The sequence below is a fragment of the Borostomias antarcticus genome (genome assembly GCF_949987555.1).
Source record: "Borostomias antarcticus genome assembly, chromosome: 5".
NCBI classification, from domain to species: Eukaryota; Metazoa; Chordata; class Actinopteri; order Stomiiformes; family Stomiidae; genus Borostomias; species Borostomias antarcticus.
The window spans coordinates 13,940,725-14,007,613 of NC_140238.1; the positions used below are offsets into that span (position 1 = coordinate 13,940,725).

Here is a 66,889-nt window from a genome sequence, read left to right on the forward strand (position 1 = left end):
TGTGTGTGTCTGGTCCAGCTGTTTATCCCCTGTCAGAACAGACTGGGGCATTTTGAGACCTACAGTACAGTATTTTGATGAACACATACTTCCTCGCACAGAGAGAGAGAGAGAGCGAGAGAGAGAGAGTGTGGGTGTTTAATGACCAACCCCCTAATGAAAGGTCACTTGTCTCACTAACATAGCGAGCTGAGGGCAAGTGAACACACTTGCACAAACAGACACAAGTTCACAATCTGACCTTTACTGTTCATACCGATGATGATGCGCAATCTCCCAGAGTCCACAGTTCAAGCTACAGCGGGTTACAGCACCGTAACCTTTGGCTAACCCCCAAAAAACACTGGACTACAGTAGTCAGACTGCGGGAGCACACCGAGGAGACGACGACACAGCGTACTGTTGGGCATCGCAAGACAAAGAACCGATGATGGTGGAAAGCAGACAAAGGTCAGGGAGTTTAGACACATGATACCTGCATTCATAAGCTGCTTAGCAGGGCTCCTGAGGTAAGCCCTTGCGGCACCTCTGCATTGTCAATATTGCTTCATCTCCAGAGATGAGCTTAGCCAGCTCCTATTTGCTGCATTATTTATTGCATTTACTCAACCCGACCTAACGCCAGGAAGGTGTGGATTAAGCCTAACCCCTCTGTGGTCACAAACGTCGGAGTAAGACCTTCAACTTGACCCAGGAGATTTACCAAACCACCCGAGGAAGTGACCCTCCAGGTCCGTGAGCGAGCGCAGCCTGAAACCCTCCAGGTCCGTGAGCGAGCGCAGCCTGAAACCCTCCAGGTCTGTGAGCGAGCGCAGCCTGACCCTCCAGGTCCGTGAGCGAGCGCAGCCTGATACCCTCCAGGTCCGTGAGCGAGCGCAGTCTGAAACCCTCCAGGTCTGTGAGCGAGCGCAGCCTGACCCTCCAGGTCCGTGAACGAGCGCAGCCTGATCCTCCAGAGTGTTTCCTGCGCAGGTCAGCGGCCAGAGGAAACTCCTGGCCCTGTCTTAGCAACAGTTACCATGGCAGTGGTTCAGTTTCCCAGCACCTGAGTCTTGAGGGTGAATGTGAGACCAAGGCGCTGTGTATCTGTTTGTCTGTCTACCGTCTGTCTGTCTGTCTGTCTGTCTACAGTCTGTCTGGCTACAGTCTGTCTGTCTGGCTACAGTCTGTCTGTCTGGCTACAGTCTGTCTGTCTGTATGTTTGTCTACAGTCTGTCTGTCCGTCTGTCTACAGTCGGTCTGTCTGTATGTCTGTCTGTATGTTTGTCTACAGTCTGTCTGTATGTCTGTCTACAGTCTGTCTGGCTACAGTCTGTCTGTCTGTCTGTCTGTCTACAGTCTGTCTGTCTGTCTGTATGTCTGTACATGTCTGTCTACAGTCTGTTTTTCTGTCTGTCTGTCTACAGTCTGTCTGTCTGTCTACGGGGCATGGCTCCCAGGCCCAGCCCAGCTCCTAGCCTGCCTTCTCTCCCTGGGAATATTGGAATCATAAGCTGTCTAACAGAATCAGTGATATAATGAGGAAAATGTGTCATCTGAATATCAAATAAACAGAGCTCTCTGAAAACACGCCAAGGCCAGTATGAGATTACCCAGGAGAAGATCGCCAGATAAGAGGCTAAGTGGTCCAGTGCTGTCGGCCATTATAATAAGGTCGCTGGACAGTGGAAGACTTCTCCGTAATCACATCACCTGTTTGTTCTGTCAGGCGATACTCTGACTCCCATTCAGGAGGGCAGTGTTCTGTGCAGCAGCGATCACTCTGGGGGTTTGGACAGGGAGGACGCTTTGGAGGTTTGGACAGGGAGGACGGTCTGGGGGATTGGACAGGGAGGATGCTCTGGAGGTTTGGACAGGGAGGACACTCTGGGGGTTTGGACAGGGAGGACGCTCTGGGGGTTCGGACAGGGAGGACGCTCTGGGGGTTCGGACAGGGAGGACGCTCTGGGGGTTCAGACAGGGAGGACGCTCTGGGGGTCTGGATGGAGAGGATGGTCTGGGTGTCTGGATGGAGAGGATGGTCTGGGGGGTCTGGATGGAGAGGATGGTCTGGGGGTCTGGATGGAGAGGATGGTCTGGGGGGTCTGGATGGAGAGGATGGTCTGGGGGGTCTGGATGGAGAGGATAGTCTGGGGGGTCTGGATGGAGAGGATGGTCTGGGGGTCTGGATGGAGAGGATGGTCTGGGGGGTCTGGATGGAGAGGATGGTCTGGGGGGTCTGGATGGAGAGGATGGTCTGGGGGGTCTGGATGGAGAGGATGGTCTGGGGGGTCTGGATGGAGAGGATGGTCTGGGGGGTCTGGATGGAGAGGATGGTCTGGGGGTCTGGATGGAGAGGATGGTCTGGGGGTCTGGATGGAGAGGATGGTCTGGGGGGTCTGGATGGAGAGGATGGTCTGGGGGGTCTGGATGGAGAGGATGGTCTGGGGGTCTGGATGGAGAGGATGGTCTGGGGGTCTGGACGGGTGGATGGTCTGGTCTCATCAGTCGGAGGGCGGTCTGGAGGAAAACCAGTATGAGAGCAGGACGAGAGGCTGGCGCTGTGGAAAGGCAGCCTGTGTAATTAGGCCTCCAGAGAGGAAAGCATAACAAGGGAGTAGTAATTTTACCAGGGGTCTGTGGGGGGGGGGGGGGCATCTTTCCAAATTACTTAATTAGGACCCCTCCTATTTAATTACCAAGAGTAATTGAAAAGATTTGAGGCAGGATCCAAAACACCATCGCTCACCCTCCCAGGATAGCTGGAGGGATGGAGGGGTGGGCGGGCAGGATTAGGGGGGAGCTTTAGTTAGCTCGCTCAACCTCAAGTCGGAAAGTTCCTCCTGACAGATAAATAAGCATTCCGTCCACGGGTAACATTTACACAGCTGAGCTCCTAGCATGCAACGTAGCAGGAATGTCCGCCGGGGCCAGAGATGGCTCACTCAATATCCTGATTGGATAGTGGGGGTGTGGGAGGGGGGGTGCACTCAGCAGAGCGAAATTAGATGGTCTGTGTCCATCCTTACCTGGTAACAGTACTGATTACTGGCAAAACTGTTACCATGGTAATGACTGATGAAGGGATAGAATCGAGATAATCAATCGATCAATCAATAATACAACCGGGACTTGGTGATGTGTCGGTGTGTGTGTGTGTATACTCTGACCTACAGTATGTCACATTTGATGAAAATGTACTAGAGCTGGCTGCTATAAAGAACTGTCAATCATTAAAATTGTCAGCTGGTTCCAGTGTGTGTGTGTGTATGACTCCTGTGTGACTGCCCGAGGGTTCCTGGAGACGGGGGTTACGGCAGGGGGAGTCATGCTGCTACCCAAGGGGGGTCTAGGCATAGGGAAGGGTCCCCACCTAATAGCTGTATATGTCCCTAGGGTAAGGGTGACAGTCTCTCATGTGGTGTACAAACACCGACTCTTTAGATACGAGGGCGTCAGGCGCCTCATCCTATCTTAGTTGCAAGGCCGCATGATTGAGAAGAGAGAGAGACAGCTTTGTCTCGAAGGACGCAGGGGGGTGTGGGACACCCACCCCTCCCTCTCCTCTCTGGGGGTTAAAACCACTGTTCAGATGTATGTTCTTTGATTTGGGTTCAGCCAGCATCCAGACAGGTCATCTGTGCATTAGACATTGCCATGTTCTTTTGTATGTTATACCTTCTGGAATGAACCGCTTTTGCTTGAGACTCAAATCCCGTGTTGCAGAGATTCATTTGGAACACCTGAGAAAGGAGACACTGGACTGTGTGGTATATTTGGAGATTGGGGGTCTGTCTTTTATTGGAAACAAAAAACACAACGCAGAGCTAATTAAGGACAATAAAGAAAAGAAAATGAGATTCAACACATTCATCCATCATCGTTTACATTCTTCTTCACAGACACATACGCACACACATCCGCACACACAAACGCACGCACGCACGCACACACGCACACACGCACACACGCACACACACACACACACACACACACACACACACACACACACACACACGAAACACACACGAAACACTTCAACTCTTGTTCGTCCAAATAAAGCCTACTGCATGGAGGGTATGATGATGTTAAGTCAGTAGAAATGTTTCCACATAACACTTGGTTGGGCTCGTTTCTTCTTCAGCCCTTATTAATGTGGACCCATCTGTTCAGCTCCCCCTCTACTGTTAACCACCCCCCCCCCTCTTCCTGTCCCCAACCCTCCCCCTAGAGCGCAGCCAGCTGGGTCCGCAGCGCGGCCCGGGACAGGCCGTCTGCGTTTGTATTACATCTCTGTGATAACGGCATGTCCCATTAAACACCCTGCACCTGCCTCCAGAGAGGCCGGGGCTGGGAGGATAAGAGGCTGAGGTTGAGGCTGGGAGGCTGGGGCTGAGTCCTGAGGGCCACACATGGTAGGTACAGAGAGAGAGAAAGAGAGCGAGAGACAAAAATTTGGTACAACCACCTTCCTGGCTCCACTTTCAGCAGGGAGGAAAACCGCGCAGCCTGCGTTTCCTCTCCTCGCTTCCTCTCCTCTTTTCCTCTCCTCGCTTCCTCTCACCACTCTGCTCCTTTGGAACACAACAGCCCCTCAAGGTCAAATGACCTTTAACTAGGACAAAGACAATGGCTATTCAAGTCCCCCCGGCGGCGGCCGCTCCCCCCCCCTCCCCCGCTCACTACGCCAGTTTGTTCCGCGTGTTCCGGCGAACGACCACTAGAACACGATCCCATAATCACCGGTCAATTTCCCCCCCTGCTGCGGTGTGTGTCATAGCCTACATAGGGATTGATTTCCGGGGTGGCTGGCTAGGGCGCGCCCGGCCGCAGGGCGCGGGTGGAGAGGGTGAGGGCTTCCTCTCTTCTCCTGGCCTGCGTGACGCTCGTCCGACTCCCACTTCTGGTTCTGGTCTTGCTCCTCTGCTGCTTCGGGCTGATGCAACCCCAGAGCAAACGTGGCTCCGGAGGGCATCCGTCGACGCGGCCAAGGCAAAGTTTCCTCTCCCTCCTCCTCCTCGTTCCTCCCTCCTTTTCTCTCTCCCTCCTCCTCCCTCTCTCTTTCTTCTCTCTCCCTCCTTCAATAGAGGAGGCCTGGCCTCGTGAATTCAGTCGGGTGATGTAAACGGCCTGCAGTTAACTCACATCCTGTCTGCAGCGCTGGTCAAAAGGGCTGGCAGGGCCCTCGCTGGTCTACCTCCCTCCCTCCCTCCATCCATCCATCCCTCCCTCCCTCCCTCCCTCCCTCCCTCCCTCAGCTCTAGACACGTCTCGTCTCTCCCGAGGCAGGACACTGTGTCCCGCACTAGTGACCATAAATAGGCCTCACTGATAGCGGCCATCTTAAATGCACGCAACAATGGAAACAGGTCAACGGGACGCGACAAATAGTGAGGTCTATTTCGGGCTGAGCTGTCTTTCCTGCGTAACTGTACTGTAGGCAATCTATCTTTCTCCAACTGCCTATTAGTGGTCTTGTATGGGTTACTATTTAGCATTCACAGAGCAGATGCCTTGGGTAAAAGAACTCTGTCTGGGGCTTTCAGCTCTACCTCACAATGTTGGTAGTGTTCAGCTGCCTTGGCTGGGAAACGTGCTTCTGCTGCTCCTCACTAGCAAAGGGACTCTTCCTCACTACCGGGCCCGTGATGGTTCTCAGCCATCAAGTCGGAGGATGGGAATAATAATCTTGACCACTCCATGAGAACCAAATCGGTTCTATTTAAGGATCACATGTTCATAGCTCACCCGTTAGATCATGATTGACCTTCGCTGGGGTAATTAGCCTGTCTGGCAGCGGGGGGGTCAGCCAGACCACCCCTCAAAGCTGTGCGTGTGCGTGTGTGTGTGTGGTGTCATCTCTCCTGCTTTAGAGGATCACATTCTAGAGGCTGAAAGAGAGAGGGGGCCCTATTGTCCGGTTCCAGCAGGGTCTCCTAGGTTATGCAACGCCACAGGGCTGGAGGCTCTGGAAGAACGTTACGCAACGAGACCAGGCACATTCACTACGGCCCGCCGGGCGGAGAACAGGGCCCTCTCTAACCGACGTCACACACAGAGGAACAGGGCCCTCTCTAGCTGACGTCACACACAGAGGAACAGGGTCCTCTCTAACTGACGTCACACACAGAGGAACAGGGTCCTCCGACAGAACGGGGAGAAAGGAACCGTCCCGGACGTCTGGGATGGAGGGATGAAGGGAGGAATGCGAGCGGGGAAATGGGGGCGTGTTCTTGTGCCGCCGAAGGTATTGCGGCGCCGACTGAAAGGACCAATGAGACACAGAGAGCCTTGTTTGAACAGAGATGTCGTTTCTCATTGTGATGCACGAAGCACTTTGGGAGTCTTGGTTTAAATAGAGGAAGACCATCCCACGCACCGCCCCCCCAGGAATTCAGGGCTCGGGGCTAGAGAGAGCAAGTGAGGGAGGGAGATCAAAAGAGAGAGGGAACGAGAGGGGACCTTGCTTATAGCAGCCGTTAGCATCAGTTTGTGTTTGTTTACTTCATTGTAATGCATGAGAGCTTCTGCTGCCTGCCATAACTGGACCACTCAGCCTAGCCCTAATTCAACTTTGATTTAGCGAGCCGTGCAGTGCACTCTCAATCTCTCTGACGCACGCACACACAGTCACTCACACACACACACACAGACACACACGCACACACACACACAGTCACACGCACACACAAACACACACACTACACTGTTGCCTCGGGGTGTGTGTCCTAGTCACATGTCAATAGTTTCACAGTGCCATTCACATCTCTGTACAACTGGAATGTGGAGTTTCTTCCTTCAGAAAAGTGAGGCCATGAACTAATGCTGACATAACCCTAAGGACGGTTTTATTTGGGGTTTATTTGGATTTCATCAAAATAAATCCATGAGAATTACAAGCAAATACATTCTTTAATAGGCTCGAGATTTCTCACACAAGATGGACAGCTGCCGAAGAGAAAAAAGAGGCATTAGAGGAATAAGGGTGCAGGGTGTAATCCATCAGTCTTCATTTGCCATCCAGTAACTAAATCACAATCATCTGCCAACAGCTGGCCAGTAAAGAACCGGAAGAAATAATAAACATTTCCTCAGAAGCCAGAAGTTTCCATTCCAGACAGTAGCTCACCACTGGAGGACTGAAACGACATGGGCCAATAGCCCTGTCTCTTCAGAGAGAGTGAGAGAGAGAGAGGGAGAGAAAGAGAGAGAGACATAGAGAGAGAGAGAGAGAGAGAGAGAGAGAGAGAGAGAGGTGCCCACACAATACGAGGCCTAAATTTGGGCAATTCCAGTTGGAGGGCCAGGCGGATACAGGCGGTTGCCCCCTTTTTCTTAAGTCAAAGCTGGCCTACAGCCAACCATAAAAGACTCTCTTGAGATCACCCTTAACACCCTTATGCTGTTAAATGGTTTACATCTCAGAAACCAATCAAAACCTATAAATAGCTCATTCCATAGCAAACCTGTCTCTTCGGCCTATCGAGTCATCCCCTATACACTATCAGTCCTGCTGAAAACCAGGAGCACACCCCCCCCCCCTCCTGCTCCTTAGACTGAAGGGAGTCACGGGAAGCTAGGGTATTAGCGCATATGTCAGCGAGAAGCCAGCGACTCCTTCTTCAGCAGCAGCATTCCTGAGTGACGCTCCGAGCCAAAGGTGGAAAGGCCGACGACGGCGTTAGTCAGATCTCACCCGGGCACCTCATCGTTGTTTAGAAATAGATTCACTTATGAGTTCTGGAAAGTATTAGTGCACTTGACTGCCTACGTTGAATGCACTTGTTGTAAATCGCTTTTGAAAAGCGTCTGCTAAATGACTGATGTAAAATGACTGTAATCATTGTATCTCTTCACTGCCTCCTCCCAACCTGTCTCAGACCTCACCCATGCCTCTTCAACCCCCCCCCTTATCATACTCTGTACCCCTCCCTTCACTGATGCTGTACAGTACATGGGCATGTGTACACATCATAACTTTACTCTCACTCTCTCTGTTTCTCTTTCTCCCTCCCCCTCTCTCTCTCGCCCTCTCCCCTTCCCTCCCTCTCTGACTCTCAGAATAGTCCCAGATCACAGTAGCAGCCACACCACCATCACCACTTTGGTGGAGGCGTTCCCTGGGCGACATTCCACCCTGCACTCAGAACCACGCTCCCCCCAGTCCAGCTCACTCAGAACCACGCTCCCCCCAGTCCAGCACACTCAGAACCACGCTCCCCCCAGTCCAGCACACTCAGAACCACGCTCCCCCCAGTCCAGCTCACTCAGAACCACGCTCCCCCCAGTCCAGCACACTCAGAACCACGCTCCCCCCAGTCCAGCACACTCAGAACCACGCTCCCCCCAGTCTAGCACACTCAGAACCACACTCCCCCCAGTCAAGCACACTCAGAACCCCGCTCCCCCCAGTCCAGCTCACTCAGAACCACGCTCCCCCCAGTCCAGCACACTCAGAACCACACTCCCCCCAGTCCAGCACACTCAGAACCATGCTACCCCAAGTCCAGCTCACACATGTAACGGTAAATATTTATTTTAAGAGTTTTGGAGTTAGGAGCGCATGTGCTACATCACTGCCCCCCTTGCCAGCTGTGAGTTGGAGAGAAAGATCCACATGTTGGATTGAGTGACAGACAATACAGAGATTTCCGTTCTATATTAATTTAATTTAATAAGAGTTGTTAAAAGTGACATCTGAGTACACAGTAGGTTTTGTTTTGTTTTAGAGCTGTGCGACCAGGCTATGGTCGATGTAGGCTGCATAGCTGAGAATAAATTAGCACCTGAGAATAAATTAGCAGCTGAGAATAAATTAGCAACGTCTCCAGTCTTGCCTACAAAGCTCAAGAAAAGTGTTACACCCAGACAGGCTCAGCAAAGATACAACTTCAAAGGGCAGCAGTTGCATAATAGAGGGAAATAAATAAGTGAGGATAAATGACTGGCAGGCACACCGCTGCGAATCAAGACTACAAAAGAGACAGTATAATCAGATTTACGGGTATTTTGAGAGGGCAAATCTTATTTGCCTGCATTATTCAAGTTCAGTGACTTGAGGGACAGGATGAGGGCAGCTGATGTGCAGGCTGCCTGCTGTTACGTAACGGCCCTCCCATTCCTATAATTGATTTTTTGAACCCATGACAGCTTAGAGTGCCGTGTTGGGGGTAGTTAGGATGAAAGCACTGAAAGGGCAAATGGGTTTGTTCCATTATTCTGGCAACAAAACACAACACGCATCAGGTGACTGCTTAAATCAAGACAGCGTGATGCTACCTTTAATAGCTACTGTATGGCTCATTTCAAAGCGGGTGTTTATTTAGATATTTGTTTGTTGTCTGGTCATCAGGCTCAGAACAGGTTTGCGTTTCAGGACGCAGCTTGACCAGAGCTCAGTCCAGCAGGAGTGGGCATTTTCAGCATATGGCATCGTCACCCTATTGGCAACTTCAAGCCACTGTAATCTCCGCCAACCGCCAACTGTCATACTTGTGCATGCCAAGCATAACAAATCAAATATGTTATAGTTCAGTGACAACATTTGACGTGTATAATGCAAAAAACGATATTAAGTTAAGATTCAGTCCATACACCTACCTTTTTATTTACAGCCCCCTGTCAATTATTTACACTACAAGGAATGTGACCACCAGCCCTTGTCCCAAAATGGGTAGCTAACCCTAATCTGAGGAATGTTGTGAACGTGACGGATACTATATCCTGAACAATATTTGGCACACGAGACGCCCAGATAAATGATCAGCTAGCATGATAGCTAGCCAGAATTAATTAAATGTCCATTCAATAGGATAACTCATGAACACTGCTACTGCTGCTGCTTAGCCTTGACTCCTCACTGATATTTGACCAGCGAGCTTCTGTAAACATTGCTTAACGTTACATGTGCCAAAACCCTCCTGCTTTAAAAATGAAAATTCTTGCGTTTAGCGTGCCAAGGGTTCATGGGAGCTCAACATTTACAACCAGCTAGTCTAGTCTAACGTGCCATTCAAGAATACATTGGTTACAGGACTACTTACCGAAATATACCGTCTTGTCACACTTGGGACATTTTGAAGCCATGTTGCGATGTTATTGTAGATGGAGGTGGTCTGCTTTGTTTACAACAGTAGCCTAGATGAGTCCTCCACGTTCGTTCTGTTACATTCAGGAGAGCAAGTGTTCCCGTTCCCGCAGAAGCTGGGAGCATCTCTTTCAGACTGCCACCGCGGCTCATTTGCATAGCCCCTCCCTCGCCCGGCACGCCTGTCCTCGCCTTCTCTTTGGTCCGCCTCGCCGTCAGTCACAAACCAAGCGGGAGTCTGGAGCATGTCTACGGCGGCACCCGGCAGCGCCCACTTTCCCTTCCTTTCTCCGCCGCGGGAGTGGGCCGTGTTTGGTTGAACTACAATGCGCCCTTTCACATGGGATGACAAGGAATTTCCCAAGGAAAGGAAAACGTTGGAACGTGGCTGGCTCGTGTGAAATATCCATCTCACTGCGAATCATGGTCACATCAGAAACAGAGATATCCATCTCACTGTAAATCACTGTCAGAGAGAGAGAGAGAGAGAGAGAGAGAGAGAGAGAGAGAGAGAGAGAGAGAGAGAGAGAGAGAGAGAGAGAGAGAGAGAGAGAGAGAGAGAGAGAGAGAGAGAGAGAGAGAGAGAGAGAGAGAGAGAGAGAGAGAGAGAGAGAGAGAGAGAGAGACCAGGGCTAGGTCATGTCTGATCTCTCACGGTCATGTTGCAAGGGTATTGCCGGTAACCCTGCAGTTAAAGGTCATGTCTTGGTCCAGTGTGGAAGCCTGAATACTGTCCTGGACCGAGGCCAGGTCATGTCTGCTCTCTCTCTCACACATTCACCTATTAGGCTTAAGCTCCTCCCCTTCATTCATAGACCTTATCAGTCCAAAGGAAATGCCCTTTTTTTTTACCAAAACAATATGTGACTGTTAGGTCATATCCATTCACACCCGTTCGTTGCTGTCTAGGCCTCCGGTGACATTGCACAGGAACCCTCATTCTACAGCTATCACAGAATCGTGTGACTTTCCCAGCTGATTAGCACAGGCAGCCTAGGGGCCTGCCACAGACCAGTTCATCTTATCTCTGAGCTCACTGTTTTGAAAAGCGTTCCATCTAACCGTCAGTCGAACTCGCCCTCACAGACACCCTCTCAGAGTGGTGATTGGCTCACAGTGGACTCGAAGGGGTGTGTGTGTGTGTGTGTATCTATGTGTGTGTCTATGTGTGTAGCCGTTTATGTAGCCCTTGTGTTCACCTCTGATAGTTGCCATGGTCTGTGTGTGCGTGTGTTTGTGTGTGTGTGTGTGTGTGTGTTCGTGTGTGTGTATGTTCACTGCTGAGGTGGCAGGTTGGTGTTCAGCTGCAGTGCGGGTTCTAGCTCAGCGGACTGGAGAGGAGAAAAGTGACAGAGACAGAGAGGCGATTGATGGCGCGAGGCAACCACCAGCAGGTACTCCGCTTAGCTTAGCTGTGAATGGTGCTTGCGGGCGCAAGCTTAAGAGTATAGAGCCAGGATATACGCTATCGAGGAAAGGAACCAGTGATGGAGGAGAGGGGATGAGCGGTGCTCGACTTGGACTGAGTTAGGCACCGGTACTCAGGAGTACCAGCTCCTTCTGGGCTGATGTGCTGTAAGAGGTGCAGGAGCTGAGAGCAGTCGAAGGTTTGAGGTGCCTGTAGCGCCGGGCCCTGAGCCATGGTGCCAGGCAGGCCGAGAAGACCAGAGCAGGACAGAACCAGATCACCGGTTTGGCGCCTCTCTGATCCGACGCCTGCTGCAGAATCAAGCCAGGCCGCCAGCCCCCAGTAGGCCTGGATCAGCCAGACCAGAGGGAGCAGATCGGGGGGGGAGGATATCGGAGGGGTGGAGGGCAGAGCAGTGCTGGGAATCAGGGAGGGGGTGTTCCTGTGGGGCTCCTGCCCCAGACGTGCCTCACGACATCAGGCTGTAGAGCTGTAGATCATCCGCGTGTGTCGCCCAAGGGCAAACAGGTGTCAAAGCCCCTCGGCCCCAGCTATGTCCAGCGTTTATGTCAGTTTCCTTCCTTCCTGAACACCGCCCCCCCCACCCCCCCCTCCACACACACACACCCTCTGTCTCAGATTGTCCTGCTCGTAAAACCACCCGCCTATGCAAAGGATATGAATAAAACTGTTTTATGCGGATAGAGAAACAAGGCTATATCTTTTTTTTTCTTCTAGAGTCTATCAGAATAATATCCACGACCATGACCCCATCCAACAAACTACCCCAGAGGCAAATGCAGGCATAATCCACGTGAGCCATGTGACATAGTGCAGCCCCGCATTTACTGCAAGGAGCCCAGAGAACAGTCCCCGAGCCAAGCCCAGTCCTCCATATGCTTCCCCTCTCTCACAGTATGACAGCAGTGAGAGGAGAGAGTGTGGTTAGGGCTGTATTTGAGAGCGTGCCTTGAAAGGCCACAGACAGCTGAGGATTTTTTAAAGAATTAGAATGCGTGTAGTACGGTATATGAGTTTGGTGCGCATGCACATGGTCCACAAGTGAGTGTTTTAGGTTTGAGAAAGAGAACATTGATGGTCATGCAGCTATTTTCTACCTTCTTTAAACAGTGTCAAAAGCAGATTTGAAAAGCAGAAGACAGACACTATGTCTAGAACCCTTATCAGTCCTTCAGGGATTGAGTGTTCTGTGAGAGTGAGAGGGGTAGGTACAGTATCTGTATGTATAAGACTGGGAGGAGGGCTAGGCTGGTTTTATCTTAATTCTCCATGCTGTGTCTCGTCATGTGAAGGACACTTGTAGACAGAGAGTCAGAGAACAGCAAAGAATAGATATATCCCTCCCTCCAACTCTGTCACAGGCCAGCGTCACAATTAGAATCAGAATCAGTTTTTATTATAGGTAGTTTTTACACATATATTCTGATCCGTTGGTGCATAACATTGATGGGTAGACGTTAGACAGGGTGCAAGGATGAGACGGGACAGTGCAAAAACTGACAAGACTACACACATTGTATAAAACATTGCTCATCTATCACACCACAATCTGCACACACATTGTATATACAATACACTCACCACACTCTATTACTGTGGATATATTGAGTAATTTGCATTGAGCCTTTTTTCTTTTAATTGCTTCTATTGTATTTTGTATTTGCACTGTATTTTGTATTTGCTCTATTTTTGTATTGCATTTGCACTGTCCTGTCCTGGCCTGTCCTGCACCCTGTCCTATGTCATCTTCATCAGTGTATGCCATTACCCTGGTCAAACTCCTAGTATGTGTAAACCATGTACATGGCGAAATAAAGGGATCTTGATCTTGAAGACAGGACAAGCCTCAGACCCAGGCCAGGCCCAACTCAACCCTCAGGCCCAGACCCATACTCTCCAAGCCCTAGAGCCATCTCCAGCCCCAGCCCCATTCTCCAAGCCCCCAGCACCATTCTCTGAAACCCCTCACCGGCCCCACCCGCCCCCTGACCCAGGCCCCAGACCGCGTGCCCACCGGGACCGCGTGCGTCTCAGATTCTATAGAATGTAATTCCCAGCAATGTGGAGATAATAGTTCACTCAGCGCACATCTTTGCTGGCCTCTGCAGGGACGCCCCCCCGCCCCCGCTCTCGGGCTACCGCTCCACCACTGAACTCTGCTCCTCTCATCTCCACCGCCTATTAGTATGCGGCCCATAGGCCGCATATTTACAAATCTCGTTTTCTACTCTGTTTGTTTACAATTAGGGGAACAACTAGGGGAAATGCCCGTGTTGTTTCTAGGGGTGTGGTACACATGTTGAACCCTCCTATCCTGGGTCTTGGTGGAGGCAGCAGTAGGAGGCTTTGGGGTTGGATCCTCTCCACCATGTCACATGTTCTGTGATCCTCCCAGCTACCGACAGAGTCCTGTCATCTCCAGGAGGAATCAAATGCAGCTCTTACCGTGACCAGAGTATAATGGTGGCTTATTTTATGGAGTTAAATTATATAATTGGGTTAAAATGGTCATTGTGTTAATCTGTTAAATAATTATACTTTACTTTGCTAATTTCTAGATTGGCTGCTGTGTTTGATATAATATAGGAAACAGGAAGTAGGAAACAGGAAGTAGAGAGTGGTTGTGGTGAAAATTCAAAGGAAAAGGGTTGTTCTGAAGTAGAGAATGTGAGCTAATAAAAGCTGCGTCAAAGGAGTCCATCGCATCTTCTGGCTGTTTGTAAAGTAAAGCTATCTATCCACCTAAACACAAACCCTCAACTTACATTGCTAACAGCGAAGTTGGTATTTTTTAAGATAAAAAGTCAAGTCCTAGTGGTCACTAGTCATCCGCCTAGGTACACTGCAAACTGTTCTCTGCTTGCCAAGATTTAAAATCTTACATTTGGAAGGATGAGATTTATTATCTTGTTTTAAAAGTTATTTACTAGTTTCTATTCTAGACTCGAACCAGATTATTTTAAGATTTCTTATCAAGTGAAATTATCTTGCTGCATGGACAGATAATTTCACTAGTATTAAGTAATTTCTCCTCAAATTCAGTATTTATTTCATGTATTTTAACTAATGTTTTTTGCAGTGTAAAGACAGCTGAATTCCAGACCGTCAGAGGAGCTCACCATTCTGCTGGGTTTTCTTGCACCAGCACCATGCTGGTCCTGGATATTAGCTGTTGCTCTGGAACATGACCACCCCTTCCCTTACTCCCCAAAGGTGATGAAATAGCTGCATGTTGCATGTCTCTATGCTGACACCACTTGTGTTGCAGGAGCTACAGCAGTGTCTCCCATGCCAACCGACTACGTTGGGGTCCTTATTCCAAACCCTTCAGGTGATGTCGTCGTGGCCCACACTCTCAGTGAAGTACAGAATGGCATGGCTGTGGTTCGTGTTCTGAGTGAACACAAAAGACGAGGACATTGAGCTGCACACAGGTCAACACCTGCGTTGACCAACACCTTCATCCATCAACACTGTAGCTGTGGAACAGACATACTGTGCCACTTCACTTGCCTCAGATGTGCTGCTCCTCCTGTTCAGGTGGATGGAGCCAGCCTGTCCCCAGTCCAAACACTGAAAGCCTTACTCTCAAAATAATCTGACATATTCAGCAAGCATCCATATGACCACAGTAGGACGGGTATCATTAAGCACCACATTCACACAGGCCATGCATCCCCAGTCAAGCAGCTAGCCTACTGCGTGACACCAGAACCACGGCAAGAAGTCCAGCAGCGACCACTGTGGAGAGCTTGTTTTCGTATGGCGTAGTCCTAATGGAGAATCATGCTCTTGAGGGCACGTGGTGCACATGCTGCTGGTTGGGCCACAATTCTACACTGTAGGAGGGATAAACTACTATGGGAAAGAAACTGGAATAAGATTCTGCACTTGTCTTAAGCATAACTCCGCATCCTTGGCTCGGGTCCCTTTCTAGGTCGAGTTGGCTGAAAAGGTCTGCTGATGTCCACCTCATGCTGTTTTAGTGTAATTGATTGGTAATCAATATCTTTAAACAGTAGTCAGTCGCTTTGACAGCTTTGACTTTGGTCAGCAGAAGTGTCAGCAGTGTAATCCTGCTGTGTGAGCTCTTCGAGATAGATAGATAGATAGATAGATATAATTATTTATTCCCAAGGGGAAATTATTACAGTAGTTACACAGAATATAGCCTAAAGAGTATGCAAAATATATTTTAGAAATGCAACAAAGTCTATAACCTCAAGCTGTACAAGAGTGCAATACCTATAGTGTCAGTCATTCAAATAATTAAGACAAGCATGCAGTAGAGACATCAGCATAAAGCTTGCAGTGCACTTCCTTCATACCATCCGGAAGTCAAAGCAATACAGCCTAACAACCAAGATCAGACTGTAGAACAGAAATGTTAAGTTAGTTCTGCTGTATGACTCAGAAAGCTGGCGAGTTGTTGAGAGTGACATGAAGAAGATCAATATTCCACAAGGGATGTCTCCAGAGGCATCTTCTGGCAGGAAAGGATTTGCAATGAGAGGACCTGTATAAGAACACAAACTGTAGCAATGTGGTGCTAAAATGGACAACGACGCCGGCTCAAATGGCTAGGACATTCCCAAAATAGTCTTGAGATGGACTCCACCTGGTAAGAGGAAACAAGGGAGGCCAAAAACAATCTGGTGAAGAACTGTGACCTCGGAACTGAAAATGGCTAACCTAACTTGGGGTGAGGCACAACCCTCTGCACAGGACAGGACCAGATGGAAGCAGATAGTTGCAATCTTATTCTCTTCAAGGAACGAAGAGGATTAAGTAAGTAAGTAATTCAAATAAGCACCAAAACTGTCTCATCTCCCCCAAGTCCATAGTGTCTAGACAGTCAGGGGATGCTGGCTATGGCAGGAGGCTGTTCTATTCTGCTGTTGCTCTTCCATCCTTGCAGAAGAATCATTCACTCCTGCCAACCTGTCAGACCAGGGCCAACTGACCACCGCCTCCTCAACCCTCCAATTTAAACCATTCAACAGGCATGCTAAATCAGCCTTGAGCAATACGAGGTGCTGGTCACGCACACAGAGGCCCGTATCAAGGTCCAGCAGTAAATTTGGGGAGGTCTGGGGAAAAAGTAAGTCAGCTAGAAGATGTTTTGAATGTCTCCTCGTCTGGTCTGTTTTGTGTCCACTATCTCTGACAGGAGCTTTCCTCCCCAAACCTGCACGGGAACGGCATCTGTAGCTGTGAGAATATCTTACCCACTCTTAAGAGTCGAGACTGAAACTCTAATAAAAATGACCAAAGCTCTGGAAATGAGTAGCGCACATACAGTGTACTGTACAGTCAAACAAAGGCACTCTGTTCCTACAACACAGCTAGGGACTTTTAGCCCTTGGCTACCAGTGTTTGGGTCCTCGTCAAACTGTAAGCTATCTCATTCAGCATTTTCACAATTTATTTTTTGTTCCACTTGACGTGAAGAAACGAGGCACGCCGTGTTAGGCCCGTGTTGTGTAAATAAAGCCTCCCTCAGCAGGGCCATGGGATGGAAGACAAAGACTGCTTGTCCCTGAGAGGTGCTCACAGGTCCTATCCTGTTGTTCAGAGCTTCACGGGGGGGGGGGGGGGGTTTCTAGGACTCCCTTGGAATTCCCCCTTCTCCTGGATAATGGGGGAGGCAGCAGGCAGCAGGTGGGGGGGGCAGCAGCACTGAATGTTCACCTGATCCTCCTGTCCCCCCACAGCCTTTCATCAGTCCCATACAGAGACCAGTGCTAGCTACTGTACATCTGAATGAAAGAGCTGAGTGTACTTTGGGCACACAGTAGCCTATACACACTGTGACAATCCATCATTTAGCAATGAGTCAAAAGAGCTGCAATGCGTCTGATAGCTGGACAATTCTTTAGTGGGTGGGCGTGTGTGTGAAGTAGTCCCAGAAACACACAGCTATAGTCTTTCAAGTATCTGTGGCTTTGGCTGGAATGATGTTATAGTTGGCCAATAAAATGACATATGTGTTGGACAGGGAAATTCCATATCTGACTGTAATGGCAGTTGGCATTCTATTAATACCATTACTACGGTTTCAACTTTGCGGTTTTCTCCAGACGGCACATCTCACCAATTGCCCGCGCAGTTGTCCCTGAAGATGGAGAAAGCCAGCGGTAGTTAAACAGCTGCGCCTCAAATTGCTCGTGTGTCCTGGCTGCTCCTGGTATTCTTGGCACTGGCCCTTTTGCCGTGGAGACTGGGCAGGCACAGCATTCTCTCTCAGGGAGGGGCAGATGGAGACACTGTTCCTTGGCTCCGCCGCCAGCTGGAGGGTCATTCTCCCTCTTGTCAGACATTTCGCAGTCCGTGTCCCACTGTCCCACATTCTTCACTGTTCCTTCTTGGTCTCATTGTCCCGACCTTGACTATGCGTGGAGTGTCTCTACTAGGGGCCATATTCACAGTATCTCTGACCAGCATGTGCCAGTTGAATAGTCCCTAATGTGGTTATAGTTTCTTAAAAGCACTGATACTGTAGCTATTTACAGGATTAAGTAGTCTCGACCATGGGCTCAGAGTGAGGCCCTTGTTGAATACTGCTCTAGTATTGTGGCCAGTTTCATTACGCTTTCCTTATCTTTGCAATGAACTCAACACCCAAACTGCCTATGTTTACCCACTATGTACTCACAAACACGTATGCACACACACACGCACACACTCACGCACACATGCACGCACACAGGCACGCGCGGGCACACACACACGCACGCGCACACACACACACACACACACACACACACACACACACACACACACACACACACACACACACACACACACACACACACACACACACACACTGTTCTCCTAATCTAAAGCACCACTCAAACAGGAACAGGAAATGCATAATGGTGGAAATAAAAGCTCAGTCCAGTAGTGTGAGTAAAATGATGTTATTGATTGGGGTCAGCAGGCCAAAAGCTCTCTTGGTTAGCTGAGATTCCTCACTGAGCTGTAAATCAATTACTGAAGTGTTATTTCCGCCATCAGGGATTGCTGCATTGCTCACTTTTGACTGCCTCACTGAGACGAGCATGTGAGGACAATGGAAAAATCTGTGTTGGGTGTGACCTCTACTGGCGTTTATAGTCAACTACACCCAGGACCACCCAGTGACACATTGGTAGTGGAGTCAAACACAATCAGGAAATGGAAGGTGAACATTCTTTGAGCATCTGTAATCCTATTCCTATAAATTCTCCATAGGATAAATATGTTACTGTATTGGTAACTACAGTATGTGGATTGTAGACAACTACTCAGTACGTCCAGGCGTCCAACCTAACCAAAAACAGGACAATAGTGCCCCCTGGTGTCTGATTGTGTTTCTACATTATGATCTGCTTTTGTGCCACAATCTTACAGTTTTCCCTTTCTCCATTGATCATAACTTCCATGTCGTCACCAAACTCTGCTCCTCCACCACTTCTATGTGCCTTTCTTTCCAAGATCGGACAATATGCATCGCATGCAGCAGTGGGGGGGTCAGTTCACTAACTGAAGGTCATCCTGCCTTCACTTCTGGACAAACGTGTTGGTAAGTACCGCCGGGACCGATGGGGATGTCTTTTCAGCGTGTCCATATACACACTGTGACGGACGGGGATGGAAGCGGGGTGGAATAACAATAGACCCCTTTATCCCACTGCCTTCCCCCTGGGCTGGGCTTGATTATATCAACCCCCAGAAAGACGACAAGGAAAATACGGAGTAAATGTAATCAAACAGCTGGAATGGTTTTTGGCTACAGACTTAATTGATTTCCTCTGTCTCTCCCAACAGTTGTCTTCTGTACAGAAAATAGGCTGTGGAAGGGAGTGGGGGGTGGGAGGGAGGGGGGGGGGCATCAGGGGTCAGTCTGCAGCGGCAGCCAGGGTTCCTGCAGAGTGTGGTCTAATCAGGCCATACCGACGGAGGTTCACTCGGGATAACACCTGCGCCGGGCGACGGCCTGTCTCTCTGCGTCTCTCCCCAGCTTACCTCCCGGCCCGCCCGTCCGTCTCGACAGGAGAAACATCTGTCGGGGAGGAACCAACCAATCAAAGGGAACATCTGCGTGGCAGTGAGCAGCACGGGGAATGCGGGCCTGCTCTGTTTTTCTGAAACAGGGGCACATTGTTAGACATTTTTTCGTGCTCTAATTAGGAGCATACTTTCAGCGCTGGCTCTACCTACTCGGAGACTACGTGTGCGGCTCCGCCCGGCCCCATGGCTGCCAGATCCATTGCAGCGCGGGCCACCCGAAACCCTAGAGCCGGCCCTGCATAGCCTACTACAGTGGAGCTATTTTGCTCCTTAGTTTATTGATGCAGGCTGAGATAGTGAAGGCCTAGTCAGTATTATACTGTCTCCTGGCTGAGATGAACTGGCAGCACATGCATTCACACACACATGCACGCACACACACACATGCGCATGCACGTATGCACACACACACACACACACACACACACACATGTGCATACACACATACAATCTCACTCTCTCTCTGACACGCACACACACACACACACACACTCTCACATGCACACACATAACATTCTCTCACATGCGCACATACACACACACACGTGCACACACACTCACGCATAACACTCTCACATGCATGCACACACACATACACACACATGCATATACACACGTGCATACACACACACACACACACATACACTCTTCCTCACATACATTCACACATGTGCACACACACACACACACACACACACACCCACACCCACACACACACACACACACACACACACACACACACACACACACACACACACATCATCTTGTGTAAAGACAATAGAATCCCTCTCATGCCTAGAATCACCACGTGGGAATCAGCACTCAGGGGCAAAATGAGTAAGAACCCATGATTGGCTTACAATGGTCACATGGCTGTAGATTGCGGTCCCACTCTGCATGGCCTAGTAATTGAGGTTTCCATATGGTACAGATCAGATGCACACCACAGAATTCCACCGTGGAGGCTCCTCGCCTACATCTACAATGAAAAACCACCTAATCTAATACATTACAATGTGGGAGCCGTGCCCACCCTCTGGCCGAGACCAGGCCCCCTGCTCTGATCAAACAACCCCTCCCCTCAGGTCACTTTCCTCAACTCACCGTGTTTTCATAAAGGAACCCCGTTCTAGGAGCCACACAGAGGCCTGTAGGCCAAATCTCTATGGGAGGCAGCGAGCACAGCTTATTGGAATAAATTGGTACAGTGATGTGTAGAATATAGCCTAGAGACTGGAGTTTGTTAAAGAACAGCCAAATGTATGGTGTTTGTGATTGCTGCAGCAGCAGAACTGTGGAATCCTGGCTGTTTAGTAGCCTACATCTTTGACTTTCTTTGGTGGCTGAGATACACAAGATATGGACTGGAATCAAAACTGACTGCTTTATTAAAGGGCTGGTGTGAAAGTTCATTCATACAGCAACAGTTTGTGTGGGCCCTCGTTTCTTTTGTCCCCTTGGTCAGAGGATTTGAGCATTGTTTTCAGCCTGGGAGGCGGGGTACGGTGAGAGAGGCAGGCTGATTCAGGCCGAATAGTCTCCCCCTCCCGCCGCCCCAACCCACTCCTCGCCCGTGCGCCGACTTCCAGGGGAAACCGCTTTGTTACGAAGCATATACACATTTTACGCGGGTCGCCCAAGGCCGCGTCAATTAATAAGACAGTGCAACACATAAGTGGGGTTAGAAAAAAGGTGTACTGTCTCTTTAAGGTCTCTTGGCTGGTCCGCTTCGTATTGATCAATCCACCATTTTCCAACACACAGCGGCGGCAGTGGAAACAGCAGCTACGGCGGCGAGAGATACTCCTACCTGGAGACGCCAGGACCCGGGGCAGTCATGGCAGCGAACATGTACCGGGTTGGAGGTAAAGGAACAGATTTTCGGTCAATTGTGTGTGCTTTACGTCGCGCTAGACGTGGTGCGTCGCGGATTTTACGCATGGTCTAGCCTTCCTCTTTTATTTCCTAAAGCTAAAGTGCCTTGTGTGCTTCAGAGGATGATGATGGTGACTGTATGAGGAGGAGGAGGATGGCGATGAAGAGTATGCTTTAGCTAGAGACTCCGTGTTTTCTCCTGGATTCCTCCGTATATGAATTACGGTGTGTGCATGGGATTCTAGCATAACAGGTAGAACGGCTAGCATGCATTTCTCTCAGAGTAAAACAACGATCATGTTTTAAAAGTGAAGTTTGTTTTGTTTGTCTGTCTGTCAGATAGCTAGCTTACTAGCTAACTTTGTTAGCTGGTAAGACTAGCAAGCCAAGGTCGCAAAAGATGCTTTCCCGAGGATCCGAGCTGTGGTTCTCTTAAAAAGTGAGACAGTTCCAAATCTATAATATGAATATGGTGTCTCTTCACTTTGATAAAGTCATGCAACTTTGCTAAACTTGAAAAATACTTCAAATGACTGATTATTCAGATATTTAATATACCCTACCCGGCTCAGTCCAGTCTAGTTCAGTCTTGAAGAACATCTCAGCTCTAAGATGTCTAGGCTGACTGGATCAATCAGAAATTATTGAAGAACTGGAGATGATCCTGCTAGAGTCAGTCCCACATCCAGGCTCAATTTACACCAACCAATTGTTGACAAAACAGCACTAGACAACGATGGACTGTGAACGTGAGTCAGAGGGAGATGGGGCAGTAAATGTGACCTGTCATTTCTAGGGTGGGGGGGGGGCTGTGTCCAGGAATTAGTACAGTAATACCCTCCATGGCCAGACATGTACTGTTCATTTGTGTATTGGACACTCTTCAATGGGATCCACGGCCCCATTGAGGGAATGGCCAGTCTGTGGTCAGTCCATGTAGGTAAGTGGGTGAGTGAGTAAGACAGACATGGGATGCTGCTATATCTCAAGCACAGTCTTATAACACGGATATTATGACAACTGGCAGTCAAGACTCGTCAGACTCAAGTCAGTAGCAAGGTAGACCAGTCAAACCAAGACAGGAGCGCAAACGAGGAGCAAGAAAGTGTACTCTCCATATCATGCCTCTAAATGATGCTAAAACCCTGTTTGGCTTTGATTATGAGAAGCTCATATCTAAGCTGATTGCTAGTGCTTCAAGCCAAGTTCCACTCAAAGATGGCCGACGCTTTGCAAAACGTTGACTGATCATCATCGGAAAGTAATGACCTCCCTAGTGGGTGAATCTCTGACAAAGCCTGCCCCATTAGGCCTAAATGTGTGTTCCCCAACAGCTCAAGCAGAGCGCTAGCCAGGCTGCTTCTAGTGCTGAGGTCCCAGAATGCCGTTGTCCGTCCGGAACCAAGGATGAGAACAGTGAAGACATCTCTGACATGCGAACATGTCTGACATCCGACAGTAACACACACACATTTGCCCAAGGACTGCGGGTGGAAATTAGCTGTTTAGCTATAACCTTGTACAGTGCATCTCTCCCTATTTTATAGGGTTAATGTCTATTGTACCTTGTCCCTGTCTTAAAAATAAATCTCAATCAATCAATCACACACACACACACACACGCTACAAACAAAACACGGGGAAGCTGTGGAGCGGATCGTCCCATGATCGTAGGGTCGGCGGTTCGAATCCCGGCTCCTCCTGACGACATGTCGAAGTGTCCTTGGGCAAGACACTGAACCCCAAATTGCTCCCAATAAGCAGGCTAGCACCTTGCATGGCAGCTGCCGCCATTGGTGTGTGATTGTGTGTGTGAATGGGTGAATGAGAGGCCTTCATTTTAAAGCGCTTTGGATGAAAGCGCTATATAAGTACAGTACATTTATCATTTTACCATAAAACATACAATACAAGCAACATCAGACTTCCTTTATTTGACCCAAACGGCCATGCACACTTAGTCAGGCTTAAGCGTGGTGCAGGTCTGGAGGATCTATGGCATCTGCAGAGAGACGGCGATGATCTGGAGATGGTGGACGAGAGTCTGTCGGTGAAAGAGAAAGTGTGAAAAGAGTATTCTGGATTGGCAGGAGATTGAGTTGCGTTTCATGCCATTGCCATAGTAACCTCCATACAATATCTCCCCACACAGAGAGCCTGTGTATGTCCTGTGGCTCCCGCTCTCCAAGGGAACACCTGCACACGTGTGTGTGTGTGTGTGTGTGTGTGCGTGTGTGTGTGTGTGTGTGTTTATGTGTGTGTGTGTGTGTACGTGTATGTGTGTGTGTGTGTGCTGGTGGAGGAGGATGTTCTCTCTTTTCCCCTCACATGTTTCTCCTTCACTCCAAACTCCTGTCCATGTACAGAATCTCTGCTGTCTCTCCTGCCCATGTATCTCTGCTCTGTCTCTCCTGTCCTGCCCATGTATCTCTGCTCTGTCTCTCCTGTCCTGCCCATGTATCTCTGCTCTGTCTCTCCTGTCCTGCCCATGTATCTCTGCTCTGTCTCTCCTGCCCATGTATCTCTGCTCTGTCTCTCCTGTCCTGCCCATGTATCTCTACTCTGTTTCTCCTGTCCTGCCCATGTATCTCTGCTCTGTCTCTCCTGTCCTGCCCATGTATCTCTGCTCTGTCTCTCCTGTCCTGCCCATGTATCTCTGCTCTGTCTATCCTGTCCTGCCCATGTATCTCTGCTCTGTCTCTCCTGTGCTGCCCATGTATCTCTGCTCTGTCTCTCCTGTCCTGTCCATGTATCTCTGCTCTGTCTCTCCTGTCTTGCCCATGTATCTCTGCTCTGTCTCTCCTGTCCTGCCCATGTATCTGCTCTGTCTCTCCTGCCCATGTATCTCTGCTTTATGCCTGTCCTGCCCATGTATCTCTGCTCTGTCTCTCCTGTCCTGCCCATGTATCTCTGCTCTGTCTCTCCTGTCCTGCCCATGTATCTCTGCTCTGTCTCTCCTGTCCTGCCCATGTATCTCTGCTCTGTCTCTCCTGCCCATGTATCTCTGCTTTATGCCTGTCCTGCCCATGTATCTCTGCTCTGTCTCTCCTGTCCTGCCCATGTATCTCTGCTCTGTCTCTCCTGTCCTGCCCATGTATCTCTGCTCTGTCTCTCCTGTCCTGCCCATGTATCTCTGCTCTGTCTCTCCTGTCCTGCCCATGTATCTCTGCTCTGTCTCTCCTGTCCTGCCCATGTATCTCTGCTCTGACTCCCCTGTCCCCCGTCCTTCCATCCAGCCTAATTGTATGCCTCTTGCTGTTTTGGTTTATTTTCTCTCTTTTCCTTCTCTCTCTCTGTTTTCCTTCTCTCTGTCTCTCTGTCTGTGTGTCTGTCTGTCTGATGGCCCTTCAGTCGATCCCACTCTCTCTTCTCTCTTAGCCACTCACACCTCTTGTTCATTGGCCAAAAAACTCACCAACACCCGCTAACATCTGGCTACCGTCTTCAGTATGAAAGGTTACAATCGGCATTATGTCCCGTGACAAACGACTCTGCCACCGGCGCCGGTTCTTATCATCTCCGATCGACAGCGATGTAAACACGGTCCCTCTGGGTAAACACACTCATTTTCTCCCCTTTTTCGGTGCGATGATGAGGCACGTTGAGGTTGGACGGTGGCGCGTAACTTAAATATACAGGAACCAGATGTTGTTCTTCATATCGTGAGAGAGCTAATTTCGGTGTAAAAAAGGGTACCATTCACTCACACACTCACTCACTCACTCACTCACTCACTCACTCACTCACTCACTCACTCACTCACTCACTCACTCACTCACTAAGCTAGTCATTCACTCACTCACTCACTCTTCCTGTCTTTTCTCCACCAGTTTCTCGCCTCTTTCTCTGCTTCTGCTTCCCCTTGGCTCTCTCTCTTTCTCTCTCTCTCTCTCTCTTTCTCTCTCTCACATCTGTCTGTTTGCTTGTCAGTCTGTCTGACTTTCTTCTTATTTTCCAGCAGACTCTAACCCCTTTTTTCTAATTTTCTTGCCTGTCTAATGCCTCGGTTTCTTTTACTCCAACTGCCAATCCGTGCCTTCACGTCCTCATCTGTCTGTCTCTCTGCCAGCCTGTCTATCACTCTGTGTGTGTCTCTCTCTCTGTCTCTGTCCTGGTTTGATTACACTCCGCCGACTCTCGTCGTTGAGGCTCAGCAACATGCCTCGATAGGCTCACACAGAATTTCGACTGCACTGTGACGTCGCGGACTTCGGGGCCCTGCGATTGGCTGCGACTAGCAGCGGGGGATGGGGTTGTGGGGGGGGGGGGGATTTGGTGGGCACATGCAGGATGAGATGGCAGGAGGACGGGCAGGAGCGCCAAGAGCCTGAGTGGTGATGCTGCCCACAGGCCTGCTAGTATGGAAGCAGAGAGACTCCAGAACCCTAACACACACACACACACACACACACACACACACTGCTCCACGCTGCCTGGAGAACAAGTTCTGGTTCAAAAGTGATGTCGGCGATAGTGTCTACCACCTCAGGGTAGCTTTCCAGAACCGGCAGATACAGTACCAGATACAGTAACAGATACAGTAACAGATACAGATACAGTACCATATATATGTGTGCGTGTGTGTGTGAGTGCAGATACAGTACCATATATATGTGTGCGTGTGTGCATGCGTGACCGTGTGTCTCTGAGCGAGAGAGTAGAGATGTCTTTTTTCCCCCTCTGATGGTCACGGTTGATATGATTTTTCATGGTATGTTTTGATTGTGTTGTTCTTTCGCTCTGGCTTGTTAAGCAGCATGACGCCTCCTCTGTGTTCAGTCGTAAAGATTCGAGCCAGACTTTCTCTCTCGCCGGGTTCTTTTGAACACTGTGGCGGAGCATATTTGTTCAGCAGTGGCAGACCCGCTCAACATGACGTTTTCTACTTGAATGCTCAATTTGAGTTGGGATGGATCCTTCTCATGTCCGACGAAGACCACCTTCTTGGTCGAAACATTGCACAAGAATAAAAACTACAAGGGAGCTTATTCCAGTGTTTTATTTCCTATTTGGTGCTCTTGCCTTTGGGTAATGTAGCTGTTTGTATGCACACTCCACTTCTCCACCGAGACATTCACCACGTCTTGTTAATGGTACGGTCTACCACCACATCTTGCTATTTCTACGGCCGTACAACAAACTGATGCTGTGTCTTACTGACAAGTAGTCTTGGGAAGAGATGTGAACTGGAGGGTAGTGTGTGAGCGTATATGTCGGTGTGTTATCACTTTAAGTGTGTGTGTGTGTGTGTGTGAGTGAGTGTATGCAGGCAGACGTAGGCCTTTGTTACCCACAGAACCCTTCACTATGTTTCCTGGGAGGTGGAGCCAAGTCAGACAAGAGGCAGCACAGCCGGGGGTGTGGAGGGGGTGGAGCAGGGTAGAGGAGGGTTGGAGCGGGGTAGAGGAGGAGGGTGGGGGGGTAGCTCCAGGCAGCCTACCAAGTGTGGGGTATATCATCCCATGGCGGCCAAGACACGCAGAGCCAGGAGGGCCGGGGGAGCAGGCGTCCTACCGAGCCTGAGGTCTGCAGGGACGCCCTGGGGAGAAGGACGCCTCCGGCCGCCCTGGAGCTCCCCCAGCAGCACTACAGACAGGGGGGAGTGATGGAGAGGGGAGAGGAGAGGGGGAGCGGAAGACCAGGTGAGGACAGAGAGGAGGAGGGGGGGGGGGCGGCTAGAATGGAATGAAAGGGAGAGAGGACAAAGGGCGGGGTGGGGGGGGTGACTGAAGAAATGCTAAACTGTGAACTAAATAGTTGGGAGCCAAGTCTGTTTGTGTGTGTGCCGCTCGTTTCTAAACGTTGGTAGGTTCAGCCACTATCAGACCTGCCCGCTGTGGTTCTTGCAAAGCGGCGTCTTGAATGAGCCCGCTGAAGGCGATACACGAAACATAGTTACTTGTTTCTGTGGTTAGGACGACCTTGAGGAGTTTTAACTTTCTCTCTCTCTCTTTCCCCCTCTCTCTCTCTCCCTCTCTCTTTCTCCCTCTCTCTCTCTCTCCTGCACAGATTATGTTTATTTTGAAAACTCGTCCAGTAACCCACTGCTGATCAGGAGGATAGAGGAGTTGAACAAGGTGAGTGAGACCCCGTCCAGTAACGTTGGCCCACCGGTGTCCCTAGTCGTTGTCCTAGACTACTGCCTCCCATCGGTGCCTAGCTAGTGGCTGTCCTGCGTTTCCCAGTTTTTCCTACGAGTGTTTTCCAGACTATCCCTCAGTAAGCGTCTTAAGATACATTGTAAGGTACATCGTTAGTGGAGCTGTCCATTGTTGATGATGTTTTCAAGCGTTCTCATAATAATTTTGATTTTATCCCAATCTAATATTAACAAAAAGGAAGCTAGTTCCAATTCATACATTATAGTCTACAAAATATAAAATAAAGAGCATTTATTGGGACATATTAGCCTAGTCTGGGACTTCTTGAAAGCCCAGGAAAAAAATGATAATGATGATGGCTAATGAGGATGATGATGATGATGATTTTTTTTTTTAATTTTTATTTTATTTTATTTGGAAAAGTTGCCATATAGCCTACCTCCTCAGGATAACCTACCACCCATTATGTTATGTTCAATTCATGGGTAGCGCGTCCTGTCAGGTAGGAAATGTTGATAGGCGTTTTGAAAATTCCTACATGACAGAATACGCTACTCATGAATTAAACACAGTATTGTTTTAATGCAGCCATGGTGTATAGGCCTACACGAAGCACGAGTGGGCTGTGACACACTAAATAGAAGGGGACCTTAATTAACTACCTGTGTCTACCTACTACTAGAAGGCCTCATTGGATTAATCAATTCGCCTAATCTGTTGGTATCCTATATAGTGGTGGCGTAGCCTACAGACAGCCAGAAAAGCCATATGCCATCAAATTGCTCCTTTACATAAGAAAAAGTTGCATTTATATTATGGATAGTCCCTATATTTTATTTGGCTCAAGACAGACAACATTCCCATGATGTGTTATGTAGGCTACAAAAACATTGTTTTCATTGTTAATTGACATACCGTTTATTGTACACTAATGATGTAATTCGCGCAGGTAGGGTAGATAGATGTGCGCTATATAGTTGTCCCACAGTTGAGCCAGTCTAGCCTCTCTCTCTCTCTTGCTGTCAGTCTCTTGCAGTCAGTCGGGCCGGCCCACTGTCCACTCCTCCCTCCTCTGTGCCGTTGATCCAGCTGCTTCCACGCTGTTCCACTCAGCCCAGCCTCCATTCATCTGCCGCTCCAGTGCTCATCGTGATCTGACACCCTTAGCTTACGCTCTCCATCCTTTCAACTTGTTCCATTCTTCTCTTCATACCTTCCATCCTCCTCCTCCTCCCCTCTCCTCCTCTCCTCTCCCCTCCTCTCCTCCTCTCGTCATGTTTTACCATGTATCCTTCATCCTCTCCCAGCTCTCCCCCTCTCCTCTCCCACTGCTTCTAGAACGCTCATCATCACTGCCGGATTCCACATCTGACCACTGTTCCTCTGAGCAGAGCTGCTACTTACTCATCAAGACTGGGACTGGGGCTGGGGCTGGGACTGGGACTGGGGCTGGGGCTGGGGCTGGGGCTGGGGCTGGGGCTGGGGCTGGGGCTGGGACTAAAGCCGCATGTACACTGTGCGATAAAACCCACGATTCTGAGGTCGTAAGGTGGTCGTGGGTTGTTGCAGACAGTCGTAGCTCATCGTATGCAAAATTGGGACTCGCAAGTTGCACGGTGTGAGAAGGTACGATCTGCGATTCATTGCTACGACGTTCTACGATGAGGCTACGACCTCCCAACAAAATATCTGGCATGTCAGATATTTTCGTCATAGATCGCAGATCACATATAAGTTTTGCCAAGATAAATCGTGGGCATAATCGTGGCTGACAGAAATCGTATAGTGCGAATACAAATCGCATAGTGTGAATACACACGTCGTATGGTCGTATGGACTTGAGTCCCGGTCGTACAGTGGGAAGGGATGCCCGATATATATATTTTCAGTCATACAGTGTACAGAAGGCTTAGGACTGGGACTGGGGTTGGGATTGGGGCTGGGACTGGGGTTGAGGCTGGGGATGGGGATGGGGCTTGGATTGAGGCTGGGGATGGGGCTGGGATTGGGATTGGGGTTGAGGCTGGGGATGGGGCTGGGATTGGGATTAAGTCTGGGGATGGAATTGGGATTGAGGTTGAGGCTGGGGATGGGGTTGGGGTTGAGGCTGGGGATGGGATTGGGATTGGGATTGAGGTTGAGGCTGGGGATGGGGCTGGGATTGGGGTTGAGGCTGGGGATGGGGCTGGGATTGGGGTTGAGGCTGGGGATGGGATTGGGATTGGGATTGAGGTTGGGGCCGAGACTGGGGTTGGGGTTGGGGCTGGGATTGGGATTGCGGTTGAGGCTGGGGATGGGATTGGGATTGAGGTTGAGGCTGGGGATTGGGATGGGGCTGGGATTGGGGTTGAGGCTGGGGATGGGGCTGGGATTGGGATTGGGGTTGAGGCTGGGGATGGGATTGGGATTGAGGTTGGAGCCGAGACTGGGGTTGGGGCTGGGATTGGGATTGGGATTGAGGCTGGGGATGGGGATGGGGATGGGATTGGGATTGGGATTGGGATTGGGATTGGGATGGGATTGGGATTGGGATTGGGATTGGGGTTGAGGCTGGGGATGGGATTGGGATTGGGATTGGGATTGAGGTTGAGGCTGGGGATGGGGATGGGGCTGGGATTGGGGTTGAGGCTGGGGATGGGGCTGGGATTGGGGTTGAGGCTGGGGATGGGGATGGGGATGGGGATGGGATTGGGATTGAGGTTGGGGCCGAGACTGGGGTTGGGGCTGGGATTGGGATTGCGGTTGAGGCTGGGGATGGGATTGGGATTGAGGTTGAGGCTGGGGATTGGGATGGGGCTGGGATTGGGGTTGAGGCTGGGGATGGGGCTGGGATTGGGATTGGGGTTGAGGCTGGGGATGGGATTGGGATTGAGGTTGGAGCCGAGACTGGGGTTGGGGCTTGGATTGGGATTGGGATTGAGGCTGGGGATGGGGATGGGGATGGGGATGGGATGGGATGGGATTGGGATTGGGATTGGGATTGGGATGGGATTGGGATTGGAATTGGGATTGGGGTTGGGGTTGGGGATGGGATTGGGATTGGGATTGGGATTGGGATTGGGATTGAGGTTGAGGCTGGGGATGGGGATGGGGATGGGGATGGGGCTGGGATTGGGGTTGAGGCTGGGGATGGGGCTGGGATTGGGGTTGAGGCTGGGGATGGGGATGGGGATGGGGATGGGATTGGGATTGAGGTTGGGGCCGAGACTGGGGTTGGGGCTGGGCCTCTTGGTTGTCTAGCCTGTCTATGCTGCCAGACCAACTCAACACTACTCTCTGTCTACATAGACGCATGACGTGGAGAGGAAGGGGGGGGGTGGTAGTGGTGGTGGTGGTGGTGGTTGTTGCCATGGTAACCTCTTCTCTGTTTGCAGACAGCCAATGGGAACGTGGAGGCGAAAGTGGTGTGTTTCTACCGGCGCAGAGACATCTCCAGTACACTCATCGCCCTGGCAGACAAGCACGCCAGTGAGTGTCTGACTACAACTACAGCTACAGTAGCATACCTCACATCCCCTACCCTGCCCCCACTCTACCCTACCATGTTATACCCTACCAGATATATAGATACCCTACCCTACTTACCCTAACATACCCTAATATACCCTACTCTACCTACCCTACCATACTAGTCTACCTTACCCTACTCTACTCTACCATACCCTAGTCTACCTTACTCTATCCTACCCTAACCTATTCTACCCTACTCTACCCTATCCACTATTCAACATGAAGTCTTGAACAATTCAACAATAGAGTTTCTACCTGTCCAGAAGTTTAGGGCAACACAGAGTCAAGTTGTACATTTAAAACCACCAGTACATCAAAGAGACAACATGTGTGTCTGGAAGGAAGATCTAGGCAGGTGTGTGTGTGTGTGTGTGTGTGTGTGTGTGTGTGTGTGTGTGTGTGTGTGTGTGTGTGTGTGTGTTTTGTGTGTAACTCTGCACCAGGCCAGACTGGCCTGCAGACTCCTCTGTCTGAACGTAGCCCTCCAGACTGCAGCTGTAACTCTGCTACCCCAGACTGGACTAGCGAGTCCTCTGCCTTGCCATACAGTCTACTTGGCTCTATCTGTAACACAACATCTGTTTAGGTACAGCTGTATCAGAGCCCAGCTATGGCGCTACTGTAGTTAGTTACAAGCTACTTTAGATGCGCTTGGTAGGATATCCGCCTATAGCCTAATAATATGTTCCTTATAGGAGCCAGTGGCTCAAGTCTGAGTCATGTTAGGAGCACGTGATGTGCTCCTCTCGGTATTCCAGCCCACTTTAGGACCAGCCCACACAAGATCTGAGCTGTCCAGCAGCAGCATGGGAGGTTCATTCACCCAGCGAACTCACGTTAGACTGACCAGCGGAATGAGAGATGAGACGTAATCGGACCTGTGTGCTGCACGGTCAGGCTGGAGTCCAGCTGGCTGCTCGCATCGGGAGCGCACACTCGCCATTAATAAGGAGTGTGTGTGACTGTGTCACGGCTCGGCCTCCTGTACCGTCACTGGTGTGCTGGGTGTGGCAGGCTAGTCGCTGACCGAGGGTGTGTGTGTGTGTGTGTGTGTGTGTGTGTGTGTGTGTGTGTGTGTGTGTGTGTGTGTGTGTGTGTGTGTGTGTGTGTGTGTGTGTGTGTGTGTGTGTGTGTGTGTGTGTGTGTGTGTGTGTGTGTGTGTGTGTGTGTGTGTGTGTGTGTGTGTGTGTGTGTGTGTGTGTGTGTGTGTGTCACTGGGACCTGCGGGGCCCCTGTGGCTGTGGAGTTGTTTGTTCTTCTGGACCACACAGAGACAGTAAGGAGAGGCTGTGTGTTCGGCGTGTGTGTGCGTACGCGTGCGTGTGTCTGGCGGGAGAACCGCAGTGTTTATTTTTGTGCGCGCACAACGTCGTGCACGCTTAGTGTGTGGGCTCGCCCTCGTGAGCGAGGTCACGTTACGTGCGCGCGTGTGTGTGCGCGTCGTCGTTTGAGCACTGGCCTCTCGGTTCCTCAGCCGGCTCCCAGACATTTGCAATATGTGAAAAATGCGGCGCAGGACTGGCAGCGGACCGCATGGGTGTGGCGGGCCCCCGCATCCTGTCTGTGTTTCTGGAGCCGCCCGGCCCGGACCCGACCCGCCAGGCACCAGGAACAGTGCAGGAAAATCAAGAGGGCCTGGTGACTCGCCCAAAATGTGCGTGTGTGTGTGTGTAGTCTATAAGAGCAAGGGTTAGGTCTCGTGTTTGAGCCGTGGACCCCGTCTCTGTTTCGTGCATCTCGCTGGATGGGTGTCCTGTTCTATTCTGGATCGGTGCCGTGGAGGCATCTGCGAGCGCGACTTCAGGACTCTCTGGGAGCGTGTGTGTGTCTGCCTTAGTGTGTGTGTGTCTCTTTGAGCTTGTAGAGCATGTGTCTCTTTGTGAGTGTTTCAGTGTTGGTGTTTGTCTTAGTGATTGTGTGTGTGTGTATGTGTGTCACTTTGTGAGTGTGTGTGTGTGTGTGTGTGTGTGTGTCTCTCTGAGTGTGTGTGGGTGGGTGTCTCTCTGAGTGTGTGTGCTGTGAGTCACAGATCAAATATTTTCCTTGCTGGGACTCAGAAACCTTCCCTGGGCCTCTGACTCCGCCCCTGCTCTTGGCCTTAGCCCCTCCCCCCGTGAGCAGAGCATCGTCCCGAGTGGCCAGTTCCGTTGACAGGCATGCCACTTCACCTCACAGAGCCTTCCAGGCGTCTGACGTTCCGTGACTTTGATTTACCTTTCTATTTTGAGACGATGCCTTTAATTCCTGCAAACAGAAAAGAACAAGATTACCAGTGGGCAGTTCTCACAAGCTCCGTAGCCCAGTGGTTAGAGCACCACACACCTGACCAGGAGTAGGTTCAAGACCGGCAGACTTGGCCATCACTGCCTACCATTTTGCCCTTGATCAAAAGGTACGACACTAGCTCAAAACGTCGTAAGTCGCTTTGGGTGAAAGTTTCTGCTGAATGACTAGATTATAACTGTGAACTGTCAATTGTAGGCTAAAGCGTCCAGATGAAGAGTGTAGGTGAGCCGGCCGTAGACGCCCGTGTAAAGACACAGTAGACGGCGTCAGAGAGGGCCTGCTGTGTGTCGGGAGATACGAACACGAGGATCTAACGCAGACATCAGTGAGTCAGCTGAGGAAGCAACAGAACGATGCCCTCTTCTCTCCTCCCTCGCCCCCCGCAGGTCTCTCTTTTCCTCCCTCCTCTGCTCCTCCCTCCTCTCCTCCCTCCTCTCCTCTCGTAAGGGCGCCTCATTCATCAATAATTGATAATCGGTGGGGACAGGTGAGATGGAGAGGCAATTTGCCCTGAGTATAGTGTGGGTACCGTGCCAGGAGATTGTCTGTGGTTCTGGCTTCATAGGGGGGTGGGAGGTAGAGACATAAGGGCAGCCTCCTCCTCTCTCTCTCCTCTTCCTCCTCCTCCTTTCAAGGACACACGCTCAGGGGTTTATATAATGACCCCTGCTACTGCACAGCCCCTGCCCCATAGCCACGCGCACACACACACACACACACACACACACACACACACACACACACACACACACACGTAGCCCGGGGCACTTACTCTCTACTACCCTACACTAAGATCCCCTGTTAGGATTGTGATCGATAACAGATCACGTGATGCACCTTAGCGCGGCATGCTTTGGGAGATTTTGGTGTTTTTCAGGTAGATGGTGTGTGTGCGCATGTGTGTGTATGTGTACGTGTGTGACTGTGTGAGTGAGTGGAGGACTGCGTGAGAGAGAGAGAGAGAGAGAGAGAGAGAGAGAGAGAGAGAGAGAGAGAGAGAGAGAGAGAGAGAGAGAGAGAGAGAGAGAGAGAGAGAGAGAGAGAGAGAGAGAGAGAGAGAGAGAGAGAGAGAGAGAGAGAGAGAGAGAGAGAGAGAGAGAGAGAGAGAGAGAGAGAGAGAGAGAGAGAGAGAGAGAGAGAGAGAGAGAGAGAGAGAGAGGTGAAGGAGTACTATTGATTTTAGCCCCACATCCCGTCCTCCTGAAAATCCTGTGCTTGCTTTTGTTCTGCTGTCTTTCTCCCTCTCTCTGTCTCCTCTCTAATGATCCTGGAAATGAACTGGAGAACGCTCCAACTGCTTCCTTCCTTCTTTCATCCTTCCTTTCTTCATTTCTCTCTCTCTCTTGCTCCCTCAGTTACCTCTCTGGAGGTGAGTGAAGGTAAGAGAGGGATTGAGAGAGAAGCGGGGATAGAGAGCGAGAGAGAGAGAGGGATTGAGAGATAGAGAGATGGAGAAAGAGAGGGAGGGATGGATGGAAAGGGAGAAGGATGGGAAGGGAGCGAGAGAGATGAGGAGAGGGATGGAGAGAGAGGGGTGGATATAGAGAGAGAGAGGGGTATTAGGAGGGAGATGGAGGGATGGAGGGAGGGATGAAGAGAGAGGGATGAGGTGGGAGAGAGGAAGATGGAAACAGAAAGGGAGGGATGGAGAGTAAGAGAGAGAGAGAGAGAGAGAGAGGGATGGGAGAGAAGCTTCTATAGTGTAATGGGGGATCTGTTCTTAATGAGTAGGTCAGACTCATGTGGAATGATAACCACCAACACAACCTGCAACCCTGCTGTTCACTATCAACACTCTCACTATGTCCATGGTCTTATATGGTGCCTTCACTTCACAGATAGGTGTCTATATGATGCCTGTGTTATTGCTACATCTACATGTAGCAAGATTACACTTGAATTGATTGCCCCTATCATTTTATTGTGACATCACAGCTGACGCGTGCGTGTGTGTGCCTGTGTATGTGTGTGTGTGTCCAGGGGAGATGGAGGAGGAGATGGAGAACCCAGAGATTGTGGACCTCCCAGAGAAACAGAAGCACCAGCTTAGACACAGAGAGCTTTTCCTGTCGCGCCAGCTTGAGTCGCTACCCGCAACGCACATCAGGTAGGCTGTCCTGTCTCACTCTCTCTGCTACACCCTACAAAGCCTAGCTCCTCCATAGCCTAGCTCCTAGTAGCCTAGCTCCTCCATGTCCTAGCTCCTACATAGCCTAGGTCCTATATATCCTAGCTCCTAGTAGCCTAGCTCCTACATGTCCTAGCTCCTACATAGCCTAGGTCCTATATATCCAAGCTCCTAGTAGCCTAGCTCCTCCATAGCCTAGCTCCTCCATAGCCTAGCTCCTAGTAGCCTAGCTCCTACATGTCCTAGCTCCTACATAGCCTAGGTCCTATATATCCAAGCTCCTAGTAGCCTAGCTCCTACATAGCCTAGCTCCTAGTAGCCTAGCTCCTACATGTCCTAGCTCCTACATAGCCTAGGTCCTATATATCCAAGCTACTAGTAGCCTAGCTCCTACATAGCCTAGCTCCTATATATCCAAGCGCCTAGTAGCCTAGCTCATATATATCCTAGCTCCTAGTAGCCTAGCTCCTATATATCCAAGCGCCTAGTAGCCTAGCTCCTATATATCCAAGCGCCTAGTAGCCTAGCTCCTATAAATCCTAGCTCCAAGTAGCCTAGCTCCTACATAGCCTAGCTCCTATATATCCAAGCGCCTAGTAGCCTAGCTCCTATATATCCTGCTCCTAATAGCCTAGCTCCTACATAGCCTAGCTCCTATATATCCTAGCTCCTAGTAGCCTAGCTCCTAATAGCCTAGCTCCTACATAGCCTAGCTCCTATATATCCTAGCTCCTAGTAGCCTAGCTCCTATATATCCTAGCTCCTATATATCCTAGCTCCTATATATCCTGCTCCTAATAGCCTAGCTCCTACATAGCCTAGCTCCTATATATCCTAGCTCCTAGTAGCCTAGCTCCTAATAGCATAGCACCTATATGGCCTAGCTCCTATAGACATGTCTATACTGCCATGTTCTTGCCACCAATAAAAGAACCCGTAGCAACTGCAGTCAAACTCCCATGTGCACATGTGCTGCTTGGAACACATGGTGCTTTCTTCTGCCAGCAAGACGCACAACGGTTTCTACCTGCTACAATCCTCTGTTCATTGCTTGCCTGTGATTGGTTCCTGACATGTCTCCACACGCCTGTGATTGGTTGATGACACATCTCCTGTCTGTGATTGGCTGATCCCAGGGGGAAGTGTTGTGTGACTCTATTGAACGAGACGGAGGCGTTGAAGTCCTACCTGGATCGGGAGGTAGGTGGCTGACTGGCTCACCGGCTGCAGAACGCAGTGTACTTTATCTTTGTCTGAGGTCTTAGAGTTAATGTATCACTGTGTGTAACAGGCATATGGGACTTTCTGTATGTAAAAGAGAGAGGGAGAGAGTGTGTGTGTCTGTTTGTTTATGTAAAAGAGAGAGTGTTTGTTTGTTTGTTTGCTTGTGTGTGTGTTTGTGTGTGTGTTTATGAGGAAGAGTTCGGAAGTCTTGCTTCTGTTGAATTATTCAGAGTGTTGACCCAGAATGCTCTCCTCACATTCATTAATGAGGAGGCTGGAGACTCCTAGCAGTGAGGAGCAACACAACACACACGCACGCACGCACGCACACACACACACACACACACACACACACACACACACACACACACACACACACCCAAATACACCGACACACTCACATTCACTTATACGCCTCCTGCTATCTTTTCACCTGTCTATTGTCTCTCCCTCCATTGCTCTCTCCTTCTCTCTCTCCTTCTCTCCCCCCCTCCCTCCCTCCTAGGATGCATTCTTCTACTCCCTGGTGTACGACCCCCAGCAGAAGACCCTCCTGGCGGACAAGGGCGAGATCCGCGTGGGGAACAAGTACCAGGCCGACATCACAGACCTGCTCCCCGAGGGTAGGACCCCCAGCTCGGGGCTCGGTGGGGAGGGAATGGGGCGTCTTGGAAACTGCCTGGTGAAAATATCACCCCGAAGCTCTGACCTGGATTATGGAGCACACTGGATTATACAACATTATGCCGGCTGTGTGTGTGCGTATGTGTGTGTGTGTGTGCGTGCGTGCGTGGTGAGTGGTGACAAAGGAGTTCTAATGAGAAACCGTGTCACCCCAAGAGTGTTGTGGCGTGTGACTGTGCAGCAGCGTCCTAGTTCTCCCAGGGATGTGTGTGTGTGTGTGTGTGTGTGTGTGTGTGTGTGTGTGTGTGTGTGTGTGTGTGTGTGTGTGTGTGTGTGTGTGTGTGTGTGTGTGTGTGTGTGTGTGTGTGTGTGTGTGTGTGTGTGTGTGTGTGTGTGTGTGTGTGTGTGTGTGTGTGTGTGTGTGTGTGTGTGTGTGTGTGTGTGTGTGTGTGTGTCTCTCTGTGCCATTGTGTGTGTGTGTCCTGGCCCCTGTGCTTGCTAACGTCAGGGGTGTTTGTGTGTGTGTGTCTAGGTGAGGAGGATGGCAGAGAGCTAACCAAATTAGAGGAGAGGGTTTGGGACCCTAGCAGCCTGCTCACAGAGAAGCAGATCGACCAGTTCCTGGTAGTGGCTCGGTAAGACGATCACACAGACTCTCTGCAAGAGCATGGAACCTCCAGAGGGTTAACCTGAACTCTCTGTCTCTCTTTACTCCCTCTTCTGTCCGTCTGTCTCTCTCTCCCTCCCTTTCTCCCCATCTCTCTCTCCCTACCTCCATCTCTCCCTCCCTCCATCTCTCTCCCTTCATCCGTCTCTCTCCCCATCCCTCTCTCCATCTCTCTCCCTCCCACCATCTCTCTCCCTCTCTCTCCCTATCCCTCCCTCCATCTCTCCCTATCCCTCTCTCCATCTCTCTCTCTCTCCATCTCTCTCTCTCTCTCTCTCTCTCTCTCTCTCTCTCCCTCCATGTCTCAGGTCAGTAGGTACGTTTGCCAGAGCTCTAGACTGCAGTAGTTCTGTCCGGCAACCCAGTCTTCACATGAGTGCAGCTGCTGCCTCCAGAGACATAACCTTGGTAAGGAAGCACGCACGCACGCACGCACACAAACACACACACACACACACACACACACACACACTGAAAGGTCAGGGTCAGGCAAAAGGTGAGCATGAAACAGTGCTGTTGGCCTGAGGTTGTGTGTGTGTGTGCGCGCGTGTGTGTGTGTGCGTGCCTCCGACAGTCCTGGTCTGAGGATCACTAACGAGCAGACTGCTCTCCAGGCCCTGGTCCCAGCGTGGACCTACTCTGCCCCAGATCTGCTCTTCCTCATATATAAAACATACAGGCTGGGCCTCACAGCTACAGGCAGAGTTCACACACACACACACACACACACTGGGGATGCATACACTCTCAGACTCCTGAAGAAATATACGTGAAAATATAACGGCGCGCCGCGCCAACGGCACACAGCTCTCAAAAACTCAAAACGGAAAAAGCTTAACGGTCAGGGACGGACCACAAACACCAGGAGCGAATAACAACACCCACACAACACTTCCTCTCTCTCCGTCTCTCTCCCTCCTCCTCCTCCTCCTCGTCCAGTTCCATGCCATGGACACGCTCCACAAGACGGGCTACGACATGACGCGGGCCATTGCTGCGCTGGTCCCCCAGGGCGGCCCGGTGCTGTGCCGGGACGAGATGGAGGAGTGGAGCGCCTCCGAGGCCAACCTGTTCGAGGAGGCGCTGGAGAAGTACGGCAAGGACTTCACCGACATCCAGCAGGACTTTGTGAGTGGAGGGAGAGAGAGAAGGAGGGAGAGGGAGAAGGATGGAGGGGGGGTGAGGGGAGTGGTATGCTAGCTGTTTATTACTCACACACCGAGCTAGAGACACGAGAAGACCGGAAACATCCTTTGCGACGGACCCGGTTGCTGTTTATACCTACACTGGGACAGGCCGAACGTCGCAACTATCTCTGTTTATCCCTGTCGTTGTGGTGTGTGTGTGTGTGTGTGTGTGTGTGTGTGTGTGTGTGTGTGTGTGTGCTCGCGCGGGTGTGCGCGCGCTGTCTTGGCCCGAGGTGAATGGTGTGTGTTGTTGCAGTCTGTCCCGTGGTTCTGAGTGATCTGTGAGCCTCACTCTGCCCCCTGCTGGCCCCTCGGTGGCGGTGCGCCTGCCCTGCTCCGGCTCTGCTCGGCCCAGACCGACGGCGCACACACAGGCCTAACTGTCGTTATGGGCGGGGCCAAACCTGGCAGCCTCCCAATCCCACGAGCGTTCCGTGTTCACCCTAAAAGCTTAGTCGCAAAGAGAATTTGCAAATGAGCGGGAATTTGAGAAGCGTGACGCAGACCAGGTCGTCTTTCTCTGTGATGTTGAAACAGTGTTTATTCTCTCCCTCTTCTCCCTCTGTGCTGGGCAGCTCCCGTGGAAGTCGTTGACCAGTATCATAGAGTACTACTACATGTGGAAGACCACAGACAGATACGTACAGCAGGTAACGCCAGGTGATGCTGTGTTAGTGTTGCGCAATACCTTCCATCTCATCAGGAGATAGAACTCAATTCATTTCTCTCTCCCTCTCCCCCACTCGCACTCCTCTCTCTCTCTCTCCCTCTCTCTGTCTCTCTCTCCCTCTCCCCCTTTGTCTCTGTCTCTCCCTCTCTCTCTCCCTCTCCCTCTCCCTCTCTCTCTCCCTCTCCCCCTTTGTCTCTCTCTCTCCCTCTCTCTCCCTCTACCCCTTTGTCTCTCTCTCCCTCTCTCTCCCTCTCCCCCTTTGTCTCTCTCTCCCTCTCTCTCTCCCTCTCTGTCCGCCCCCCCCCCCCCCCCACACACACACTGTTTTTCCTCTCTGGTCCAGAAACGGTTAAAAGCAGCAGAGGCGGAGAGCAAGCTGAAGCAGGTCTACATCCCTAACTAGTGAGTACCTGGATGGGGAAGGGTTAATGGCTGCCACTGATACCATGTCCTACTGCTCTCTATCTCTCTCTCTCACTCACTCTCTCTGTCTTCACCTCCTCCTTACCTGTACTTCACAGCGTGTTTCCAGACGTCTGTATAGAACTTGTACATAGTAGTGCAGTACCCTAGCAACCGAGGAACACGACCCAGAACCACTGCTGCGCCAGGAGCTGAAACTCCGTAGAGGCCGCGCCCCCGTGCGCTGCTGGTCGCGAGTGCGACCCCCCTTACGTGTTCCCTTTCTCTCTCTCTCTGCTCCTCGCCACCAGCAACAAGCCCAACCCCAACCAGCTGAGCGCGAGCAGCGTGAAACCGGGCCTGGTGAACGGGGCGGCGCCGGCGGTGGCCCCGGTGGGGGGCGTCCCCGGAGCCCCGGGGCAGACGCCCGGACTGGGCCGAGCCTGCGAGAGCTGCTATAGTGAGTATGGGGAAAACCGGGGGGTCTCGTAGGGTCACCACGCTGCGCCCCCCCAAGACTCGGCTAGCCGTCGTCGGAGGTTTACAGTGGTGGTGCGGTCGGCGAAATAGTTTGTTTCAAATGTAAAGGTTGTTTCAACATTCGGGTTTGCAAATAGTAGAGCTGTCCTGAATACCATTTTACAGGCTTCGAATACTCTTTGATGTCAACGAACGAGTACCGAATAGTATTCGTTCTCAACACCTAGGTGGCAGCATTGCATAGTCTATATCTACCGGTGACAAGCTGAGCAATGTGCCAGAGTCATTCCCTTGTTCAACTTTTTTTTTAACTTGCTAGACTGTTTTTCTTTTGCTAGCTGTGTATTTGTTCATGATTTAATCATGTGTGGGTTTATTTTAGCATGGCTTGTGACTGTGTCAGTTTGCTCAAGTTTAAGTTTCATTTTCGCGTTCCGGCAAAATCCACAAACTCTTAAAAAAGCTTAATTTTTTTTGGGCTGTTTGCTACCAAACGTAGGCTATGTTATCCTCGTCCAACTTTGCTCACTCCAACTCTCGCCCCACCAACATGCTTGTGTTGCGTTTACAAAGGAAAAATAATATATGCTTGCTAAATAGCAAGCTAGTAGCTAGGCTAGGTTAGGGCTGTCAATTTAAGAAGCATGTTTGCCTCCGTCTCTCCTCTATTCCGAGGCTATCCCAGCACCAGGCTATACCAGCAGAGCTGAGACAAGGGGAAAATGCTTACGTTGACAGCCCTAATCAGAGACCTGCAGAGAGTGTTTTGAGGGAGAAAATGCAAGAATTAAATCCTCTTCTGTTCAGTTGCATTTTCATGAGTCACTCGGTGTAACGTTATGATGGTATCGGTTTGGAGTATTGGGACAAAAAACAAATACTCCAAACAAATAGTGGAATACTCGAATTACTCAGGCCAGCCCAAGCAAATAGCCTACATTTCACAGGACAGCATACTGAGACCAATAATATTAAACCATGATCTTCCCGTTTCTGAAAAAATACACATTTTTGCGTTTACCATGGCACGTCTACTTCCATTGTAAAGAAAGTTGCGGCAGACGAAAATGTCAATCTAGCTCAATACTTGAATGATCTGTGTCAGGTTCATGTCAAACATAGCACAAATAGGGCTAAATGTCCAAAATACCACACTATGGGGCGAATTCACTAAAGCAAATTGCGCCCGCTAATTGCACCATTACATTGCGCGTCAGTTGCGCCAGCTATGTGCTCCGTTTTAAAAACCTATTCACTAAAGACATTGCGCTAATAATATCCCAGCGCAAACACGCCCATTCGGTGTTTGCGGCTGAGTGCAATTTGCTGCTGATATAGGAAATGACTATAAATACTGCGCATACAGCGCATACAAATCGTATGCATATCATTGGACGATGGCAGACAGAAAAAGAAAGATACGATTTTCAGACAGCGAACTTGAAGGCCTCACGGACGAGGTTCAAAAACATGTCTCACAGCTTTCCGCAAAAAATATCACGACTGCAGCAAAAAATCATATTTGGGGTTTAATTTCCCAATCAGTCAGTGCCAATTGTGTGTGTAAACGCGGAAGACTGCAAACGGAGGTGGAATGATTTGAAAAGACGAACAAAGGAAAAATTGTCATTTTATGTTATGCAAGTTGCAGCACGATGATCTGGCATACTTTTGGGGGAGTGTATAACATTGCCCCACCGGTACGATCTAGGCATCTAAACGGCTTTTCAGGATTCCAAATGTGCACTAAATCACACCGCGCGTCCTGATGTGAGCCCAGCCGACGCCGCCTCTCCAACGTTGGAAGGCCTACTCACGGGAGTCATCATCCATGGCTGAAGATGATACCTGCCGTCACCTATGATACAAAAGCAAAATATTTTCAAGACCATTCCAATAAAAAAAATATTGTGTAGGCTATGTTTTTTATTTATTTATACCAATATCGGCCCCCAGCCGTTCAATGAACAGCTATAGGGAATGCGCAGTTTCGCGTATAGACTATTATACGCACAGTTTCGTGCTATGTAGGCTATTATAAATAAGTATTATTCATTGTGGGAGCCTGGACTCGCTGGGGACGGGTGGAGAGACGCATAGTCAACTGAGCCTCCCCAGACGCGACTTCATCCTCCAGTTGGCTGAAGAGCTGCTCTGGTGTCCAAACAGCTACCGCGGTGGTTCTAGTGTTAAATCAAAAAGTGACCTTCTTCTAAATATTCTCTCACGAACAACATGCCTGGCATTGCGATGCCGAATTCGCCTCGCAACCATCACTGCTGCCATGATCAGTGGAAAGGCTGGCCATGACACCCCTTGCGCTTAAATACCACCACGTCTCTGAAAACGCAAATAATTTCAATTTAACTGCGTGAGGCAATTTGCGCCGATCTTTGTGAATTGGGCGGGTTTTGCAATAATGTTCATTTGCATAGAAAGGGGAACATTCTCCGCCCATATTACCTAATTTAAATATGAGCTAAAAACACCGGCGCAGAGAAATGCAATGACGAACGCAACGCAGTTAACACCGTATTTCACCCTTTGCGAGGGCTTTGTGAATAGCAAACATAATTTTTGACTTATTTGCACAGGCTTTGCGTCAGGAAAAGCTGCGCAATCCTTTAGTGAATTCGCCCCTATGCCTTTAAAGAGCGAGAGAGTGTGACAGAGAGGGGGGGAGGGAGGGAGAGAGAGGTGAGAGAGAGTTGGCTCTGTAGCAGATGTCTTGAGCTATTCTAGTAGTGGTAATTAATACGTTCTTAAATGATTTAAGTGTGTGTGTGCGCGTGTGTGTGTGTGTGTACGTACGTGTGTGTGTCTGTGCATGTGTGTTTGTGTGTGTACGTGCGTGTGTGTGTGTGTGTAGCCACCAGCTCATACCAGTGGTACTCCTGGGGCCCCCCCAACATGCAGTGTCGGTTGTGCGCCTCCTGCTGGTCGTACTGGAAGAAGTACGGAGGGCTGAAGATGCCCACCAGGCTGGACGGGGAGAGACCGGGACCCAACCGCAACAACATGGTACACACACACACACACACACACACACACACACACACACACACACACACACACAGACACTCTCACACACTCACAGACACTCTCACACAGACACTCCCACACAGACACTCTCTCACAGACACTCTCACACAGACACTCTCTCACACACACACACAAACACACTCTCACACACACACACACACACACACACACACACACACACACACACACACACACACACTCTCTCTCTCTCTCACACACACACACTCTCACACACATACACACATACACACACACATACTCTCACACTAAATGCTCGCACACACACACACACACAAAACACACAAACAGACACATGCACTCTTTAACATACACCAGGCCGGATGGGGAGAGGCCAGGACCCAACTGCACCAACATGGTGTATGTACACACACGCACACACATACACACACACACACCCACTCTAAACATGCACACTTACATACTGTACTAAATATGCCAAATGTCTTGATAGGTAAGCTAGCTACTTAACTCAAATATCTAGTTTTATGTGGTGTGTCTGACCCATTTCAGTTGTTTTAACCCCCTCAGGACGCGCATTGTGCCTGTGCGACAAAATGACAACAGATTACAGTATATTTATACTTCTAGCTTTGCGAGAACACACAGCAAAAACATTGACAGAATCCTTATAATCACGACTTTACGTGTTGAGCACAGACAAATAATGTGATTTTTAAAAATACAAAATACAAAAAAGTAAGCTTGCATATCCTTGCATATTACTGTCAGACCCCCAACTATGTACAGCTCACTTTCTATTGACATTCTAATAGGTGCGAATTTACCTGGATTGATAGGGCGCTTTTTCTGAGGACATCTATTCACATTCTAAATAGGTGACGGGGTGTGAGATGGCCATGGGTGAATTGCCGTTTTGTAAACAAAAGCCCTGTTTGCTATCTATCTATTTCTAGATTATATTGCATTATAGAACTATTCTATTCTAACTTTACATGCCTAGATAGTCTGCAAGAATAGGGCTAAAGGCGCTTGTACAACTACAAAGTTGCTCTACCAAAATTAGCCTGCACATAGCAGTAAAAGTATAAAGGCAATTTACAAGTCATTCACAACAGTTTCTGATTCATAGTGATTGCTTTGAGCACTTCAACTGAGTATTTCTCCCGACTGCACTGTGCAACCTATTTGAGGGGTTATTTTGCAATATTGGATATATTAATTGTTCACAATGATGTCAATTTGTTTCTCGGGTTTCATCTTTGTCATTCTCCGTCATTCTCCCATCAAGTTTGTTTTTTATAAATCCCAAAGTTTGCTCAGGAGGGCGTATTCTTTTGTGCGTGTTATTGTTGTATTATTGTTTTGCTGATGATGTAGGCTATGATGTAGAGTATCAGGAGAAGTGTCTGCGCCTTTCTTTTCAGCACGCTGCTCTGAAACAGAAGTTGAACCAATTGCAGCAAAAAGCTGCTGCTAGTTGTGAGCTCATGAGCTAACTGGCTATCCCGCTCTTATTGTGCTGGATTAGCATTGGAAGCATTGGAACTGACGGCAAGACCCATCTTAATTTATCAGACATTATTTCATGTCATTTCAATTCACAGCTATTTCAGTGGCATGACTAGCTTCCGTCCTACCAGTCCTGAACAGAAACAAGCCAGCCACGCACATAAGCCCGGCTGGACCTGGTCTGGTTTTATTTAGAGATAAATACAAATTTTTTCAATTTCAAACTTATGCAACCCTCCTCTTCTCTTTTTTGTCTTCCTCGCCTCCTCCTCCCCCTCCTCCCTGCTACTCAGAGCCCCCACGGCGTTCCCATGAGGCATAGCGGTAGCCCCAAGTTTGCGGTGAAGACGCGGCAGGCGTTCTACCTGCAGACCACGGCGGTGACGCGTGCCGCCAGGCGGGTGTGCCAGGACATCATCAGGCCGCGCTTCCTGGCGCGCCACCCCTACCTGTCCCTCAACAACGCCAACATCAAGGCCGAGTGTGAGTCCAGTAAACATCCAAGAAGCTTCCGTTGTTCATTCTCCGTGGAGGAAAAAAAAAACCCATTGGGGTCCATGAAGGGGAAGCAGCGTTTAGAAACCCAGACTCAACTGTAGAGCGTGGGGGTAGACCTGAACAGATGTGACACATAGAAACGAGCTCGGGTGAATATTCTGGGATAACTAGCACTGTCTTGCAAATGGATCTTATGCAATAGTCTATTTGAGTGTGGAGGCGGGCTAACATGCATGTAGCACTATGTTCTGTTTTATTCTCAGGTGCTTTGCGGTTGCCAGATATGCCCAAAAAGCCCCTGCCTTTGAAGCCTGGAGTGCGCAAGCCTCTGGAGTCGGTGGTTAGATATCTAGGTAAGAAGAAGTGATGCTACAGCCATATCTCTCTCTGTATATCTCTATCATCTGTCTATATCTCGATTTCTCTCTATATATCTCTTTCTATCTTTATCTCTTTCTCTCTATATCTAACTATATCTGTTTCCGTTTCTATCTCTTTATCTCTATCTGTAGCTCTCTATATATCTCTCATACACTTGCATAATAACTGTAAGTATCTCAAAGTGGTTTTTACATGTCTGCCTCAATCTCTCTCTCCCTGTCTTTTCTTCTCCGTTCCCCCCTCACCCATCTCTCTGTCCATGTCCCAGAGGCCCATCCGTGCCCTCCCAAACCGGACCCCCCTAGGGGCCCCACCATCTCCACAGGCAGCCTGACCCCCATCAAGTCCTCCCCCATCCTCAACAACGGCTCGCCCACCATCCTGGGCAAACGCACCTACGAGCAGCACAACGGCCTGGACGGTGAGACACTCGCTAAACGCTTCCTCCCAACAGCTCTCCTCTCTCCCTGCCTCTCTCTCCTCTCTTCCTCCCTATCTCTCTCTCTTCCTCTCTCCCTTTCTCATTTTGTCCACCTCTCCTTTCCTCAGGAGCTGTTTTTTCTCCTTCCATCGGTGTTTGTGTCTGGTCTGTGTATCGGTCCGTGGGCTGTGGTAGAGAGGGTTAGCTTCCCTGGTCGCGCTCCAGGCTATGGTCTGTGTTGTCATGGTAACAGAGCAGGGAGGAAGACTCGGGGCCCAGTTTTGTCCTGTGGGATTTCTCCCATAATGCCTCGCTGCTGGACCACATTTGGGATCCACGTCGCGAAGGACCAGGAACTAGAGGATCATGGATAAAATGTATGCGTGTCCCTTACAGGGAAAATTGACTGTCTAAGTGGTTGTACTGTAGTCTAATTCTGCAATGTGTAGGGGTGGGAGGCATCTTTTCTGGGTTTGGCTTGACGCCAGGGTCTGGACCAGGCAGTACCTCATATGACTAGCAGGGGGCAGGCCATTCATCTTTTGGTGCAGCTCAGTAATCATTAGTGGCTGAGTGCTGCATTCTGCAGAAGCCAACCAAGTAGGGGGGGGAGCAGAGGAAGACGCGAGCAACTGATCGAGAAAAGACAGGAAGAGAGAGAGATGTGAGTGAGTGTGTCAGAGAGTGTATGTCAAGGTGTCACATTCACGCCCAGTCTAACCCCCCCCCCCGTCCTCTTGTAGGCACCAAGCCCAAGGCCTTGACCCCTCAGTGGGACATCATGGCCAAGCGAGTGACCGAGCCAGGCCGGACCTCCGGCCCCACCATGCAGGATGAGGTACATGAACTGGACTGACTCGGGAGCAGGCGCCTCTCTTCAACCTCCGACAAGGTTAGCTAGTCCCAGCACAGCTGCTCCCCACTCCATCACTGGAAAGTTATTTAATATAGCTAAAGTCACTATGACAGATAATCATTGTGTTTGTGCGTGTGTGTGTTCTTGCAGAGGGTACATGATATGGGAAAGGTATTTTTCCATGAGCAGGGATAAGGAGAGCTGAATGGAGAGAGATCCCAGCATCGTTAACTGGCCAGCACCTTACTCTCTCCCACTCTCTGTCGGACTGTCACCACGACAACCATCTTCGGGAACAGAGTTTTGACGGTGGCCAATCAGAGGACTGACCTGACTGTACAGGACTGTGTTAATTACTTACATCTCTCGCTATGACTGTCATTGTAATTATTATTATTATTATTGTTATTATTATAATTTCATTTTTTACCAACTATAACTCTGAGCTCATCAGTTAATTGTTGATAAAATGATGAAAGTAAAAAAAAGGACAAGGTTTTGTGAAAAGTGCTTGCTGACCTGTGGAGAAGTGTGGAAGAACTGTATTATAAGCCACTTGCAACATTTTCTAACAAGTTAAGTGTACAAGGAGATGGACTTTTGATTTTATTGACATGGGTAAAAAAAAACTCCTTGGTTTCTGTTCTATGATTTCAAAGGCTTCTAGGATTCTTCTGTTTTGTGCGCAGGCCCAGCCCTTTGGCCAGAGAGGTTTAACTTATTGAGAAAGACATGCTGTTTTTTCTACCTTTTTCACAAGTAATGCATCTATGCTTCAATGATGTAATTAAAAAGATAATTGATTTTTCTCTCCCTTGTGATCATTTAGCCACTCTCGCTAGGGCTTCTTGCTGTTGGCATGGCAATGTTAAAAGATGATGACGTGAAGGAGCTGGAGCTGGGTGACGTCAAATGTTTGACTGATCAGAGACTGACTGAGGCAGCTCTGCCTCTATGAGCTATAACCTTACCGGGTTATAGTTGGCCTGACACTTCAAAAGGAAGAAGCCCCCAAAAAAGGTTCCATATAGAACCATACTATATTTCCAAATATCACCTGTCTCAGCTCCATAAGCTGTCTTTCTGATCTCTCTCCAGCTGACCGGGAATTGCAGCAGACTGATGCAGACAGTGAGGGAAATAATGTCAGGAATATTGTCTCCCAGACAGTGGCTCTAATAATAATTAGTACTGAGGCACTTCTGCATGTGACACCCGATATACCCTCAACAGTTCACACCACAGCGAACTCCTGAAATATTCAAGACTGGCAGCAGTAAAAACTGATCCCCTCACATACGTGCGGTTGATCCCATGACAGACACTCCGGAGCCTGATGGCTCACGATAGCGCCCCGCCATTGCGCACCGTGATCTTTATTCTCCACAGGTGTAGGTGATCGCCTACAAGCCAAGACTTGGGTATAGGCATACTGCTGGTTTCCTTATAGTATTAGCCTGTAACTAACTGATGATTAGGGATGTGCTCACTGTTAATATGGTTGTTACTAATTTTAGTAATATAAAGTATAATGTAACCTATACGATGCTACATTAGCCTGATAGGTTACCGTATGATCCGTAGCGTTAGATGTAGGTATATTGTATGATCATAGGGTCTATTATGCTACTCCATTCAAATGTAGAGTGTTTTTGTTTTCTTTGGTACCAACGAGGTAAGAAAGGGGTTAACCAAAGATGCAAGACCTGCGTGCGCGCAGAGCCAGCCAGGGCTGCTGTCTCTGAGCATGTGCCGTTGGCTGCTGCAGTGAAGTAAAATGTGTCAATTTCCATCGGAGAGTAGAGGGATGGTGGACAGACGAGTCGAATATCATATCGCACTAAATGTAGCCTAACAAATTAGTTGTTGAACGGGGACCCGCGGGACCTAGCCTACCGCAGACGGAAGACGCCAAACGCACGGTAAAAAAAAAAACCAACACTTCTGGACAATTTATTTCACTTTACTTACTGTTCCTGACAATGCGACATCCTGACGCACACCGTAAAATCATTATGACATTGGGGGAGTTCGTGTATGCTACCTTATCTGAAATTTAAGATTACTTTACCTAATTAAAACAGTGTTGAACGTTTGAATAACTGGTCAAGTTATATTATGTCCCGGTCTTGACTGCGGCTCGCTGTCACTGCTTTTAACTCTGCCCCCACTTCACTGCACAGAACAGCGTTGCTATTATTTCCCTCACAGTTCCGGTAAAGCTGCTGGCACATATCCTCCATGATTTTAGCATTTAGTATGCATTTCAATCACATCCCCAGTAATTCACCTTCTTTTAAGGAATTTTCAAAAGAAGGCTGCGCTTGACTTTTTGGGAGAGCGCGCTCCTCTGCCCTGCGCTCGCGGGAGGCCGTATCAGTTTGAAAGCCGCCTAGTCCGGTTGTAGCCTTGAGCCTACAGTTTCCCCTCATAACGTGGGCCTGGATAGCTTCCAGTTAGGGTTACGTCAAGCTTTGACCATCATTGTCCCCCACCAGATGAAATCGAAAGGGAGATGGCCTTTTAATTTGACCCCTGCACTAGTGCATGCGTGTTACGTTGGTTCTGCCGTCACACACACATGTACCAGAGCCCACCACCTGGGGGCGCTTGCCACAATTAATTTTTCCCATTGACAAGTAGGCCTACATTTTGCTTTGTACATAAACCAACCCAAGGGGCCAGGCTGCGATTTACTTACTGAAACATTTTGATCAGCGCCATGTTGCCGAATCGACCCCTTTTGACATGCGCAGTTGTGCTTTTCTCAGACCCCGCCGCGTTCACGAACAGTTTGCACTTCCTGTGGATTTCCAATGCACATTCACAGCTCTCCCCGCTCCGTTAGTCTGTCTGAATTAGCATTAAGAACTAGCTTGCGTAGAATACTGATTCTGTCAAATATATCGGTTCAAAAAATAATTTATTTATCCAGGCATCTTAGTTTTAACAGTTTCATTATAGCGGAGCAGGCTATATTTGCTCGTATGTGTTATCTGTTCACAACTTCGCGATCGTACAGCCAGGCTCCAGAGCTCCAGGAACCTCTATGCCTACCCCTCACACAACTGCTAACCTGACGGTACTAGCAGTCCCTTATCCCCCCATTAGCTAAATCAGGTTCAACGGTCACTCCGCCTGGTTATCAGATCAAAACTACTCGATAAAGTATCGCAGAGAAATTTCAAAGGTACTCACAGAAGCAGGAGGGTTGCGTCTTCAAAAACGCATGGTTTTGAAAGAAATGCGCTACTAATAAACATGTTCAATCTTACGCTCAAAACCGGCTCATATTTTCACAAAATGAATCACCGGCAAACGCCGGGCTAGAGACACAGGGTCTTCACTGCAAACGCTTGTCTTCTTCTACGCTGCTGTCATGGGTGGTGCGCTGTGATTGGATGGCAGCAGACAGCAGCGTAGAAGAAGACAAGCGTTTGCAGTGAAGACCCTGTGTCTCTAGCCCACTCGAGGGCTGATTTGCGGGGTCCGTGGCGTGGACGGTGGCGTGGTGGCAAGACTCCGCCCCCTTGCGTCATATTGGGTCGGGGGCAGTGGACTGTAGGTCAACAAGGGAATACATAGGGATGTATTAATTGGGAAGGGAGAGAGGGACAACCCGACATTTGCTCTCCATGCTGCGCTGGCTTACAGACACGCACAAAAAAGGCTAGCCTGTCTTCACCAGTAGATTTCTTAGGATCAACTGCTTTAAGAGATTCCAGGACTGTATTAAGTAGGACAGGATCTAAATTAAATTGGGAATTATTAAAAGAATTTGAAAAAGATGGGCCTATAGAATTTTGATTAGCCAGAAGCTGAATATTTTCATTCTGGGAAAAGCGGCTAGCTTCAGGTTCAAAAAGGTGGCCAGCAGCAGCAAAGTGTCTATTAAAAGCAGAAACAATGTCACTTTTATCTTGCAGTTTGTGTTTGAATGAAAGCCAGTTGGAAGCCTTCTTAGTGTGTTTGGTGAGAGACCAGGCTTTGTTACGCACTAAGAATAAGGCTGTCAACTCTGGAAAACCAGGGACTAGATCTATTTTTTACTTTGATAGTTTTGAATGGAGCATGAGTCAAATGCTCTGACCACTACTCTACCTGTGCAGTGGAGATTGGCGGGTTGGTTTTGGTGTCCTTCTTCCAGTCCATATATTGGGTTGGAGTTAGAATAAGGGTTGGGGTTGGGACAGGTTCTGATCTATAAGGCAAGGGATAAAGGTTGGAGTGAAAGGATGAACATGTGGAGGTTTGGGGTAAAGTCCTATAAAGTCATCCCCACCGAGTCTTGAGCCCCAGCCTCCCGGGTGGGAGTCCAATGCTGTCACCACTACTCTACTTGTGCAGTGGAGTTCAATGGGTTGATTGTTTGTCAGTAACTGACATGGTCTGTTTGTCAGTAATTCACATGGTCTGCATGTTGTCATGTAAGAACAGGATGGCATCCACGGTGGATTGTTTCAGAGTGGTTCTCCTCTGCTCTATCGTTCGGCCAGCTGCACTGAATACCCTTTCACAGCTGCTGCTGCTGCTTGCTGGGACGCACAGGGCTGATCTCGCTAACTTGGCCAGCTTTGGGTAGTGCACACTGTTGATTCTCCACTAGCCTAGTAGATCCTTCTCGTCTTTCATGACATGCTTCTGTGATGGTCCCCCATTGACATGGCCAAAATCCTCATCTTGGTGCTCCCATTCAGCGAACATCTTCTTTGCTGCTGGCAGCTCGCCAGTGTCCCTCACTGGTGGTCTCTCGGTTTCTTCTGCTTCTTCCTCTATCTTTGGAGCGATCAGGGTGTGGACGTGGTCGTGTTCTTCAGCTCTCCTAAGTTGACATCGTCCTCATGTCATTGAATTTGGCCCAGAGGAAAAGAGCAACTTTGTGCAGCGTGTGGACTTGAATTTTCTGCTCTAGATTCGGCGTGTCTCTGTCTTACTAGGGCTCATTGTTCCGAGTCCAGGGCTGGCAGTGTCTTCAGTTTCTCAAGCCAGAGGCACACCAAGTTCAGGATGGCATATTTCTTGCCTTCCAGCTCTCTCTGAGCACCGTAGAATGGCTGCAAAAAACTGCCAAATAAGCTCAGCGAGTCTGGTGCGACGTTTTCGATGCGCACAAGATCTCCGCGGGTCAGCTCTGCGTAAATGTCCTGCACCGACTTGAGGGTGAGGGAAACGGTGCTGAATCTTGTGTCCCCCATCTGTATCAGCGTCTTGGATACTTGGTCTCTCCAATATCCGGTGCGTCTTCAGCCAGTGTGTTGGCGTTCAGCCTGTGGTGTAGGACTGTGTTTATCAGGTGATCGATGCATGAAAGTCTCCTGTATGACTGCAGGGCATTGATTACTGTATTGAGTACTGTTGCTGCCTTAATCTGTCACCCCCACAACTCAGCTCAGGGAGAGGGGGTTGAAGATGAATTTGTTGACCGGCAGGTTTACTATCTTGCGTCTGATGTTCTTTCCTGTTTTGGCATCCTCCACCGGAAACACAGCTGTCGTGAGTTTTAGGCTACTAACTATCTGAAAGTCTGCGGTCACGTAATGGCAGGTTATTGGCATGTAGCTGCGCTTCCGATAGTCGTCGGTCCACATATCCGTGTTCATTCCGATGTCTCTGTTTTTTAGGGCATCCTTGAGCCTCTGTGTCAATACTTCTCTCTTCTCATTTGTCTTCTCCAGACTGTACAGGCGTTGGAAATGGTGCTGTGGTGAGGCAGGACTGGGCCGGGACACGACCATGTGAAGGTGAAGCACCAACATTGATCAACTCTTGAGCTAGCTTTTCAAAGCCCTCTCCATTGACAACATACAATTTACAGCAAAATGCAACACATTTCTCTGTGATGGACTGCTTTGTTGTCAATGGGACTTTCTTCTGAGTGGTAACAAATGCGGACACTGAAGGCTGACTTTCCTCTCTTGGCCTGATACGGAAGTTGTTCCACACCTCTGACTTTTTCTGGCTATTATGAGACAAAGTGAACTCTCCAGATTTTTTTTTTTTTTTTTTTACCGGTTCCCAATACCCATCCTTACCGCTCCTTGCACTGAGCTGTCTCGTCACTGCACCCTGTCCAATTTTGTCTCCATGTTATGCAGCATGCCTGAAAGCAAATTCCTAGGATGTGAAAAAGTGCAATGGCAATAAAACAAATTCTGATTTCTGCCTGACAGCGACGACATATAACACAAAACTGCCTTGCTAACTCAATCTTGTTGTAACTGAGATATATGCTGAAATTAATTTTTTGGACAAACGTGGTCAACAAACATGTAGGCTGCAATGCAGCTCTTGTGCAGCTCTAATAATTGGAATAGAAAACCAGGCTGATTGCTCTTGTCCAGGAACCCCCCCTCCCCAAATCCTAGGGGACACCAGTTCCAAGAATATCCCTGGCATGCTGGGATAAAAAGAGAATCACTACACATTGCTGTCACATCCAGTACATTAGCCTAACACTCTGCGCTCCCAGGTGCCCCTCTGTGATGATGACTCCAAACCGTTCCATCACAAGAGAGGAGGCCATAGCTCAGAGATGGATGGAAGCTGGAATTTAAAAGTCCCAAACAGTGGCCATCCTGGGTAAATCGGAAAGCTCTAGATGTGAGAAAATATCACAATTTTGTGTGTGTGTGTGTGAGAGAGTGAGTGAGTTTGTAAAGACGGTCTTCATTCAAGAGGGGTACGATACACAATATAAAAGTATTAGGCTACAGTATGTTGCATGGCATTCATGGGCAAATCTCTTTCTCCCTTCTTAGCCCCAAGATTCCTAATCCCTCAGACATGACCCACATGTGATTGAGGGCTGGGAGGCTTAGCTCCACATCTCAGGGTCAGTAAACTGGTAGAGCTCAGGGCAGTAATGTGAGGGTAGGGGGCACCAGGCATGTATATGTCCCTGTCTTGGACACCATGTACAGTACATGATTAAAGAGGTAGATTTTCCTTCATTTGTGTACCACGTTCTCTAGCGCTGTTTCAGAGGGGTGGATGGTGTGAGTGAGTGTGCAGGCCTACTTTGAACGGTGAGGTGAATAAATAGCTCTTTCCACTCTGTATATTTTTTCACCTTCAGGGTATTGACAGGGTTGCCTACCGAGGCATTATATGAGCCCCAGAATGACAGACAGACAGACAGACAGACAGACAGACAGACAGACAGACAGACAGACAGGCTAGGTGCAGCAGCAGACTTTTTACCCAGCCCACCCCTCACAGCATCCCTCCAGCTCCAGCAAAAGCCCTGTTCTTTACACAGCTCTGTCCGTCTGTGGATGTGCCTCGCTTTTGGTTGACCTCGATGGTCTTTGCCTCACATCTACATTGGTGGTTTGAACTCTCATCGCTGTACTGGAGCAGTACTGAAAGCAGATAATGCGTCTTACTTATGTGTGAACTCCTCAGGGTGTTCTGAGTCTGTGCAGCAGGTTATAGTCGCTTTTCCCAGGTTGTGCTGGGTAATGGAGCTCTTGTCTGGGGCCCGGTGCCAGGAAGCTGTCACAAAGGTAATTAAACTGTCTCTGCCATTGACAGGGGATCACTTTGTTAAGTGCTGCTCGCACTGGGTTTGGGGAGATCCCGGCATGTGGACTGGAGGCCTTGATCATGATCAATTAACTGTTATGATAGTGAACGGGGACTCAAATTCACTTATCTAAGTCGACGTCCAGGCCAGCTTTGTTTAGGCTGATGATGATGATGACGGTGATGCTCATGGCGGCAGCGATGTCACCCGTTCTCTGATTATCCTTTTGTCGAGGCCACGGTTTGTGTGCGGACAGGTGGGAGGTGCTGAGTGATACATTTAGAAGACGGAGCGGTGGGACCGGCGTGTCCGTCACCACCACCTGCTCCCCACATCACCACCACCTGCTCCCCGCATCACCACCACCTGCTCCCCACATCACCACCACCTGCTCCCCGCATCACCACCACCTGCTCCCCGCATCACCACCACCTGCTCCCCACATCACCACCACCTGCTCCCCGCATCACCACCACCTGCTCCCCGCATCACCACCACCTGCTCCCCCCATCACCACCACCTGCTCCCCACATCACCACCACCTGCTCCCCACATCACCACCACCTGCTCCCCACATCACCACCACCTGCTCCCCACATCACCACCACCTGCTCCCCGCATCACCACCACCTGCTCCCCGCATCACCACCACCTGCTCCCCACATCACCACCACCTGCTCCCCGCATCACCACCACCTGCTCCCCGCATCACCACCACCTGCTCCCCACATCACCACCACCTGCTCCCCGCATCACCACCACCTGCTCCCCGCATCACCACCACCTGCTCCCCGCATCACCACCACCTGCTCCCCACATCACCACCACCTGCTCCCCACATCACCACCACCTGCTCCCCGCATCACCACCACCTGCTCCCCACATCACCACCACCTGCTCCCCACATCACCACCACCTGCTCCCCGCATCACCACCACCTGCTCCCCACATCACCACCACCTGCTCCCCACATCACCACCACCTGCTCCCCGCATCACCACCACCTGCTCCCCACATCACCACCACCTGCTCCCCACATCACCACCACCTGCTCCCCGCATCACCACCACCTGCTCCCCACATCACCACCACCTGCTCCCCACATCACCACCACCTGCTCCCCGCATCACCACCACCTGCTCCCCACATCACCACCACCTGCTCCCCACATCACCACCACCTGCTCCCCACATCACCACCACCTGCTCCCCACATCACCACCACCTGCTCCCCACATCACCACCACCTGCTCCCCACATCACCACCACCTGCTCCTGTTTCTCCATGGAAAACCACGAGCCGTGGTGTAGAACGGCCATGACCGTTCTTAGCTGCATCATGCAGTGTTGATGCTACAGTACCTACCTACACAGGCATCATGCTCCGCGTGGGGCCACTTCCAGCTGCTACTGTAGTAGATGGTTTTGTACACAGTTTACAGCTTTGGGCGTGTATTTAAGGCCACTGTTCCTGTGTTTACCTCCTGTCTGTGTGAGTGCGTGTCCAGTTGACAGATCTGTCAACCTCGTTCCAACGAAGACCCCAGCCAGTCCCTCTGTGGGGAAACTCCTACTCCTCATCCTCCTTCAGGTTGAGTTAAACTCCCTCTAAGTTCAGTCGGCGATTGGCACAGCCATGTCTCCCCTCTCCTGGGTCCATCACTACTGCCAGGGTGAGATCCACTTACATGACGACACCCGCTCAACAGGACGCCCATGAGAGTGAATAAGTGGGAGAGAGGGAGGAGGAGGAGGAGGAGGGAGGGAGGGACGGGGGGGACGAGAGGGGACTGGGGCGATGGACAAAAGCAGGTGTGGGCGATACACGGAGAGAGGGATGTTGAGAAAGAGCTTGTGGAAGGAGGGTACCGGGAAGGGTGAGAGAGAGGAGGGCAGGATGAGATGAGGAGAGAGCGGAGATGAGTAAGTGGATGAAGAGAGAGAGTGGTGCAAGAGAGAGATAGAGGGGCGGGTCGAGGAAGATCAGTGTGCTTGCCAGGCTGGCAGCCCACTCTTCACACAAGCGCATTGTGCCTCGCTGGGGAAAAATGTGCTAATCCTCATGATTCTGGCGTGAGGCCTGCTAAATCCTCCTTTTGTTCTCCTCTACTCTCAACCCCCTCCACTCTTGTCTTTAGTAGTACTACTGCGATTGATTATTGTATAATTCTGTCCATTATGATACAACTGCCCTACCAGTTCCAGTCCCTAAATGGAAATGTTGCCCTAACCTGAGACATCTTGGTGTTATTTTCGATCAGTCTATGCACCTGGACAAACATGTAAAGTCTCTGACTCGTACCTGCTTTTTCCACCTCAGAAACATTGCAAAACTCAGGTCCATTGTATCTCATGCTGAGCTGGAAATGTCTGTCCATGCATTTATATCCTCCGGGCTTGACTACTGTAACTCACTGTTCACCTGCCTTACGAAATAATCTGTGGATCAGTTGCAACTGGTCCAAAATGCTGCTGCCAGGTTGTTCACCAGGTCAAAGAGGTCATGCCACATCACCCCCATCCTTGCCTCCATACTTTGGCTCCCAGTGCACCTCAGGATCCAGTTCAAGGTCCTGGTGTTCACCTACAGAGTCCTACATGGTCAAGCCCCGCCTATATCTGCGACCTCATCCACCTATACTCGTCCAGCCGGTCCCTGAGGTCGTCCAACTCCGACAGGAGGGGCTCCTGGTGGTGTGTCGGACCAAGCTAAGGACTAAGGGTGACCAAGCTTTCGGGGCGGTGGCCCCTAGGCTCTGGAATGCACTCTTCCAGGACTTGAGAGCCTCAACAACTGAGAACTCTAAAAGAGTCAGTTGAAGACCCACCTGTTCAGGCAGGCATTACTTACTTACTTACTTTCCAGACATTGAAAGGGAACGTGACTCTAGGAGAGTCTGGTCTGTCGTTCTGTCTCCTGTCATATGCATGGCTGTGTATATGCAGGATGTCAAATGTGTTGTATGAGTGAAGGAACCTATCCCTGCATTGGCCTCTTGACACTTGATACCAAACCCTGCATGTGTGTGTCTGTGTGTGTGTGCATTTGTGGGTGTGTGTGCGTGTGTGTCTGTGTGTGTGCGTGTGTGTCTGTGTGTGGCCGGCTAGGGGGATTTGCATGAAGGGCAGATGACGTAAAAAAGCTTCTGCAATAAACCAGCAAGCAGCACAGAACACACCGCTAAGCAGCTACATGTATTCACGAGGCTTCAGTCACATCTATTTTCATCATTGGCAGCCTGTGTAGTCGTTCTGCTATCCTTTCCCGAACTCCTGTCCTGGAAAAGCCTTTGCCCCATCAGGACAAGATGAATACTGTGAGTGAGCGAGAGTGAGTGGGGCTAGATCACACACTCTCCGTTTCATCTAATCTAATCTCTTAAATCACCCCCCATCCCCCACCCCTTCTGCCCACCCCCCCTTCCAGGCCTGCCGCCTCTCATCACCAGAGAGAGAGAGAGAGAGGGGGGTGGAGCGAAAGATGGCCAGCGCCGGCGCCCCCGTGCCGCTGACGGCGCTGTCGCGCTGGTACCTGTACGCCATCCACGGCTACTTCTGCGAGGTCATGTTCACGGCGGCCTGGGACTTCGCCGTCCACCGCAACTGGAAGTTCCCGGGCGTCACCAGTGTGTGGGCGCTCTTCATCTACGGCACGTGCATCCTGACCGTGGAGCGCATGTACCTGGGCCTGCGCGGACGCTGCCCCGTGCTGCTGCGCTGCCTGATCTACACCCTGTGGACGTACCTGTGGGAGCTCGCCACGGGCCTGCTGCTCAGCCAGTTCGGCGCCTGCCCCTGGGACTACTCGCAGTTCCGCTACAACTTCCTGGGCCTGATCACGGCCGAGTACGCCCTGCCGTGGTTCTGCGCCTCGCTGGCGGTGGAGCGCCTGGTCATCCGCAACACGCTGCGGCTGCGCTTCCACCGGGGGGCAGGAGGGCCGGACTCCGCCGCCGCCGCCGGAGGGGGGGGAGAGGGGGCGGGGGGGAGGAGTAGGGGGCCGGGCAGTGGAGTGGACGCCGGCGCCAACGGATACCTGAAGGCGGATTGAGTTGGGGGGGGGGGGGGGGGGCTGAGAAGCTGAATGACAGCGTCCTGCTCAGCAGACGGACGCACAGATCTACCCCTCGCACCCTAACCCACATATACGCAGACAGACAGACAAACAGCCTGACTGACTGACAGGCTAGTAGACAGACAAACTGACTGACAAGCTGGTAGACAGACACAGACTGACTGACAGGCAGGCTAGTAGACAGACAAACAGACTGACTGACAGGCAGCCTAGTAGACAGACAAACAGACTGACTGACAGGCAGGCTAGTAGACAGACAGACAGACAGACAGACAGACAGACAGACAGACAGACAGACAGACAGACAGGCTGACTGACTGATTGACTGACTGACTGACTGACTGACTGACTGACTGACTGACTGACTGACTGACTGACTGACTGACTGACAGTGAGATGACTGACATGCAAACGGACAGGCAGGCAGACAGACAGACTGCTCAAACTACTCATTATGGGCTGGGATGCTGAGGTGAACTGAGTGCCTAGACAGCCTTAAAACCAGAGCAATACTGGGCCTAAATCAGCATTCACACTCACTCCCCTGTTACTCCTTCCATGGAGGAGCCGTCCTCGCTCCTCACTCACCTACAGAACTGCATGTCCCATCAGCCCTTTTACCTACCAGACCCAGCCCACCTCACCATGGGTTGGCCCTAAGGAGAAAGAGAGAGAGGAAGAGAGAGAGAGAGAGAGAGAGAGAGAGGGAAAGAGCAATATAGAAAGAGAGAGAGAGATAGAAAGAGAGGAGGAGGGGTAGAAAGAGAGAGAGCTGTTAGCCTCTTGATAGTATAACACCTCCTTTTAAAAGGATATATTTATTATTATCAATATTCAAAGCACTGTAGTAGTGTAGCTTCAGATAAATCTAAAATAAACTGTGTGTTGTATTATCTGCCCTACAGCAAGGCTAAATGCTTCCATTTCATGTCACAGAGAATGTTTTTCTTCTGTCAGTGAATACTCCCAAACGGTTGAAAAATGCATGTGTTACTGAAGTATCTTGTCTTCCAAAATATTTATGTCTGCTGAAAAAAATCACCCCATGAACCTGTCCTTTAACTTCATTAATATGTTTATGTTCATGTTGTTTTTGAACACTACCCAAAATAGCAGTGGACGCTGCATATTGATCATGAGTGGTTATAACACCAGCAGACATGATGACCATCAACATCCAAAATGCCAAGGGGATGTCAGTCCATACCGGGTGTTATGTTTTGTGATGTTGTTGGGAGCTTCTATTGCACTGGAGGATTACTACACGTCCCCTGTCCTCTCAGTGTGAATGTGGACATTGTCAACTGTTACTGTACACAAGTATTATTTTCATGTATGGTTTTGTATGTGCATTGTTGTCATACTGTATGTTTGAACTAATGCTTCTCTGTGAGCTCTCTCAGGTATGCAGTAGGATCAAGTTAACATCCTGTCATGGTGTGGTTATTGTCTGAGATAGGAGGACAGTCCAATAACTGGGTCTCTTTGTGCATGGTGCTGTCCAGCTACTCAGACATTCCTCTGAAGGACTAGGTATGTGCAGTGGAATGTATGCCTGTGTGTGTGTGTGTGTGTGTGTGTGTGTGTGTGTGTGTGTGTGTGTTTGACATGCATTATTTGTTACCTGAAAACCTCTCGTCCATCGTCTGCAAATGCCCCAGATGGTAGTAGGAGCGTGCACCTTAACCACGTTTGACGTTACACAGAGCTGCCACCCACTGGTCCAAGTGGCACTGCATCTAGAGACATGAAGACTAGGATTCAAGGGTTCAAGGATGTTTATAACGTACAGTACAGGTACAGTGTACAATGAAATGCTCATGATCCAGAGATATATTTTTGCTCATACGGCTGTTGGTTGCTGCATCGTCAGCTCCAATTTTTATTTTTTATTTTTATTTTTTACCTCAGGCTTTAGGAACGATATGTCATGACAGCATAATGTTCAGCTACTGTCTTCATTCAATACATGGACTACTAGGCTGTACCGCTTGTTTGATTGTGTATTTTAAAAATCAAAGGCTGTGTATTCTCTGCAATACGGGTGCAGTGTGTGTGTGTGTGTGTGTGTGTGTGTGTGTGTGTGTGTGTGAGAGAGAGAGAGAGAGAGAGAGAGCATGTTTAATGGTGGGATAGAGCCCTCCATTATAAGCCTTAGCAGGCCTATGCATGTCAGAAAGTTACTATTTCCAGATGGTTCCCCTCTTGACTAGTCCTTGTAATGGTTATTCTCAGTTTCTACAGAAAACACTGTAATGTAAAGGCTACCACACCTTATGTTCTGTATATTATTATCTTTGAGAATAAATGTATTTTGTTTGACCATGTATGGTGTATGGATGGATGGATTAGTAGGCCTGCGTTAGGCCTAACACATGTAGAACCATGTATGATATGACCAGCCATATTGAAAATAACATAATTTGGCTTAGTGGGATATGGATTGTGCGTTGTAAAGGCCTTTATCGTCACACTGCGTAGGCCCTCATTGTTGAGTTGTAATTAATTAATCACGTCTGTCTCCCTTGTATTGCTAGCAGAGGGAGCTATATGCCTGCTGTATGCCAGATAGATAATTCGACTAAAGAACAGACACACAGGTAAGCATGAAGAAGTCAACCATTCACTTGACCATCTCTCCAATAGAAACCATCAATAGGCTACATTATTACTGTAGAGCTGGTGTCGTCAATGGGACAGAGGGTGGCAGTCATGCACTTACTAATGAGGAAGGATCTCTCCGTTCTTGGCTCAATCTGGACTCGTTGCTGTAATTACATTTTTTTTCCATAGGGTGGCTCTAATTTCCCGAGGTTGCATTCTCCTTCAAAAATACAGTTTTGTATGCCTCGGCCTGCGGTAGATATTTGTCCAACAATCCCGCCCCTCGACCTCAATTCCTCACACGAGTTGTGTAGGCTACACGCGCATGTGAGTCAGCAAGTAGGCTACTCATTCTGAAAACGTTATAGCCTACCATCGTATTACCTTCGGGTTTGCCATTATCTGAAGTTCAAAATGCACAAATCCAGATCTGAATCTCTGAATGTAGACTAGGCCTAGTGGGTTTACCCCTCAGGTAGGCCTAGCCTAACAGATGTGCGTGACTGACGTTGAATGGCGGTAAATTGTGCAACTGAATTGTGACACTAACCCACCTAATCGCCTTTCTCAGACATCGATTTATTTTTAGTTGCAGTTTGCTTTGCTCTTAAGACACGTACGTGTTCCAGGCCTCAGGCTTTCTTGTTGTTAATACTGTAATAATGTAGCCTACTCTCATATACTTTTCCTTTTGAGTGTCACTGAAGGCATTATTTCCTCTCCACCCTCTTCTATCCGCTTCTCCCTTTGTGTTCTAGCCAGAAACCCACGCACACCTTAACAGTAACTGGGTCAATTATTTGTCTCCACAAATCCCTTAATTACCGGCCCCTGGCTTCACCTCTCTGTGAGGACTGACGGTGAGCTCACCTGTGGTAGGAGGGTGTGCCCATCCCTCCCCAGCACACCTGACGCCTGCCTATCTGCTCTGTCCCTGCCTCACATCCAGTGATTCTGCTGGATCTTCTCCAATCACTGCTCAGCACTCCAAATATGGACAGACTCTCAAGCTGTTACGCTTAACAAAGGATGTAAAAGTCCCACAGCGGCGTGTGTGTGTGTGTGCGTATGCGTGCATGTGTGTGTGTGTGTGTGTGTGTGTTTGTGTGTGTGTGGTGCTCTTCTATGCTACTTCATTGTTCTCCATGGCTAGTTTCCAGTTTGTCAAGCAGGAAGTGCGGCTGAATTATGCAGTTCAGGGACTGAGCACAGAGCACCTTCTAAAAGCACATGGGGCATGAAAGCCTTGAATGAAGTCAATAGAAGTACAAAGGAACTGTATCCCGAAGGGTGTGCGTGTTTGTGTGTGTGCGTGTTTGTGTATGTGTGTAGGCTATGTTATGGTATATTTGTGTGTGTGTGTGTAGGCTATGTTATGGTATATTTGTGTGTGTGTGTGTAGGCTATGTTATGGTATATTTGTGTGTGTGTGTGTGTGTGTGTGTGTGTGTGTGTGTGTGTGTGTGTGTGTGAGAGACAGAGAGAGAGAGAGACAGAGAGGGCGTGCAGTGTCTTCAAAACGTGTTAACCACTTGAATGTGAGGCTGGCAGCGGTGAGAAGTGGAGCGAGTGACAGCATCACGGTACATTACTGGACGCCACGAGGGAGGATGGAGGGATGGGGGGAGGATGGAGGGATGGGGGGAGGATGGAGGGATGGGGGAGGATGGAGGGATGGGGGGAGGCGGTTTGACAAAGTGAATAGGCCCATCAAACCGAGGGCATGGCCTCTCACATTTGCATTTCCACGGAGCCCAGGTTAAAAAAAGAAAGAGCACCACTGAATGAAAACTAGTTTGACGTGTGAATGAACAAATGCTTCTGAAACACATTCACAGCCTCAGTCTCAGAGAGAAAGAGAGAGAGACAGTGTCTAGAGTTGCCTTTTGGAAAACTGGGACTGGTTGACTCACTCTTTCCCCATCTGCTCGGCTGGCTGGCTGGACTCTGAACTCTGCAGGAGGACGGGTGTGTGTCTGATAGATTATACCAACGCCACACTGGGTTCACTGTGTTTCTGCTCTCAACCTTGATCACTGTTCCCACTCTTAGCCATGAAAATCTGCGTGCCATGCTGTGCACAGTCCAGGCTTGACTCATATTTTCCCTCAGTTCTTTCACTGTGATCTGATTGGTGGATGTGGCAGTGACAGGAGGTGTGATGGTGAGGTGTGTAGTAGGCAGGTGTATTTCCCTGGGGGGGGCATTCCATGGAAGAGGAACCAGCGACTTTTTCATCTGAGAGACGGGCTTCGGATCCTGAGTGAACAGGGCAGGCCTGTGGCCCTACCAGTCGGTCTGGTCCTAATCCTGGTAATCCGGACCGTGTCCTGTGCCTTGGGCCTATAGGTCCGCTCCACGCTCAGCGGTATTACACCAGATTATTTGACGAGCCCAGTGTATCCGGCCAAGGCAAACATCGGTGTGTGTGTGTTTGCTGTTGACAGTTTGAACCTGTGGACATCTGCAGTGCCTCACCACGGCGGCAGGCTGCCGTTATGTAAACGGCTTATCTCGCCGCCACACTTTGCATAACGAGAGGCCGCCGCCCGGGTTTCCCACGCTGCTTTGCATGGGTTACAGTTGTGTTGTATGCTAAACGGCAGGTATAGCCTGCAGTAATGTCACCATGGTTGACAGTGAGTAGCCCACAACCACGAGTGTCTCAGTGTTGACCAGTTGCAGGTTGTGATGTCCAGATGAGGGACACTCGGACGTCTGGTGACTCTCCAAAGCATGTATCAGCGTGGTAGTACGAATGAAAGCCTGGCATGAGTGTAATACAGCAGTTTGATTGTAGTCAAAAAAGTCAAAAACAGCGGATCTGTTCAATCATAACCGACCAACGCCTGAAGTGAATAAGTTACTCAGCGCAAATAAAAAACGGCTCACAACCCACTTCCTGTATGCAAATCTGGCCTCAGTTATGTGTTGAGTAAACAGTCGGTTCCCCGCGTGCCGTAAACCCGTTTTAACGCATCAGATAACAAAATCTCCACCCCCTCCGCTGCCCCTGCCCACCTCCCACCCCCCACCCCCCCGGCTCTCAGGAAGCCGTGTCCAGGACTGTTAGCCACCACTGCGCTGCTCTCCAGGTGCCTGGCAGAGCGTGAATTACAGTAATGGTTCCTGGCAGGAGAGAAAATAGGACCAGTTATTAAAATTAATGGCTGCTGCTTCTGCTGCTGCCCAGGGGTCCTGGTTACGGGGGGGGGGGGGGGGGGGGGGGGCTGGCTTGGACTAGCGGTCCGTCATTTAACAGCACTCCTTCTTTCTTCAGTACCATGTGTGCGTGTGTGTGAGTGGGCAAGTGAGTGTGTGTGTGCATGCAGATGCGTGTCACCTCTGCAAAATCTCAAGGACCTTTCCCTTCTGGCCATTCTACTGTACATCGACCGGCTGCGCTGGACAGAACCTCACATCCTGTAAGGCCCGTGCCGGCTGCAGCCTGCTCTGTGTCTCGACACGGTCCACCGGGCTGTGAATACACTCCACACACACACGCACACGCACACACACACATGCAAACGCTCTCCTGGTTCCCTGCCCCGGTTTTGAAGTGAGGATCCTTGCGCGAGGAGACGTCATAGCTGGCCCAAAAAACAGGTTTGATCTGCGGCCACGTGGACACGGACACTCTCTGATGTTCCCCCCAGAACCGTCTTCATTCCTCTCTCTGATGTTCCCCCCAGAACCGTCTTCATTCCTCTCTCTGATGTTCCCTCCAGAACCGTCTTCATTCCCCTCTCTCCTTAGATCACACAGACAGGTCACGCTCCACTTCATCTGTTGAAAAGGCCAATTTATAACTTTTAAAGGCCCATTTATGCTTATTGCGGACAGATTGAAATATTCCAGCACCTTCTCTGTATTTTATGGTCCATTCTCATCTCTATGGTCACCACGCGCCAGCCCAATTTGGTTGCATTTTGGGCGACGTTTCAGAAGCTCTCATGCAGCCGGCCAATCATGACGGTCGGCGTGCGAAGCGCTACCAAAGTTCCGGAGATGCGAGACACGTCTGCGGCGCCCCGATCCGACATCGAAAAGGTATCCGATTGACGTCTGGTTTTTGCCTAGCGCGTCCTGCGACAGCTGACTCGACGACCGCAAACGGATGGCCTCAGCGCTGGCGCCATGCTGTTGCTGTACGAGCCGGGACCGAATGAAACAACATGGATCTTTCAGCTCGAGTGAAGCGTGAGAGCGCGCTCAACTCCTGGTTAAGTGAACTGTCACGCGTGCCCGGTAGGATGATACAGCAGATAAAAAGAATCACCGGCACTCATGAAATAGACAGTAGGCTAATAGTCTTCAGAGTTTAATAGGAAAACGGATGCGTTTGGGCCTTAATGCTGATGATGGCTAAGGTCCGAACGCGGCCGTTTGCCCATTAACCTCTGAAGACTATCAGATCTTTCAGCTCACCCGTCTGCAGACCCCTTGCCGCTATTGATGAATAGAGCGCGCACACTCACAGACACGCGCGCACACTCACAGACACGCACCCACGTGCACACACACACACACTCACAGACACACACCCACATACACGGTTGCAATTTGTCAAACGTGGAGATAGAGATCTGACATTACAGCAACAGTAGCTGCTGTGAGAATAACTGTAGCCACCGGTTGCATAAGGCTGTTTGTCAACGCGTACAGTAGGTGTGTGTGTGCTTATGTGCGTGTGTGTGTGTGTGGGAGGGGGGGGGCTGGAATCATGTTTTCCGACGGCGGGAGAAGGGTTGACTGTTGAGGGAAGTGTTGTGTTTTCCACACAGGAGCGTCCAAACTCACTGACTGACAACAGCTCCTGAGGATCTCCAGCGCCAGAATACCTGTTTGACAGTCCTGCTGACTGGCTGAATGCCTGTCGGGCTGCTGTGTGTGTGTGTGTCTCTTTTCTCTCTCCCTCCCTCTCCCTCTCCCTGTCACTGTCAGACTGCTCCTTGCCCCTCTCTCTCCGGGCCCTCCAGGCGAGGGTAGGCAGCGTATCCCAGGCAGGTGGGGGCAGCTGACAGGCCCCAGGGCCAGAGTGGAGGGTGTTGTTGTAGTCTGAGCCACCCTGGCCCCGTGGCAGGCTCTCTCTCTCTTTCTCTCTCCATCTCTCTGTCTCTCTTTCTCTCCCCCCCTCTCTGTCTCTCTCCCTCTCTCGCTCTCTCTCTCTCCCCCTCTCCCTCTCTTGCTCTCTCTCGCCCTCTCCCTCTCTTTCTCCCCCCCTCTCTCTCCCCTCCCTCTCTCCCTCTCTCTCTCCCTCTCTCTCCCCCTCTCCCTCTCTTGCTCTCTCTCTCCC

At 49.9% G+C, this 66,889-nt stretch overlaps 3 protein-coding genes across 4 annotated transcripts in view; 2 read left to right on the forward strand and 1 right to left on the reverse strand.

Annotated features, from left to right (window-relative positions):
* Positions 1-10,218, reverse strand: part of crip2 (cysteine-rich protein 2) — a 19,448-nt gene extending 9,230 nt beyond the window's left edge. Inside the window, exon 1 of the mRNA XM_084437640.1 lies at positions 10,023-10,218. Coding sequence (XP_084293766.1) covers positions 10,023-10,065 — 43 coding nt within the window. The 5' untranslated portion in view covers positions 10,066-10,218. The remainder of the gene's footprint in view (positions 1-10,022) is intronic.
* Positions 10,219-21,307: 11,089 nt separating this feature from the next.
* On the forward strand, positions 21,308-48,120 carry mta1 (metastasis associated 1). Of its 2 annotated transcripts, none has more exons than XM_084437895.1 (18): positions 21,308-21,412; positions 27,432-27,499; positions 30,898-30,991; positions 35,300-35,426; positions 36,584-36,647; positions 37,177-37,294; positions 37,828-37,930; positions 38,271-38,370; positions 38,902-39,090; positions 39,725-39,799; positions 40,163-40,221; positions 40,533-40,681; positions 43,571-43,722; positions 45,528-45,717; positions 45,996-46,085; positions 46,382-46,534; positions 47,278-47,426; positions 47,541-48,120. In XM_084437895.1, the coding sequence occupies exons 1-17, from the start codon at positions 21,385-21,387 to the stop codon at positions 47,388-47,390; spliced, it is 1,872 nt and encodes a 623-aa protein (XP_084294021.1). In that variant the 5' UTR covers positions 21,308-21,384; the 3' UTR covers positions 47,391-47,426; positions 47,541-48,120. The 2 variants fall into 2 exon arrangements, with proteins under 2 accessions (XP_084294021.1, XP_084294022.1); XM_084437896.1 differs by having other exon boundaries at positions 47,580-48,120.
* Positions 48,121-58,395: 10,275 nt separating this feature from the next.
* Positions 58,396-58,965, forward strand: tmem229b (transmembrane protein 229B; the record flags this gene model as incomplete). The annotated part of the gene is made up of 1 exon (XM_084438927.1): positions 58,396-58,965. The coding sequence occupies one exon, from the start codon at positions 58,396-58,398 to the stop codon at positions 58,963-58,965; it is 570 nt and encodes a 189-aa protein (XP_084295053.1).
* Between the last annotated feature and the right edge of the window lie 7,924 nt (positions 58,966-66,889).

What these genes read in the sequence shown, in the direction of transcription:
- mta1 (XM_084437895.1), top strand. Translation starts at nt 21,385, where the DNA reads ATGGCAGCGAACATGTACCGGGTTGGAG. An exon ending in CCGACATCCAGCAGGACTTT is followed by an intron (nt 39,091 to 39,724) that starts GTGAGTGGAGGG and finishes TGTGCTGGGCAG; the next exon opens with CTCCCGTGGAAGTCGTTGAC. An exon ending in CAGGTCTACATCCCTAACTA is followed by an intron (nt 40,222 to 40,532) that starts GTGAGTACCTGG and finishes CCTCGCCACCAG; the next exon opens with CAACAAGCCCAACCCCAACC.